Source organism: Oryzias latipes, chromosome 21, assembly GCF_002234675.1.
Source record: "Oryzias latipes chromosome 21, ASM223467v1".
Classification (NCBI taxonomy): Eukaryota; Metazoa; Chordata; class Actinopteri; order Beloniformes; family Adrianichthyidae; genus Oryzias; species Oryzias latipes.
Genome location: NC_019879.2, coordinates 30,583,963 through 30,656,051, shown reverse-complemented (window position 1 = coordinate 30,656,051; position 72,089 = coordinate 30,583,963). Strand labels below are relative to the sequence as shown.

Genomic DNA, 72,089 nt, shown 5'->3' with positions numbered 1-72,089 from the left:
AATCATAATCAACAGCGACCTTGGGTTCCTAGAAAGGCGCCTGACAAATAAAATGTATTGTTATTTATTATTGTTATCTGCAAAAGCCTTTTCTTCTATTTTCTGGCTTCTTTTGTTTGGAGCATTTGAATATTTGAACGAGTTCTAACAAAGACAGCCTTCATGAATGAAAAAAGCTGTTTATGAAGTCGATTTCTTTGCATTCCTCATTAAAGCTTCATTTTTTTTTTTTTCATTTCAGCCACCAGACTGTCCTGTTGCTCTGTCGTCTCCTGCTCTTTTCAAAGGTGCAGCTGAAGCTTCAGACCTTCAGAGCTTTGGTTGGAGAACACGGACACTCAGGTCTGTGGAACACCAATATTTACCATCTGTTGACAGCAGGAAGGAGAACCTCACGACTTTGCTAAATTAGATTACAGTTGACAGGATTTGGCTGAAACATTTGATCAAACACTTTAACGCAGTAAATGCAAAGCATGCAAAGCTGCAGCCCCTCCCACCCTCTGGGCTCTGATTGGCTTAATTAGCTTTTAAAGGAGAGCGTTACCCCCCCCATGAAGAGAATTGGAGATTAGTGGCAGAGAGACAGTTATAATCAAATGTAACTAATTTGTATAAAATGTCTAATTTATTAAATAAAATGTCTGTTTCTTTTTAAATTATGTTTAAAAAATGATGCTTCACAAATAATTTAAAAAGCAGAAAAGGAGTTCAATCGCAAGGTAACAAGAGATTTCAGTTTTTTTTATTTTTATTTAGCCCTAATCACCTAACAAATTACACAGCAAATGTATTTTTTTATTTGTAGAAATCTTCTTTCTATGGCTTTCTTCTTTACCTGTTCTTTAACTTCTATGTAAATCTGGATTTACACGAATCCTTTTTTTGAATTTCACGGCACTTTCATGATTACATACAGGGTCCTGAAGCAGAAACTGTTTACTCCAGTGATTTCAGGCTTATGATTCACTTCTTTGTCCTGCTGGAAGCAGCAAATGTTCTTTATGTTAAAAAAAAACTGTGAATGTCTCTGAGTAAACAGTGAAAAAGGCTTGAAGTGAGCCGTCATTCAGTCAGGATGACAACAAAGAAGAGCAGAAGTCCACGTGCACAGAGGTCTGGGTTTGTTCCAGTAATGGAAAATGACTCTTTTGTCTCAGGTGATGCTCCGTCTGCCTCTGAAGATGGGGAGTCGGAGCTCTTAGAAAAGCAGAGAAGAAAGAGGACAGGTGGGAAAAGCTGTGCATCCCTCTCTGACGGTGAAAAGAGCTGTAATTAGAGAAGAGCAATCTCCCATCCGCATCTCCTGTACCTACATTCAAGCCTCACATCAATTACTCTCTGCATCTCTGAAATGTTTTTGTCCATTTGATTTGCTCCTTTTCAGGCTCCATAATGGCACATTGAGAAACCTCCATCAACCCCCGTCCCCGGCTTCTCCTCCATTATCCCCCTTTTTTGTCCTCCACTTTTTCCTCCTCCTTGCCGCCTGCCCCATCTCTCACTTTCCACCTCTGTCTATCTCATTACTCCGAGGGGGCCGCCACGCTGTGATCCTGCCGTCGGTAATGGCTCACGGCCACCGTGGCTGTGGGCTGCAAATGTAGCTCCAGTGCAATATTAGGTGTTGGGTGGGATTGTGTAAATCAATGGCTTATGCAGGCTGACGCGCTCTTTCATTCCCAATCACACACACACATCAGAGGCTTGGCCTGTTCCTCCGATTATCTCTCCATCCATTGGCGAGCCTCCCTTTTCTTTTGTTGGGAAATTCTTCCTCGCCTGTTCTTTGGGTTTATCAGCACTTTCCTCTCTTCTGCAATTTACAAACACGACGGTCTGCCTCCGTTCTGATGGGCTTTGGTAATGAGGGCCTTGGCTGGAAGGTCATTTTTGGCGTCTTTCCTGCATCGTGCGGCACAGAAACTGGATAATGGGGTTCAGAAAGAGTGGATGTGTGTCTTTCATTAAAGCTCCGCAGGTTCATGAATCACGAGCAGCAAAAAAGTTCCTTTTTGGAGGATGGAAGCAGGGTGAGGGGAGGTCAGCACGACTTTGCCATCAAGCCATCAAGACGGCTTGAAACAAGCAGCATCAAACGGTTTATCCAGGCATTTGGAGGCTGGACACTCATTTTTTTTTTTTACAACATTTTTAAGGTTATATGGAGCTTGTGAAGAAAGAATCTACCTTTTTCCTGGAAAAAAGGTTCAAACTCCAGACAACATTACGAACAGATTGGGTTCAAAATCCACGTGTTCATCAGTGTAGATCATTCGGTAGAATGTCTGTATTTTTATATCCTTACAGGACACCGTAGAAAGGAAGTCTAGTTTCTGGATTTCAGCTAAAAGGTCCGATGTACAATGGCTGCATGTTCGACACTAAAAGCAGTATTCAATAATAATAATAATACTTTTTACTTTTTATATCCGACAATGGGGAAATTCTTTCTCCGCATTTGACCCATCCCCCCGGGGGGAGAGGTGAGCTGCAGGCTAGCCGCGCTTGGGTGTGATCCTTGATTCACAAACATATCGAGATTTGAGAGAAATCGGCATGGCTTCAGAAGAAGTCACGGACTAACCGCCTCGGACACTTTTCTGGAGGCAGAGAGACTTTTTTCACGCGGTGAGTCGTGTTACCCGCTCGTCTGCTAGCTCAAGATGGCAGATGGATTCCGAAGACCCGATCCCTTGGTTTTTGATGAAAATGTTGCACAGAACTAGAGAACTGGCGTGTGTTTGAACGGGAGTGTGATATTTTCCTTGCCGCTGCACATGCTGACAAACCGAACAAGACCAAAGCTTACATTCTGCCCCATATTACTGGACCAGACGCCATGGAGTGCCAACGCTCCTTCAAGAACGCTGCGTGATGAGGCAGGTGCCGTCGTCACACCGGCAGAGTCCAGGGAGGACCCTGAATGTTTGAAGAGGAAATTCTGGGAAATATGCAGCCCTCAAAATAACAGAACAATGGAGAGACGCAGATTTTATTCCAGAAACCAGCAACAAGGTGAGAGCATTGACTCTTTCATAAGTGATTTAAGAATTAAAGCTAAAAGCTGCAACTTTTGCGACACGCTCAGAAAATCCCTGCTAGGAGACAGTGAGCTAACATTAACATAAGCCATTTCAGTGTGTCGTATTCATGAAATGACAGAGGAAAACAGCCAGACACTGGCAAGCCAAGTCACAAATATTGACGCTTTAAACCCAATGCCAGATAAACAACAAAAGCCTAAAGCCTGAACTGCAATAACTGTGGTGGTTCTCGTGCTGCCAAGAGAGAAATGTGTCCAGCTTTCCGACAACAGTGTCACAAGTGCAAAAGGCTCAACCAATACGAAAGTAAGTGCAAGAACAAAACTCCAAAGAGCCCATCCAGCAGAGCTCCAAAGCAGTATGTGCATGATGTGGGAACAGAGCAGCCTGAAAAGGATTTTGACGACACCTTTTATGTAAATGGTGTCGAGATTGACTGTGTAACTTCTAAATTGGACAAGGATGAAGGATTCATCACCTTACTCGTCAAAGGCATAGCAATTGACATGAAAGTTGACACAGGAGCCAAGTGCAACGTGCCACCTCTAAAAATGTTTGAAGCCATCAGAGACAAGGAGCAGGTATTCAAACAATCAATCTCATCGCACATGGGGGGACAAAAATCAAAACAGTTGGGAAGATCAGGCTTTCCTGCACTTTTAGAGGAAAGCAACACCTCCTGCCCTTTTTTTTGTAATAGATAGAGACGTGCAGCCGCTATTAGGATTTCAAGCCTGTACAAGTATGGGAATTGTCTAAATGTGCACCGAAGTCCATCAGGTCACAACAGAGAACAAGACCGATTTCAACAAGCACATTTTTACACAATATAAAGATCTGTTCAGTGATGAACTAGGAAAGCTTCCTTTTACTTATTCAATGACAGTGGACCCAAATGTTCCACCAGTAGTGAGACCTGCACATCGCATCCCTGCAAGACAGAGTCAAAACATAAATGCAGTCACAGAACCAACAGACTGGGTCTCATCTATGGTTGCAGCACAAAAAGGATAAACAAGAAATAAGACTGTGCATAAATCCAAAAGATCTCGATTCAGCTTTAAAAAGACCCCATTATCCTATACCCAGCGTTGAGGAAATTGTTGCCAAAATGGAAGCGCAACAGTATTTTCTATACTGGATGCAAAAAAACTCTTTCTGGCAGATCAGATTGGACCAGATGTCCTCTATATATGTTGATGACGTTGCCGTTTGGGATTAACTCTGCCAGTGAAGTGTTCCAAAGAACTATGGAGCAGAGGCAGGACTGCAAGAAAAGGTGTGACGTATTGAAGTTTCTCACTTGTAAACTGACTGAATCAGTCCAGTCATCAGAACAAGTCTGTTAATCTGGTTCCGCTCATCCTGGTGGGTCCTCACATGACTTTGCTCTTCAGGGAAGAAGGACTTTAAAGCTTCATCTAAAAATTTTAATTACAATGAGTTAATGAGTGAATTTCTGTTTGGTTTCTCTTTGAAGACCTCACTCGGGCTGTAATTAGGGAGCTTTTGTAGAACACCAATGTCTGCACAAATAACATGAAATGTTCCCATCATTGATTCCAGCTCAATTTCCCTTAAAATGATGGGACAGTTCTGCATAGAGAACATCTGGACCAGGCGACGCTCTTTGTCTCATTTATGAAGGAAAATAACATTTGTTTCTTGCTTTCTCTTAAAAAAATCTGTAAAATCTTTCTTTCTTGATAAATTCAGTCACTGGAAAATCATACATTTGTAGCTACTCTAATAATAATTTTCATGACAGAAAGCAGCAGACTGGCAGTGGGAACATAAACTACAGTAAATAAACTCAAAGCCTGAGAAACCACCTCCAACAGGAAATATAAAAGCGGCGTCCATGCATGAGAAAACCTGAAGAGCATTTTCCTAAACCAAAAACCGCTGTGGAGGATTTTCACATGAAACCAGGTGAGACTGCGAAACACAAAACCTAAAACCTGAAAACAAACCAAACAAAGGACGCAATCTTCACAATCTTGACTTTTGGTCAAAAACAATCAATACGTTCATATTCTACGGCTGTGAGTCTCTGAATGAAAGGTGGACTTAAATAGCTCCCCGCCGTCTGAAATGTCAGCGTATATTTGTCAGAGAAGTCATTTCAGCCTAAACAGCCTCAGTGCTTCTGATCCGTTAATGACTTCTGTCTTTGGGTTTTAGACATTCACAAAATTCCAAAACACATAGTTATTGATTGGCTGGAAATGCCAAGAAAAGGCTGTAATGATTCATTCTGATGCTTCAGCAAAAATGAGAAGCGCCTGTGGCCACGAAGGACATTTGACGATCTCGCCGTTCTTTCCCGCTCCTGTGAGCCACATGGTAATTCATCCACCGTATTTTCAGCCTAAGATCCGGCTGGTTTACTCACATCTGAACACAGATCAGAGGTTCACTGACGTGTTCCTCCATTATTGAGGGAAGGAGCCTTCAGACTCATTCTGCACGGAGGCTGACACCTTTCAAATTAATATTTTGTTGCAGCGTAAATCATTTGGATGTTTGATGTAACGTCAAAACTCACATAAAAATCACCACACAGTCGTTCAGGCCAATTTCGTGAGGAGCTGACCAACTCTGAAACTAACACAGCACCATTTAAATGGTATGACGTATACTTATATAGTACTTTTCTTCAAGGCCCAAAGCGCTTTACAGTCACAGCCTCATTCACCTAATCATGCACAGGTGGCGGCTCCGCTGCTGAACACTGGTGCCAACCTCAGTGTCTTGCCCAAGGACACTTCGACTCATGGGTGTGCAAGGTGGGAATCAAACCTGCAATATTATGATCATGGGTCAACCGCCCTACCGCTGCTCCACGGCCTTCCCGCTGCTGCCCTGCTACCACCAAGATCTGGGACTACCGAACCTTTAAGACTTTCCACCATTTCTGTCAAGCAAATTGAGAATTTGAAAAGATTTGAGCAAAATCTGAAAGTCATTAATACTGGGGCGATATGAAACGTAGTCTGTAAACAAATATAAAATAAGAGAAAATATCAAAAACATCTTCATAGTTTTTTTCTACTTTTGGGGGCAATTAGGGACGTGAAAAAAACGACTTCCTCATCCCAGACGAGCCCCCAAATTTTAGGCCTCTTGTGTTGGACAGATGTTATGGTTGGGAATCTTCTGACACACGAGGTGTATATTTGTATAAACCCCTTTTGGATTTGAGGCCAAATTTTATTTGCATTGATCAATTTTCTTGTTGGACTGGACGGAAAAAGAGAGAGAGAAATAGAGAGGGATGTCAGAAACAGAGGTTAAAGAAAGTCTGGTTTCAAAACATTTAACCTCTTTGCTAAATGAACCATGACAGTTGGACTGTGGGAAATTGATTTTATCATTTGTTTTTATTATTGCTATATTTCAACTTTGAAACTGGTTTGTTTACTTTACTATCTGGGAATGCCACTTTTTTTAAATATTCGTATTTGTAGATGTCTTTTTTCTGCTGCCGATGACAAGAAAATGTCCCCATTGAGGGATAAATAAAGTTTTATCTATCTATCTAAGAAGGTGTGTGGTGTTTTGATTGACAGGTGAGCACTTAGCAGCTTTTCCTTCCCCCACTTGTTGTAGGGGGTTTAATAAAAGCCTATTAGGCAATGAAGGTGATCACCACAGAAACCTGAAACCTGAAATCAGCCGTGTTGAAGCCACCGGGTCGCATGACCACACCAGCAGAACACTCCTCTTGGAAAAGCCGGTGTTTTGTTTTGTGATGGGTCTTTGACATGGCCGTGCATTTCTTTTGGTAGAAATGTTAGGATTATGGTGAAACCTCAGACATTAGGAATGGAGCTGGTTAAAGCCTGAGTCCCTCCTGCCCTAAAGGGTGAACACGAAATGTCTGCTGGTAAAAGATGGTCAACCCTGTGCAGGTGACCCACACGGATTGAAGAAAGTGTCCGTGCACGTTGGTCTACAGTCATGCTGGGGGGGACAGGTCGTAGTGAACACTTATACAACACGTAAGGGTGATTAAGGGGGAGGCAGGTGACACACAGGGGTGTTGAACACATTTTTCTTTTTTTTTTTTTTTTTTTCTTTTTTTTAACTTGTCCTGTCCAACAGCTGGGCAGACAGATGAGAGCTGAGGGCCTCTTGTGTTGGACAGATTTTACTTTAACAAGAGGGGTTATTAATCTTCAGACAAACCAAAGGTATGTCTGAATAAACCCCTTTTGTAATTGAGGCCAAACTTTATTAATTTCAATCATGTCTGAAAATCTTGGGTGTTGGACCGGACGGAAAAGGAAAGAGGGGAAGAAGAGAGAGGGACGATAGAGAGAGGGGGGGTAGGGGGTGATAATAGGAGGGGAAGGGGGATAAGACCATGAAGCAGCATAAAGCAACAAGTTTACTGGTTGTTAATCATTATGGTAAGGTTCAAATGTAGTACAATAAGGGCGGAGCCTGTCCACACACACACTCAAATGTTATAAACACACCTGCTAGCTGCAAAAAATGTCCACTTGTCGATATGTATACAAAACAGATAGTGTTCACACACATACTTATGCCTTAAAACCAACTAGTGTGAAATATTTCAGTCATTCAGTCTGTTGAGCTAACACCTGTGCTCAGGTGAGTGTTTATGTTCTTCTAAAATGGATGGTGGAACGTGGAAAGAAGGAGGGAGAGTGCCCAGCCATCCCCACCCCAAGACCCCCACCGCAGCAGCAGCGGCAGCCGGAATCCCCCCAACGCCACACGGGAACCGGCAGGGAACAACCCCCGCCCGGGCGACCAAGCCCGCCACCCAGGCCAGGGCCAGCAGGACCGCCGCAAGGCCCCCAGAGCCAGAGAGCAGGGAGGCACGGAGGGAGAGAGAGCGGCCCCCCCGCGGCCCCCCCGCCGCGCCGGGAGAACCCAACGCAGGGCCCCACCGGAGAAGGACGCCCACAGCCCCAGTCGAGCACCCCACCACCACCCAGGAGTTCCGGGCATCCCCCCGCCCCAACCCCAGGTACGAGCCAGGACCCCCCAAGGGAGACCCGCTCCGCACTCCAGGCAGCCATCCGCCCGGCCCACGGTTGGTCCAGGGAGGAGCGAGGCAGGGGCCCGCCGCCCCCGCCCAAGAGGGGGGAACCCCGGGGAAAAAAGAGGGCCCACATGGGGTGTTGTAAATATGGCCCGACCAGGCTCAGGAGCAAGGACCAGAACCCACCCCCCAGGGACACGAGCACTCCCGGCTCAGATGTAATGTGAACCCCCCCGCCGCGCGGAGAGAGCACCGCCGGGCCCAGGAAGCCGGCACCCCGGGGACACGGCCGCCGTCGCAAAGGGGCCCGTACCCCCCACCAGGGAAGAGGCAGGGGACAGATGGTCCTAGGTCCCACCTTCCTTGCAAAATGTGTGTGCGTGTATGTGTGTTTGAGAGGGTGTGTGTGTGCATGTGTGTGTGTTTATGTTGGAATGTATATATTGAGGGGGGAGGGGTGTGTGTGCTAAGGGGGGTGCAGTTAAAATTGGCGGGTAGGGCACTGAGGGGACATCTCCTGATTACTCACAGTGACGTCCCCTCACCCTCCCCACCAAGGGACCCTAAATGTCTAAGGTGTGGTTAAAATTGGCGGGTAGGGTGCTAGGAGGACATCCGCTGCTTGCTGGCAGTGATGTCCAAGCACCCCCCCTACCAAGGGCCCTACATGTCTAGGGTGCAAATAAAACCGAAAGAGGGGGGGCCCACTCCATACGGCAACCATAGGAGGGGGGCCACTGCCTAGTAAACCCCCCCCCCCAAGGCTCATCGCAGGCTAAGCCCCCCACCCCCTCACCCTATTATGAGGTTATATGAGGAAGGGGGTAAGTTGGGGACAGCTGGTAGACTGTCCCCAGGTGGTCAAACAGCCGTCCCCCCCCCCCCCCCCCAGCAAGGGGGCCAGGCCCACCCAGCCCAGGGGCCCCACCCCCGGAGGCGCCGACACCCCAGGCCCAGCACCACCCCCCCCACACAGAGAGAGAGGAGCCAGAAAGCGTTGGCCCCCCCCCGGAGCAAGCCCAGGCCCCCACCCCCAAACGCCGGCCCTAGAAGAGCTCTGGTCAGGCCTCGACGGGACCGAGGCAGCCGACCGGCCGGGGAAACCGCCGATGGCCTCAGCGGAGACCCCGACCCGTCAACCCCCCCTGCCCCGTACCAATAGTGCCCCCCCCTCCCCCAGAATGCCCCCCCACAAGGCAGGGCCGACAAGACCCCCCACCCCACCCCACCCCAGACCCCGCAGCCAAAGCGGATGACACCCAGAGCGACTGGGGGCCCCAAGAGGGTTGTCCCGTCCCGCCCCAGAGCCAGGGAAGGGCCGATCCCAGCCCCAAGTGTAGGTGGGAAGCCCATCCAGCGCCGCTGGGCCCCCCCCGAGCAGCGCCCCCCGCCAACGCCCCCCAGCACAGGCAAAGGGACCACCCCCCCAAGCCAAGCCAGACCACCACCCCACCCCCCCACCACGCACCCCCACACCCAAGCCCAGAGGACCACGCAGCGCCCCAGCCCGCCCCACCCAGGCGCCGGACCCGACCCCCCGACCAACGGAGCCCCCACCACCCCCCGCCAGGCACCGGAGCCCGACCCCCACCCCAGCCCACGGCAGAAGGGCAAGGAGCAGCGACGACCAGGCCCCCCCACCCCCTAAGTCACGGAGTTAGCCATGGGAGACCAGAGAGACTGAATTCTTTCAAAGTTACTTGAACCTTGGGCTGACATTTTTTCCAAGCTGATATGATCAAGCAGCAGATTTCTGTGTTGACTTATATTTATATTTTTCTTGCTTTTCCAATTTATTAAAATAGTTTTTTTAGCAATGCAAAGAGTTATGAAAATGATAGAGCCTAGTTCTCCTTCTACATCGATGGCACTCATGTCACCAAGCACACAAAGTGACGGTGAAGCTGTGATTGAAACCTTAAGCCAGACTGATAGATCGGCACATACCTGCTGCCAGAGAGCCTGGACAGGCGTGCAGAACCATAGTGCATGCATGTAATTGTCGGGTAGATTACTGTCACAGTGCTGACAAATGTCTGAGTTACTGAGACCCATCTTGAACATCCTCTGTCCAGTGTAGTAAATTCTGTGAAGAGTTTTGAAATGGATTAGCTGCAGATTTGGATTTTTTGTCATTTTAAAGGTGTTTAGACAAAGTTCTGACCAAAAGCTTTCATCTGTGCTGATGCTCAAATCCGCATCCCATTTTGTTGTCGGAAGTGAAATATTATTATCTAAATTACATAAAAGTTTGTATATTTTGGAGAGAGTTTTATTCATTGTGAAATTGACCAGAGTTGTAACTACATCTGGTAGCTTTAAATCGTTGTCTCTGTATTTAAACTTTTTAGTAATGATTGATTTAAGTTGCTGATATTCCAAGAAGTTATATATTCCATGTTTGTCTTGAAGTTCCTGGGGAGTTATGAATCTTCTATCAATAATTATGTGCTCTAGTTGTTTTATGCCCCCTGCTTGCCAAGCTGGGAAGTGGATAATCTTTTTGTTTATGAGGATGTCTGGGTTGTTCCAGATGGGTGTCATTTTGCACGGTTGAATTGATGATTTTGATATTTTGAGAAATTCCCACCAGGCTGTTAAAGTGGCATTTATATTAGTACTTTTGAAACAATCCTGTCTTTTAACTATTTGGCTGATAAATGGAAGATCTGACAGGTTGATCTTTCCACATAACGCCTGTTCCAAGTCTAACCATGAGTTGGTTTCTGGATTATTTTTTAACCATTTTAAGATGTATTGTAATCTATTTGCAAGAAAGTAATTGTGGAAGTTTGGTAATTCTAATCCTCCACAGCTTTTTGCAGATTTTAAAGTTTTTAGACTAATTCTTGCAGGTTTATTGTTCCATAGAAAGCTTGATATGGATGAGTCTAATGTTTTGAACCATTTTAATGGCGGTTGTGTGGGAATCATTGAGAAGAGATAATTAACCTTGGGTAAGATTTTCATTTTTACCGTGGCTACCTTGCCCATAAGGGACAGAGGCAGGTTGGTCCAGCGTGTTAGATCGTCCTGTATGTTTTTCAGTAATGGGGTGTAGTTTAGCTGCACCAGTTCTGATATTTTGGGGGAAAAATAAATACCTAGATATTTTATATTGCCTGATTTAACTGGTATTGTGAGTCCTTGCTCCGCATTACTGTTCAGTGGTAATAAAACAGATTTATTCCAATTAATGGAATAGTCTGATATAGAAGAGAATTCATTAATGATTGTTGCCGTTTCATTTACAGAATGTATATTACTTAAAAACAGTAATATGTCATCTGCATAGAGACTAATTTTATGATGGCTGTGTTTGGTTTTAATTCCTTTAATACTCTCATTCTGTCTTATTGCTGCAGCTAGAGGCTCGATAAATATTGCAAAAAGAGAGGGGGAGAGTGGGCAACCCTGTCTAGTTCCTCTTCCAAGAAAAAACCTGTTGGAAGTCTATTTATTAGTTCTAACTGATGCATTGGGGTTGTGATATAATATTTTGATCCACTTGATGAGTGATTCTCCAAACCCAAACTTATGAAGGGAAGCAATGAGGAACTTCCAATTTACTCTATCAAAGGCTTTTTCAGCATCCAGTGATAGTATAGTCATTTCCTGGTTTTTGATGGTAGCAAAGTCTATTATGTTAACGAGTCTGCGGACATTGTCATCCGAGTGTCTGCCTTTGATGAATCCAGTTTGATCAAAGTGAATTATGTGAAGAGTGACTTTTTCTATTCTCTGTGCTAGTGCTTTGCAGATAATTTTTACATCTGCATTAATTAAAGAAATGGGGCGATAGCTTGAAGGACTCGTGGGGTCTTTGTCTGGTTTTAGAAGAAGGATAATGTTGGCAGAGTTCATGTTAGGTGGTAGAGATTGGCTTTCATTGATAAATTTTACAGTTTTATAAAACGTTGGTGCCATTTGTTCCCAGAATTCCTTATAAAACTCTGCAGGAAAGCCGTCAGGCCCTGGTGCTTTGCTGTTAGGCATAAGTGACAGAGCTTCATGAAGCTCAGACAACGAGAGCGGAGAGTCTAAATTTGTGATTTGATCTTCGTTTAACTTGGGCAGGTTTATATTGTTAAGAAATGAGTTGATGCTTTGTTCTGATGGATTGATCTGTGGAGTGTATAAGTTTTGATAAAAGTCTTTAAACGCATTATTAATTTTTACCGGGTCATGAGTGACATTCCCTGTTTGGTCCATAATAGAAGTGATTGTTGATTTTTCTTTATTAATTTTAAGCTGATTAGCTAGAAATTTGCCAGATTTATTTGAGTTTTCATATCTTTCCAGTCGAAGCCTTTGTATCTGGAATTGTGTTTGTTTATTGATGATGTCATTTAACTGCAGCTTTAAAATTTTCAGGTCGCCCAGTATGTGTTCCTGTGCAGAAGCAGCATAAGCAGTCTCCAGAGTTTTTATTTTATTTTCTAATTCTAATAAATCTGCTTTCTCTTTGCGTTTTTTATGCGTTGAATAAGAGATGATTTTCCCTCTCATGACTGCTTTTGCTGCTTCCCAAAAAATACTTGGTGATATTTCAGAAGTATTGTTGAATTCTAAGAAGGTTGCCCACTCTTTTTTAAAGAATTCAATAAATTCCTGGTCTTTTAACAGAGATGTATTAAACCTCCAGGTTGAACCCGAGGGTCTGGGTACTTCCCTTGAAATAGTAACAGAAACTGGTGCATGGTCACTGATAATAATTGGATGAATGTTGGAACTTTTAATTTCTTTCAAAAGGGAGTTACTGACTAATAAATAATCTAAACGAGAGTGTGAATGGTGAACTGGAGAGAAAAAGGTGAACCCCTTAGTGTTTGGATGACATGAGCGCCACGCGTCGCAGAGACCCAGATCATTCATGTACTGCTTTAGAATACTTGCAGACTGCCATGTACGCTGGTTTGCTGTGCTGAGTCTGTCAAGTTCAGGGTCCAAAACAAGGTTGACGTCTCCTCCTATAATGATTGTGGAGTCAGAGTGAGCTGAGAGTGAGGTGAAGAATCTGTGAAAGAAGGAAGAGTCGTCAGCATTAGGGCCATATATGCTTGCTATGCAAAAGTCCTTATTCTGAATGGATATATTAATGATTACAAATCTGCCTTCTGGGTCAGTAACTGTATCCTTATGAGTAAATGTAACATTTTTATTAATCAAAACTGCAACCCCTCTTTGTTTGGAGTTGAAACTTGCAGAATACATAACTGGATACTGGGAACAGCACAGGAGATGACCAGCTGATAATGATAAATGGGTCTCCTGCAGCAGAGCTATATCTGCTTTAAGATCATCCAGGTGATTTAACACTTTCAATCTCTTTGGCCCAGAGCCAAGTCCACGCACATTCCAACTAACGATGTTAAGACTGCTCATAGCTGTTCTAACCGGGAGAGTGCAAGGCTAAATAGTGCGTGTGCCCGTCCGTGTGGGCGTGCCCGCTGTGCGTTCCTGCTACACTGACAAGCGCTATGCGTTGTGGGTGGACATGTCTTGGCTGTCAGCTGCATGTTACGTGTGTCCTGTGTGAGCCTAAGTGAGGTTTTTGCAGTTTATCAACGTGTGTGTGCGGGATCGCGTGTGCATGCTCTTATGCACGCTAGTATGCGCGCGCGCCCGTTCCGTGCATAAATAAATACTCACCGTGGTTGCGTTGACTTTACCTGATTCACATATGAGGACATGGGAAGGGGGGGGGACAAGAGAAAAGAGAGAGGGAAAGAGAAAGAACAAAAAACAAAAACAACGAAACAACAACAGAAACATGAATGTGAGAGAAAGAAAAAACACTTTTCCTGAGAGGTGTGGATTATTGATGATCCGATTATTTCCTAGTTAAATAAGTTTGCGGGTTTCTTCTGGGCAGCGCAGATGTCAGTGCGCCTCTGAAAGCCTTCAGCACAGCCAGGGTGTTACCTCTGGGTCCCGGAACAGCTTGCCATTCACAAAAAGTTTGTCAACGGCAACCACCTCGCGGGCTCCAGCAAACAGGTGCTTCCTCCTCAGCGGGAAGAGGATTTTCCGCCGGCGGAGGATCTCGCCTGGAAACTGGTCATTCACGCTGTAATGTGTGCCTTTCAGCTCTCGCCCTCTGCTTTTTACCTGCTCCTTTTGTTTATAATGTTCAAATTTAGCAACAATAGGACGGGGACGCTGATTGTCCGGCCTTTTTCCTCCGAGCCGGTGAACCCTGTGAAAGGAGATCTTCTGGACTTCCTCCTTGGGGAGCTTCAGATGGTCTTCCAAAAAGGACCTCGCCGTGGCCTCTGGGTCTTCTCCTGCCTCCTCTGGAACCCCGGAGATCACTAGATTGTCCCTCATGCTCCTCGACTGAAGATCCAGGAGGGTTTCCTTGATTGATCGGTTCTCCTCGGAGAGACGAGCGGTGTCGCTGCTCAGAGTCTTGACGGTCTGTCTGAGGGCCTGGTTCTCCTCTGCGAGCTCCCGCACCTGCTGCTGGCTGAATTCCAGAGACTCCCGCAGACCTTGAAATTCTCTATGGAGGATCTCCAGCAAATTGAGGCGGCAATCAAAGCTGGAGAGCTTTTTATCAATCGAGTCCAGGATATCGCTCACGCCGCTGCCTGGAGAGGACACAGCCCCGGGAGAGTCCTCAGGCCGTTCACGCTTGGCGGAGGGGGTGGTGGTGGCGGTTCTGGGCTTCACCATGTTGCAGGTATTAAAACACTCGTCGATGAAATTCTCCAGGTCCTCCAGGCTGACAGAAGATTAATCTCTTAACAGGTTATGTTAGTTTGCCGGAAATATTTTAATATGGCGGAAAAATGAAACAAGATCGAAAATGTTTGTTCGAATGCTTACGCGCCGCCAAGTCGACTCACCACACTCGTCTCGCTGGGTCTCGCGATACTACAGCATCACGTAGTCTACTCCCTCACGTAGTCTACTCCCTTTCTTTTTTTTTTAACACTCCCCAAATCTCTTGCACGGAGCCCGTAAGGGATGTTCACGTGAGACGTGCACGCTCCTTACTGCAGCTTGACTGTTAGAAATGAGGAAATTAGACAATCAGAGTATAGTTTGCGTGGACGTCCTCTTGGCACTTACGTATCACGTGCACACCCCCTACGTGCAGCATTTGTGTGCGGTCAGTAAGGAGTCAGTACTCACACCTTGTGTGGCATAAGGACGCCGTACAACATCCTCTTACGAATTCTCCATGATACACTTACCACTCGCACAACAATGGTACGTTCCGTGTTCATGACATCCCTTGAGGTGGTTGCTTCCTGCTGCAAGACACACCTGCCCCCCTCTTAACATGCAGCCGCTCCTCTCTACAACCCTCCATGAACCCGGACTATCCAAAAACTGGGTCAACCCCCTGTCTGGCTGCATATGACTAAGGCTTTACACAAACGAGGGGCCAACATCGTTGGAGTGTCAGTGTCTGAGCTGTGTGATGACACAGCCAGAACACGACATTCCTGCGTCACCTTGCGAGCCGGCGGAGCTTCCTGTCATCACCTCCTGTCGCTCAGAGTTTCCCCAGCTGTGGAGCAGATACTCCTGCACCGAACTTTCCGCCGTGAAGGGGCATCTGTCGACAAAGTCTGGACCAGAATCCTCCATGACCGTCTGGTGACAGAGGAAGCAGTCCCAGTCCCCCCTCTTCCCCGTCTCTCCTCCCCTCCTGGATGTCCCCGGCGTTCGTCGCCACATGGAGTTTTCACAGGAATTTGAGCATGAATCTTTAATTAGCAGCAGCTGCTGTTCCTCTGTGTTCATGAGTGTTTATGTGAGAGCTGCTGGTGGAGGCTAACTACTCTCACAGGCTCGCTGTCACCTCAATCACAGTTTGACACGCCGAGAACGCTGCCAAACAGCCTGCACACGCATCCTCAAACACACTAACGTGTTACTGCTCAAACTCCACGTGTGCACGACCCCTGCTTCTGCACACGTGCACACTGACACACACACTTTGTTTGTGCACGTGGCCCTCTTCCCCCCCCATGTCTACTTGGTCTCTTCTCTGTATTCTCTCCCTCTTTGTCCTCATTCCCTCAGCTGTTGGGCATGAATTATGGATCATCTCCTTATGGAGTGAGAATCGGGAGCTCGGGGCTATCGTTTCCTGCTTAACCATCATTAGTTCAGTCTTTGCACCAATTAGAACTTGGTTGCAAATCAAGATCTTTTGCTCCCATGTAACTTCTGCATAATGCAGCCTCTTGCACCTGTTACTCTGGCTGATTAGCTCCAGCTTCCATGGAGAGGAGTGCATATGAATGCACACAGTGGAGGGAAATACTTGACTTTCTCGAGTCTGAGATTTTTAGACCTAAATAAAAAGCCTGATTTGTGCGTGAGGATGTTTGCAATGGATGTTTGTTTTATTTTTATTCGTGGAGTTGGTTTTCTGGATGACCTTCTGTGTGCCAGGAGGCTCAAAATGCCCTCCACCCCGAAGACAACCTTTACAGAACCAGAGGATTCTTATAACATGATGTAAATTTTACACAAGCTGTCTTCATGATCAAAACATATTTAACGTTTTTGTGCCCTCTCAGCTCCAGAAGGCGCTGGCAACCCTAAAGGAGGAGAGATGGAGAAGAAAATGAGTGGATTAAAAAAGTTGACTAAAGCAGGACTTTTCTACTAGATGGTGAGTCGGTTATTGTTGGATTTATGTCAAACTTTTCCCTGATGGAATCACAAAAAGCTCAGAGATCAGTGGACCAGCCACAGAAATCCCCATCATCATGAACACGGTCAGAAAGCCTCCATCTTTTAGCCTCAATGTGCGACTTTTTCAGGACCAAACCTAAAACAAATCAGAACCAAATCTGGATGACAATAGAAACTAAACCAGATCTGATCAAGACCAAGCCAGGAGCACATTAGGCCCAAAAGTAGATCAGATCAGAATCAAACCTGGATCATATCAGGACTAAACCTGGATCACATCAAGTACAATCTGGAACACGTCGGGATTAAACCTAGGTCATGTTAAAACCAAACCTGGAACACATCAGGATCAAACACGGATCAAGTTAAAACCAAACTCACTTGGGGATTGAGTGTAGAACTCAGTGGAACCAAATCAAGCTAAGATTAGGACCAAACCTGGATCAAATCGTGATTAATCCTGTATTACATCAGGACCAAGTCTTGATCATATCAGGATAGATCCTGGAACAAATCAGGAATCAGGCCTAAATGTGCTGCTTTGGCTCCGCCTCTATTCTTCACATCCTGGTCCAATGGAAAACCTGATCATCTGCCACTATTCTACATCTTTGTTCAATGCTTCCACTAAAGTATTTTGTTGTTTCATTGGCATCCTGGACTTAAAACAACAAATCTTTTACACTGAAATAGATATGGAGCTTAGAGACTCCGTGGTCTGTTTACATCAAACAAAGAGAACTGGATCTGTTTCAGCTGGTTGAGATTTCACAGGTTTGGAGGAGAATTTTCCAGAAAGGATCTGAAACAATGCATGTGGTGCTGTGGTGCAGCGGCTGCTGCTCTCCAAGGATTCCTAGAGGACTCTCTGCTTTAGACTGACACACAATCCTATCTGTCATCTCCAGAAGCCCACAGAGGAGGCGGCCATTCTTCAGAAACCTCCTCACTTTTATGGATGTCAGAGAAGCTTTCAGTGAGGCGTCCAGAGAAAAGGCTTCATCTCTCAAAGGTCACTGCTTGATTAGGAAGGGAAATTTGGTTAAAAGACGCAGTGTTGTTAGAGAATGGTGTGAGTGTTGTGTTCATTTGTGTGCCGGCTGTGCTCAGCGGGCTGCTGTTTGTTTTCCGTCTGCGGTTTCTGTCTGTTTCTGACTTCCTCCGCTCATTTTCTTCCGTGTTATTTGTGCGTTGGGATGTTTTATCGTCACATTCGTGTCTTGCTGTCTTCTTCCTGGTAAACATCTGCTCAGCGGCGCTCTCTGGAGGGACACCGGGCCTCTCCACACCCACCGCTGTGACTCCACCAGCTAATGAGCCTCTCTGGCAGACTCACAACCACACAACCGTTTGAGTCGTCCTTCACGAAAGCCATCCTCGTCTACATGACAGGGTACAGCCCCCCCACACAGGGACACACCTTTCAAAAACAATTTTATGCGTCTTTAATCCCCTTAAGGATTTGGGGAACACTGAATTAAATCCATGTATCAGTGCATCCAGCGCGCGTTCTGCATCATCAGCACCGACAAAGTAAAACTGCAGCAGATTGTGTCGCATTAATCACGTGTTCAACAAGGCAATCAACACTCTCAGGGGAAGCATGTGTCACTTAATCTGTTCAACTGTGACAGAAAGAAAAACAACTATTGCCCTTAGCATTGTTTTCTCAGAGCTCAAACCTGCTGTGATGTCTTCCATCTATTGTGGTGTGACGTGTCCACGGAGCTGCATTCTCGGAACAATCCGCTTCAGTTAGTTGTTTTCTAGACGCGTTATGAGCCGCTGTCAGCCTGAACACTGTTGAAGAAACTGTTTGGTGGAATAAAAACAGTTTTTGCTTCACATCCTCTGGATTTCATCTGCTGAAGGTCACATCTTTCTGTAACCGTGTCACCATAATCTGATGAGGTTGCTCATTTTAATCCGTGAACCTCTGGATCCACTTTATCACACAAACACGTCCAGCAGAGTGAGGTCGTTCGATCACCTGATCTTCAGCGGGCTCCAGCAAATCGTTGGTTTAATTCCCCTGCAGACCGCTGCAGCCTATTAAACAGATGATGAAAGTCTTGTTGAAATGTTCTGCTTCAGTTTTTTTGAGTTTCTTTCTCAGTTTTGTCAAAGTGGTTGATCAGGATGAAGAAAGCGTTCAATCTGACGGTTCAGAGGCGGTTTTGCTTTTAAATTTTCTTTTGATCAATTTTAATGATGAAAACATTTTTTATGTAATATCCAAAAAGTAAAGAAAACTTAAACTTTTGGCAAAAAAAGTTTGTTTTAATGTGGAATGAACTGTAAGCAGAACAAGAGTGGAGTTTATTTCAGTGTTCCCTTGTAGATCTGTAACCAAAGCACACATGAAAACTGTCTTCAGGGGTGGATACAGCTGTGTGTACGGGTCACACACACACACAGCTCAATGAACCTGTACAGCATTCACGTTTTCAGGCATGCTGAGGGCGACAGGTTGTAGTGAACACCCATACAACACAAACTACAACCCTCTTTCCCAACTGAGTCCTTGTAAAATGCATCATAAATGATGTCATGTTTGTGCACTTCCAGAATTAAACTGTTGTCGTCCATAGAAAAAATGGATGCCGCTTCTCCTTAAATAGGAAATGTAATTTTCTAAAGCTTTATTTGAAACCTGTAACTCTTTCGTGTTTCTCAGGCTATTTGCTCCAACATTGACACGTCAACGGATTGAAATAGAACTCATGCGTAAAGCTTGTGTTGCGTTGCGGAAGGATGAATGACAGACGGAGACATGATGAAGGTGAACTAAACATTTCTATTGATTAACGAACATTGTGTTGAGGCAACACAACAGAGACACAACACAAACGAACAGGGTAAATGAGGGTGAAGTAGGGGAGACGCAGGCATGTCATACCAATTTTTCAATTTCAACACATCCCAAACCATGTGGACTGTACAAAGAGCCCGTTAGTACTGTTCACGTAAAACGAGCGCGCTCAGCAAGGAGCTTGTACTCACACCTTACTAATGACTAGAGCAGGGGTCGGGAACCTTTTTTGCCGAGAGAGCCATAAATGCCACATATTTTTAAATGTAATTTCGAAAGAGCCATACATTAATGTAGCGTCCCTTTCCCACACTGAGGCACGGAGACTTAACCTCTTTTAAGGTCCTTTATTCTGGTTACTGCAGACCGCAACAAACGCCGTACAATTAATTCAGCAACTCCTGAATCTCTCCCGCCGAGACGAGAGCGCTTCTCCCAACTTTATATTCCCCTGCTCCCCCTGCAGCCCTCCCATTTCCCTTATTCGACCCATAGCTGAACCCCATTGGTCCAAATTACCTAACAACAGGTTGAGCGACAGAACTGAGAGCCAATCAGATCTCTGCTTGATGCGTTCAATGAACTCCAGAACTTTTAACGCGGCCCAACAGCCATCCAACTCAGTCCGCGACAATTTGTTTAAAACTAAATATACAAATGAATGTGTGCATTTGATGTAATTTCAACATTTTTAAAGTACAATAAGTCTGTGGATTATTTTCAATAACATTGTTATGCTGTTGCTAATAAATGATGAGTATTTCTCGTGGTAGTTCTGCTGATGGTCTAGTCTGGTTGATACGTGGTGAGTTTCTGCTTCACGCAGGCGTTGAGACTTTAAACGTGATCGTAGGTCTGAATGTTCTGTAGATGTGACAAAGACTGCTCACATGCAGACGGGGAGCCAAACACACACTCACACGCTGCAGTGAGTGACGGGCAGTGGGTTTTACGTTTTTATAATCCCTGCGCGATTCACCTGCTGCCGGTCCCCACAACCCCCCACCCTCTGCTTTCTTCCTCACACATCCCGTCCTCGCATCTGCGCGCTCTTTCTCAGAGACGGGGAGCGCGCAGTTTTAGGCACGTCAATTCACAGGTTTCCAGCTGGTACAAACTCTGTGAAATAATAGATAATAGTAACTGATAGCGCTGGCGCAGATTTCTCTCTCTAAGCACCGCTACTACTGCGCGCCTCTGGCATCGCATCGCGCCCGAGAAGGACTGGTCTAATGAAAAAAAAAAAAATAGTATAATTAAAGATTTGTCTGCGAGCCACATGTGACCATCAAAAGAGCCATATATGGCTCGCGAGCCATAGGTTCCCGACCCCTGGACTAGAGTGTGGCGTAAGGACGCTGTACAACAACATCACTCCTATCATGAGTGTGTGTAATTCCATTTGCCTTGCGGATACACAATACACTTACCACACCCAAGACAATGGTAGGTTCCATTTTCATGAGGTTTTTTGAGGTGGTCATTGAGCCTCAACAGAACTGCAACAACACCTGAGCTCCCCTTATGATGCAGCCGCTCCTCCCTGCAACCCGCCACGGACTTGGACAACCCAAAGACGTGCAGTACCTGTACAGGTCAACATCTATATGGGTGCCTGTGACTAAGACTTCAAGAATAAACTTCAAGAATAAAGTGTTTTATTTGTTTGCTCAACAGGTCTCTGCAGTCTAGTTGTCTGCAAAGAATTTGCATCTAAATGTTTAAATCTACATCTCTTTGTGAACTCCAGTGAAGGAATATGTTTCAGGGTTAGTTGTGTTTTAAGCTTTAAGTGTTTGTGTTCAGGTGAGTGTAACATGGACCCATTCAGCAACTTCTTCCTCACACCCAAAGCGTGGTCGCACAGCCATAACAAGTTCAGGGACATTAGTGAGGAAACTGGGGGAGGTGGAAGAAGACATGGTGCCCCAGATGGTCACACAACAGGCTGAGCTCCATCTGACCCAACACCGTCCCACGACGTCATTACTGCGAGTTTCTGGAGAGATGGGATCAACATGGAGGAGCGTTGGAGACCAAAGGTCAGTGAAGACAGAGTTACCTCTGTGCCTCCAACCGGTAAACAGCAGAATTGCTAATAGTTGAGGCGTCATCTGTATTTTCAGAGGGGAATCTGAAATTTCTAGACTCATTCGGATATATGTGAATGTATATGTATATATATATATATATATATATATATATATATATATATATATATATATATATATATATATATATGTGTGTGTGTGTAAATGAATGTATGTATGTAAATAAATGTGAATGTTTAAATATGTATATATATGTGAATGCATATATATGTATATACAGTACGTCTATCTATCTATCTATCTATCTATCTATCTATCTATCTATCTATCTATCTATCTATCTATCTATCTATCTATCTATCTATCTATCTATCTATCTATCTATCTATCTATACGGTACAGACCAAAGGTTTGCACACACCTTCTCATTCAAAGAGTTTTCTTTATTTTCATGTTTCATTTAGTGTGAATGTATATATATGTGAATGTATATATATGTACAGTACAGACCAAAACTTTTGGTCTGTACTGTACATATTACTCTACGTATTTATATCTAAATGTTCAGAGAGCAGCTACACTCAAAGAGGGTTTCAATGCTCCTAAATTACATTTCTTTTTTCTTTTTCTTTCATCCTTTGTCTTTTGCAATAAACTGCATCCACTGCATCCTGCTGTAAATATGCTTTTATTGGAGCTTTTAGTGTACCTACATAAAATCACAGCTATAAAGTCATCTGGTATATAATATATATATATTATAATTACAGAACACCATTCCTTATGTGCCCAAGTACCTTTGAGCCCAAAGCTTGCAAAATGCATTATACAATAGAGAGGAAAAAAGGGTTTTTAGTGACTGAGATCCCCTGAAGGTGCAGATGAGCAGTTATTCCTAAAGTGACAACAGTCTGGTTTTTCATTTGCGGTTCATAATTGTAATTATGAGACTTCACCTTCTCCAGGCTCCATGAGCGCTGTGGGTCTGCAAGCTAAAAGCATCAGAGGTTCTCTGTTGGTGAAGATGTGGGTCCACCACAGTCGCTGGTTGTCGTCCATGAAGCTCTGAGGTTCTCAGAAGTCCCATTTCTAGATGATCTAAGGAGAAGAGCATCAGAAAGGAGTTGGAGGGTGAATTTCTTGCATGATTCAAACATCTGCTTCATTGTGGGGCTTCTGTTGTGTTTGATGAAGAGTTGGTAAGGTCAATCAGGTCAATCAGGTCAATCAGGAAAACATGCAGAGTAGCCTGACCCTCTCATGGCTGAGAGGGTCAGATTGTTGTCACCGTGGAGCAGAAACAAGCATCTTTCACACGTTTTGAGACAATAACAACCGTGTGTAACAGAGAAAGTGTTGACGTTTTTCTAATGTTCCTGCAGAGGATGAAGAACTGCATCTTCATGGAAAAAGGCTGAAGACAAACATCTCTGTGGATTCCAGCCCCCTGTTCAAGAGCACCATCTAGTGTTGGTGCCAGAAAAGATGGGTGGTAGGTTCCTGGGGCTGAATGGGGGAGAAAAGGGGATTAAACCCCATTTTGCCCCCCCCCCCCCCCCCCCCCCCATACACACACTTACAGCTGAGGAGACAGTGATGGAAACGTTCTTTGTGGGAAAAAGTGATTCTATAAAGCGTTTCTTCCTTCTTCCATACCGATATTCCATTAGCTGAAATGTGCTCTCTTTACATCCATCACTGATCATTATGGCATCTTAGCGTAATTGCCCCCCCTCCCCAGCCCCCCAGCCTGAATGCCAGCAGTAATATCTGTAGGACTGAGAGAGGGAGAGATATGCAAACCCAGCTCATTTCCACTGCCAATCAAATTACCTGACCCAGCCGCAATACATCACTGCCAAGCTGTTTATTAAACAAAAAGCCACGATTAAATTATTAACGACAGAGATTAATTAAGACGCTGCACGGCACGGGAGCCAAACAAACATGTCTGAAGCCACATCCAGGAGGCCGACGGCACCCCCACAAACACACGGCAGCCCCCCATGAAGGAACAAACCTGGCAGAATAAGGAGGAGAATGGAAGAGCTGCACCATCAAGAGGAAGTCAACAAACAACCCTAACGAGCTCGTTGGCGGCAAACTTTTCTTGATGTCGCCATGAGGGTTTGTTTATGCCGCTGCTCATGCTGCACTAATGGTTTGTTAGGGGCTGCGTCTGCTGCTTTTGGGGGCCCTGCGAGCCCGTGTGGGGGCTTCTGTGAGAAAACACTGTTGAGGGGGGGGTTATGAGCTCCACACCACACGCAGCTTTAAACAAAAAGTACCAGCATGAATTTCTTTACTGAATGGAAGAACATTCATGTGAAGCTCTGCACTGCTGTTCAGCAGGTCACAAGACACCCCATAATAGTTTAAGCAAACCATTTTAAAGTTGGGGCAGATAATAATTTATCTGCTGAAATCCAGCCCTTCATCCATGTGGTTTTCTTCTAAAAATCTCTTTGATGCTTCTGAGGCTTTCAAAGAGAAACACAGCCGCATCATTTTAGCAGAGAAGGTTTACTTTTAGTTTTTGGCTTTTTAAAATATTTTCTGTAGATAGAAAGTGTGACTTTTTGCCCTTGGCTCTACAGGTGCAATGCAGCGGTTGACCTTCATCGTGTTTCCTTCAGCTCAGCAGACGCACCTGAGAGTGTGAGGACTGTCTCTCACACAGCTTTGTGTATATATGTATATATATGTCAGCTGTTAAACAGTGAACCAATACAACACTCCTTGTTCAGCCGTGCGTCATCACAGCACTCTTAAGGTGAGTTCACACCGGACGCGATCCACGCGTTATGGGCGTGGACTTTCAATGTAAAGTCAGTGTACAGATGCGCTCTTAGGTCCTGCGGCGCAATTTAGGCATCATGCACGACTCGGTCAACCAATCAGGGACTCGGCTTTGGGCACGTGACATACAGTGACTCAATCTCAGGGTTGAAAAATAAATCTAATATGGCCACTGGATGCGAGGATTTTGATTCTGAACTTCCCTCTGTTTTCTTAACCCGCTGGGGCTGCGGGGTTGCCGGTTGCTGCCCTGGTTCCTGCTGGGTGAAGCAAGGATACACTTTGGACAGGTTCGAGCCTGCTATGGCAGGACCCATGGTCCAGCCGGACCCTGGGCGGCGGCATTCCCGCTCCAGGGACTCATTGACAGGCTGGCGACCTGTCCAGGGTGTACCCCGCCTTCGCCCAACAGTTACCGGGACAATCATCGGCAACTCAGCGTAGCGAGTCAGCTCGCCATGGTGGCCCCCAGGCGGTTGGCTGTCTGGCAGATGGAGAGCCGCCATGGGTTGCTGTTGTAACGACCACGATCGTTTCAGCTCCATAGGCTATGACTTTAACCTTATTTTAATCGAGGCAATAACAAAAAGACCCCCCAGTTTTATTCTCAGGTTATTGCTCAGACTGCAGGAGTGAAGTACACCGGTACAGACTGGAGGATCTGGTGAACCCGGGTACGGCGGCGTGCTTGCTGGCGCCTCTGTAGAGTTCTCCAAAACACATAAACCCAAGCGACTGGCTCAACATCATCCATGTTTTCAGGGCGGGGCGTCAAGGCGTCGAGTAGTAAATTTGATGCGTGTCAAAAGAGAGGCAGCAGACGCGTTATTTGACGCGCCAATCATGTCTGGTGTGAATGCAGAATCATGCCCCCCCCATACATTTACATGAATGAGCTGAAGTTGCTGGTGTTACTATAATGGCGTCTCTGGGTTGCAGAATTGACAGCTGGGCTCCGTTTTACACCACCAAACTCATTGTGAGGTAAGAGAGATCTATGGCTTCAGATCGGTCCCGGGGCAGATCCATAGACACAAGCCATAAACTCCCCCCCCCGAGCCATAAAAGACGGGTAATGTGCTCAAGTGTGTGTATTTTTGTGCGATAAAGGTTGGTGAATGACTTTGAACTGGTTGCGTGTGTGTGTGTAAGTATGTAAAGGAACAAGCCTGAAGAGGCCAAAACAATCACCCGGTATCAGCACTTTATGCTGGAGAACCGTATATCACCGTGACAACAAAGGCAGTAAAGTGCTGGATGGCGCTGTAAAACATTGTGTGATGCTGCAGCGAGATGATCGTTAGCACAGCTGGTTAATTGCCTGACCACACCTCTCCCGACGCTGAGAAAACACTTGCAGCGTGTAGCGATGTGGTCGTGCACGTGGAAATGCACGCACGAGCGTGCCGCCAAAGCATTCCCAAAGGCAACATAAAGACGTATGATGGATGAACCGAGAGGCTGTTTGGTGTAATCAGTCAAGGACAAGGCAGCCTTTGGATGCTGCTTGTTGTTCCAGGACAAATTCATCAGCAGCTCATTGGTTTGCAGGACTTCATTCTTAAGATCGACTTTTTGTATTTTAGTGGCACAACCCCCCCCTCGCTGCCGCACCTGTACTGTTTACCTGAGAAGAGGCGCAACAAAACAGCGGCTGAAACCATCTGAAATTTCTTTACAAATGTCCTCCATCGTCAGAAAAATGCCACAAGAACATGTTAAAACACGTAAAAAACACGAAAAACAGCATTTTCATCAGAGTGGAGCTACAAGGGTTTACAAAACCTTTGAATTTTTCCCAAAAGTTTAGCATAAATAATGTGAACTTTTTATATTCTATTATTAATCCGTGGTAAAAGTAGCCCAGATGTTTGGGAGCAGTACATCATTGCAGCAGTCAAACATGGTGGTGGTAGTATCATGGTTTGCTTCAGAACTTCAGGAAACCTTTTGTTTGCTTTTACCAGAAGAAAACCTTCATCAGAGCCGAAGCTCTGCAGCAGCTGCAGCAGAGCAGAGATCCAAGTTCTGCAGGACCATCAAGAAAAAGGTTCTGAAGACAAAACCAGAGTCCCGATCAAAATGTCTATCAGAACAGTAGACAAACTGACTGCTGTTTCAACAAATTACAGCCAAATTTAGTATTTTCCTCTGGTTTTCCAGTTTCTCCTGATCATTTCTTACCTTTTATTATCTTCTGCGCTCCAGCCTTTTCTTCTGGTGTTGTCATCACAACGTTTTATTCTTCTCTGTCTTCTCAGCAGCTGCTCTCCTCCTTGTTTGGTTTCTCTCTTAACTTTCCCTCCTGCACTTTCACTCGTAACGATGCCTTTTCTCTGGTTTCATGGCTCAGGTCCAGCGTGAAGAAACCTGCAGTAAATCACAAGGCTTCTTCATAGATGCAATGCATTGAGGAAACAGAGATTTTCTGACTTTGCCTGTGGTTTCTGGGATCAGGAGGGAAAACCTGGGAGCTATAAATCACCATATTCAGAGTGACAAACGTATGCAGAATCAGCCTTTTATAAATAAAACTTTCAACCTGGATGTCTTCATTAGAATCTCTTGCTGGCAAACTAAACCTCTGAGAGGAGACGCCGCCTGCGTTCTGTAACACCCTGGGCAGCATCAACCGTGCTTTGTGACATTTGCTGCTGCGTGTGTTTGTGTGTGAGCCGCTGTTATGTGTGTAACAGCATATATGTGTGCATTCCAGTCAGATTATGGCCATTCAGCACTAACACCAGAACCCTGCAGTAATGAGTGAAGAAGGGACATCAATTACAGCTCAGTGCCACAAACCTGACAGGGCGGCTTTTACCAGCATCAGCAGATGGAGGACGACAGCGTGAGCCGCTCAGATGAATGAGGGTGCTGGTGAACGTGGATGGAAAAAGATTAGATACCAGACGAGACATAAACAATAGAGGTGTGAGGACCATCAACGGAAAACCTTCCTCACCAGGCCCCCCTCTGGTGGGGGCCGTGCTGCCTTCAGCATAACCTGTTAGCGGGGTCTTCTGGACAAATCCTGACATCCATGATGACAGAGGGAAACGCCTTCACGGATGTCAGTCATCCCATCAACAGCACACGGTTCCCCTGCAAACATTCTTACTTGGTTCAAATCCAGAACTCTACAGGAACAAAGATGCTGGTCCTGATGCTGCAGCTCAGGCTTTCATCCCTCTGAGGATTTCAGCTTGGGACTCCATCAAAACGGCGATTTAGAGTCAGTGTCATCAAAACTTAGGATTGTAAAAAAAAAGAGAAGACATTTATCAGAGAAACCAACCATTTTGTAAAACATTGACTGAGTTGTAACCAACGCAGTCATGCAGTCACTTTTCCTCCAGAGTTGGATTTATAGAGGCTGTTGAATCAAAAATTCAGTGTTAAAGTCCCACTCTGATCATGTCATTAATGTCACTTTATGTTGTTTTTGAACGTGGAGCAGCAACCCCGACTGCTATAATGTCCAAGTACTCTGCACATCGTCAACAAAGGGTTCAGATTCTGATGTTTTCAATCTAAGTGTTCTCAGTGGGCTTTTAGTTACCATGATGCTGTTTTTAGCCAAAATAAAATAAATCTGTCGTTTTCTACGACTTAGTTTCTGCAGAGCAGCAGAAGTTCATTAGAAAAGTGGATGCATCAGAATGGAGCGGAGCAGGGAGCTGGTGGCTCGACAGAAGTCTGTTTAAAAGACGGAAATTTGTTCGGCTAATTCGGTAGAAGAAACAACATATGAAGCTTCAATGACCATGAAAGCATTTGCCAAAAATGCACAATTATAAATGACAGATCCAGTCTATAACTGGATCTCCAGCAGAATCCAGATCTACTGGTGTGGTTTCCACGAGGAAAGAGCTTCTCTTCTCTTTTCTTAGAATCAAACACGTGGATTCCGGTTTGGTAGAAAATGATTTACTATTATCCTTGATCCTTAAATGCATCAAGCGTTTCAGGATTTTATTTTTTAAATGTTTTCTTTAGGACAGACATGAACTAAATCCTGGCTGTAATTTGGTGGATTTTTGGAGAATCTCTTCGGGACATTTATCACTGAACAGGGACTCTTCTGCTGTTCTCTGACACATGAACAAACATTTGTTGGTTCTAAACAAAAATGAATATCAAGTGTTGCATCTTAACCCTCTTTGTTGCTCTGATAACAACAGTTGAGCTCTGACTGTGGCGTTGGTGCTGAAACGAACATTTTTCCCTCCGTTTTCTTAAAGCAGATTCCATATTTTCAATCAAATGTGGTTGAAAAAATGTTGCTATCAGTCATTTGTAATTAATCACAGGACAGAAGGTGAATAACATTTGAATAGTTGCTCAGTTGGACTGAATCCAAAACGACGGTGATGCTGGAAACTTTAGCTGAGTTTCTCCCTTTACTTCCTCCTGCATCGGCGTCAGCTGATCTAAGATGAATTAAAGCACTTTAGTTTAATCTCCAGACTCCTGACAGGTCTATAGTGCTGTCAATCCATAATTCTGACCAGCGGTTTCCAGGGAAACCGTCATGGGCTTCCCTTTCAATCCAATTACTAAGATTTAACAAGTTCAAAAATGATCATATCTTGTTAGATGTCAGAACTTTGGTGACATTTTATTTATGACAAAACTGTTCAGGTTAAGTTTTAATCAACTATTTTTATGGTCACTTTACTAAGTCATATACTCACATGAATCAAGGCTTGTTTTTTATTCAGTGAGGATAAAAAAAAAGACTAAATTTCTGTTTAGCATGTTTTTTCCTTTACCTCTGCTGACAGTAGATTTTCTGCATGATTCCTTTTAAAAGCACTTTACTTTTTTTCATCCAAACTGAAAACAGCAGAATTACTTAAATCTCTCATGAAGCGGCTGAAATATGGATAACATTTCAGCAAATATGAACGGCTGGGAAACGGCTCCAGTCTGCTGCCTGCTCTGCAGAACATGACTCAGCACTTTAGACAGCAAAACCAAAAGCAATTAAGACTTTGCAGTTCATCACTGAAATTGAATTGTGTGAAATACAACCCGGTCATTATTAGCTGGCTGCCGGGCCATTACCAGACACTGGGAAATATACGTGCATATTATCCATAATTGAGAAAAGCAGATGAAAATGGATAGCACAGCTTTAATTAGGTTAGAGTTGTGTGCAATATTTGCATGTTAATAAAGAAAAGAACGAAGATTGCTAATGAATAGCGCAGGTTTTATTACCCTCAACTCCACACTTTGTTTTTTAAGTGTCTTATTTTGATAAACCGAGTTTTGCAGTGCTTCCTGTTTTGGTCAAAGTGAAATGTGAAAAGTCCCACAGGTCTTCCTGCATGCATGGGATGGTTCCTTCCACATGAGATGAGGAGAACCACATCCAGGCTGATGGTTAGCAGCACGCAGAAAAAACTTCTGTCTTCCATCTTACTTAAAATGTAAATGGCTGTGTTGGGAATGTTGGTGCTTCAGAGCTAATGAGGCACATGGAGGTGATAAATGAACCTTTGATTTTCAGAAAGAATTGAGCTACAGGCCTGGGAATCATTAGTTAGACAACATGACACGGCTGCCATCCGTCTGTGCTTCACCATCATCCCTTCATTTTGCCCGTTTCTTCATCACCAGTCAGAACCCGTCTTCCAGCTTGGTCATCTATCAGTTGCTGCCTCCCACTCCCCCAACATTCACCCCTCTGTTCCCATCATTCCTGTCAGGAACCGGCACCACAGGACCCAATGAGAAACCCAAGGGAGAAACACAAGTGTGAGAAAACTTAAATACACTAGAGGTCGCTAACACAAATCAAGACAGCTGTAGGTAATTGATGGGACCAGGAAAACACAACAAACCAAAGAAACAATCACAAAGATCCTCACAGCTGCAGCTTTGCTGCCCTCCTTCTTTGAAACAGATTTTGTCTTCTAAAACTACTTTTTCAAGGAGAACTTTCCCCAAAGTTTAGATAAATGTCTTCAGGATATAAGAAAGCAGCCCCAACTATAATATTTTCTCCGCCATGCTTCAACAAGGATACCCCAAAAAGGCTGGAAGATGATTTTCAGAGCTAAATAATTAACTTTTAAACAAAGAGGCTGCTGTGAACGTTGGCGATTAGAAAGAGGAAGACAGAGGAAAACTGAAGACCCTGGCTACCAGATAAATGCAACCCCAAAGCAGAAACAAAGACGTCTTTCCCCACAAACCAGAAACCTGACAAACACTAAAGGATGGAAGAGATTTCTTTGCCACATCACATCTCAATCTGCTTTCCCGCATTGATCTCCAAAACATGGACCGTGACAGCTCTCCGTTCCTTCAGTGTTCTTCTCTGCCACTCCAGACTTCCTCATCCAAACCACAGTTCAGTGACAAAATCATGCCATCGACTTTCTCTGGATCTACAAAAACACAAGGCAGCTCCTTCTCACCTGTTCTTCTCCAGGAGAATCCTCAAAGCAAATATTGAATCTCCAGTGGATTGGCGCTCATGCCTCACACCAAGAGGGCCCCCCGCTGAACCAGAACACCAATGGGGGACCTTTCTGTGTGGAGTTTGCATGTTCTCCCCGTGCATGCGTGGGTTTTTTTCCGACTTCCTCCCACCGTCCAAAAACAGGCTTCATAGGTTCATTGGTTCCTCCAAATTGTCCCTAGGTGTGAGTGTGAATGTGAGAGTGCATGGGTTTGTGGTTGTGGCCCCGAGCCAGATTGGCGACCTGTTCATGGTGTCCCCAGCCTTCACCAACGAGGGGCTGGGATAGGCTCCAGCAGCCTGTGACCCTGAAAGAGACAAACAGATTTAGAAGGTGAATGGATGAAGGAACTTTGGCCTCAGAAGGCCCAGCAGGCCCTTGTTTTCATTGATATAAACATTTATAATTAAAAGATTTCAAAAATGGAAATGAGATCTCAGTTCCTACTTCAGGTTTAAAGAAGAACCGTTCATCCATGAATCCCACTCAGTGAATGAACTTCAAATGTTATTTTGGTCTCAGAACCTTCATCCAGATGTTTTGGACAAGTCTTTCTGGTTCTTTCGCTCTTCCATGGATGCCTTTTTGTGCAGGACAGAATCAAACCTGTGATCAAATGTTGCCCTCTGCACCACGGCACATCTTGCAGCAGGTTTTTTTTTAATCCATTGTTCTCAGAAAAAAAGTTTGTTTGTGTAACTGACATTTATTGCATTCTGAGAGCAAAAAGAGCAGCATATTTTACAGAAATGAGGCTGTAAAAATGTTCATGTAAATCAATGCAGATGCAAATATGGCCGACAGCGTGTGAATAATATACATTATGAGATCATATAAAAGTCCTACTGTCAGCAAGCCAACCCTTCTCCATCTATTTCTGCCCCGCTAGCTTTCCTTAGCATGTTCTCACCTCCAGCATCAACATTTATCACCGTGCATCGAGCTGCGCGTCATTCTCACTGTGTACGTTCACTCACCCCCCCACAACACATTATCCCCCACACCAGCCATCCATCCTGTCAGCACGATCACTCCTACACTTTTTCATCCCTCTTTATCTCAGACGTCTTTCTTCCACCGACTTTCTGCCGCACAAAACCCCGTCACCTCACTTTCACCGTGAACAGACCCGGCCTCCTCCTATCTTCCTCCTCTCCTCCTCTTCCTCGTCTCCCTTTGTTTATCCACCCATCCCTCCCTCAAAACTGTCGTCTCAATTGTAAAGTTGAATCCCTTCCTCCCTTTTTCCTCCTGACATCCAACGCTTGAACCTTCTCCTCACATGAAACAGAGGAGCCACGTTTGCTAGCATGGATGTGTATTAGTACAGGTTCACGCCTTCATTTGACACAACTTAGAAATGTATTTCTCTGATCAAACTCTCCTTTTTCTCCTGCTGCCCTTCCTCCATCCATCGACCTCCTCTTCTCCTCTGCATCAAACACGAGCCTGCAGCAGGGGAGTGATTGCCTTAAGCAGGCAGTTTGTATGCACGGAGGCCCACTAAACTACACTGATGGTGTGTGTATTTGTGGAAGGACGTGCTGATGTCTTGTGTTGGAGGCTTCGGTTAGAAGGAGGCTGTGTGATGAATGCAGGAAAAAGTCTTTTATTTTGAAAGAGTCTATGAAAATGCTGTTCCTCTTAACTGAGGCAGCAGCGGCACCAGCAGCGGCAGCAGCAGCAGCAGCGGCAGCAGCAGCGGCGGCAGCAGCGGCAGCAGCAGCAGCAGTGGGATGATTGCCACATCTCTGCAGAAGAGATGCTGTGACTTTGAGCAACTCCTGAAGAAAAGACCAATAAGATTTAAATCTGATCATGTGACCAGTTTATGGCCTTCTGTAGGTGTCCCCCCCCTCAACCATGGACTGAGTGACTCCTCCCCCCGGCGTTCCAATGAAGCCCAAACCCCACAGACTTCTACGGAGGAATAAACAGCTGTTACTCAGTTGTAGAATATTTATAATGTTTAGGTTTTCCTGGGACTGCAGAGCGGATGGAGCAAGGGATAAAAACAAATAAAGTAAAAAGGGAAGATATTTGACGATGCAAGACGAGTTTCAGGCAGACGAGAGGAGAGGATGAGGAGACAGAGGCAGCGCGGGCCAACAAGATGTCTGCTTTGATAAACGGATCAGGACTCAGATCCTTGACATTTAGAGTTATCTGCCAAGCCACTGGATCAGTTCGGCCTGCAAAAGGAGGCATTTGTGAACTGTGGAGTCAAGATGAGGAAGACGAGGCTGAAGAGGCACAGTCACAGAGGGACGGGGGGGCGGACTCAGTGCAGCAGACGCTTAAGCCCCACAGGTTTACTGGGAAGGTTTTCAGAACGTGAGCAGAATCTGCAGACCTTCTTCTTTGCAGACACGTTTTGAGGTGGAAAGCATTCAGAACCAGAACCATTGTGTGTTTTTTATTGTTCAGTGTCTGCTCACATAAACAAAGACAGACGGGCTTGTAAGCAGAGATGTTGACACACAACGTCCACTGCAGACTCATGGGTTCTCCTGTTTTCATCTCCACTTTCCAAATCTTTCTGTGATCACCAACAGCGACATCTGCTGGCAGAGGAGAGTACATAAAAAACATTTGTTTACCCAGAAATAGAAAAAGAGAAATGACTGACAGATACATCTAGAAAACAAATGTATTCATAATAAAACACCCAAAAACAAAGAGGATTTTCATCATAAAAGTCTGGTTCATTTTGATCAGAAATCTACATGATGACATTTAGCCAAAGCCTCAATGTCAGTAAATATATTTCATAACAAACACAGTTTTTTCATGTTAATGAATGTTTTGTTTTTTGTATAAATACCAGACACAGTTTTCACATTTTCAAAATGCACCCTAGTGTAAATACTACCACAGGAACGTATGGTTTTCTCTGTAGGTCAGATGAGCAGCAGCAGATTTCAGCGTTTTCTTTTGCAAAATGTCAACGTTTGGTTTACACAAACAAAAAAGTCGCTCAGTTTCTCTGGGAATAGAAGTGGTAATTTCTGAGACAGGGTTTAGGTGATCACCATGGTTACCAACAGACGCGGATGCAGCAGGGACTGACCTCTTCCAGAGAAACTCGTCATAACTCTTAGAGCTCTAAAGGAATTCTCTGTGCGTGAAACTAAGACTTGGGTGTTACCTGAAGGTGTCTGATGTGGGAACACAGAGAAATTCAGATGCTGGTCCACAGGCAAACTAAACAAATTGGGCTGATAATGCAGTGATGAAATGGCCGTGCACGCTCACGGCGGGGCCGTTAGGAGCGGCACACCAACACAGCGGCAGGCCTGCAAATGTGCTGCTCATTCCCCGGAGCATTACTGCACGATTGGCTGTTTCCTGTTTGGATGGCAGGGCAGCGGATGGCCCGGTCACCTCTCAGTGAGGGTCTGTGGTAGTTTGTCTGCCTTTTCCTCCTCCACACTCATATCACTCATTCTCTCAGTCACACTCCACTTCCTGCACCTTCTTGGTCTGCTCCTCTGCGTGCTGAGGAGAATTTGGACAGCGAGTTATATTCAAGCTCATCAGAATGCAGGCTCAACCGCCGCGTGCCAAACAGGAAGTGGAGGGAGGCAGTCCCCACTTGTTTAAGAATAGGGAGGTGCCATTGTTCATGGATGAGAAGGAGCTGTCAGCTGGAACGGTTAGAACAACATGATGACGGGTAAAGGAACTTTAATGATGAAGGAACAAAACAAAAGAAGGCTAAAGGTTATTTAGAGTTTAGCAGAAGACATTAGAGAATCACAGTTAAATGAACCAGTTATGAGTTTAAAAAGGAAATCATGTTTGTTCTCACAGTTGCTGATCAGAGTTGTAAAGCTCCTTTACCAGCCCTTCTAGAAACATTAGCATAAATATGAGGAAATATCTGAAATATCTATCTGATAAAGGTTAGCACCATTCCGGATGAAGGTTTAAACCAGGGGTGTCAAACATACGGCGTATTCGGCCCGTCAGATGGTTCAATCCGGCCCAGTCATGAAGAGTAAAAATGAAAAGGATGTTTAAAAGAATGCACGTTTCTAGTCCATTTCTGTGGCAAGTTATGATTTGTGCTATCGTAGATGACCCCACCCCCCCTTCCATTGAGGTGTTCTCCCTACCATGACAAAGGTGGATAAAGGTGGAAAGATTTCATGTAATCCATGGAAACCAGTGAAGATCACAAATCACTGAAGAAAAAAGGTTCAGAGCTCTTTCTAGTGGGTCTAGATGACCCCACTCCCAATGTTAAAGTGCCTAGGATAGCACAAGGGTTAAAATAAATAACTGAAATGTGCAATTCCGCCACTAGGGGGAGCAAAGGAAAAGCAAAACAGGTGAAACAGCATATCTCTGCATGTGCCAAAAAACAAAACCTAACAGCTCTGCGTCTGAGTAAGATGTAGTTTGGTTCTGCGCGTGCCCCACCAATGTTACATTGCTATTAGAATGATCAGTAGTGACACAATAATGACCAAGATGTTGTCAAAAAGAATAAAAAGGTGGAGTGGATTGCTGAGCTTTCCAGGAAAAATGGAAAGAGTTTTATTTGTTCACGGAGCTGAATGCAGAACCTGCATGCTTGGTATGTCACCAACAGGTGCTCGAAGAATATAACATTCAGAGTGATGATGGTGATGAGACTCACCATAAAGTAAAATTTCACCATTTGGAGTTAAGAAAAGAGAAGATTTAGCAACTATTAGCTGGACTGAAGAACAACCGTCTGCATTTACTGCAGCCGTGACGTCACTGATGGAGCAGTGACAGACACCTGATTGGTAACAAGTTGGAACAAACATCCAAACCATTTTCAGATGGTGAACTTATGGAAAAATGCTGAAAGCTGCAGAAGTCTTGTTCCCCAAAAAGCAGTCGACCTTTGCCTTTTTGCATGAGTCTGTCAGGGAGGACGATCAGATCCAACATCTCTGAGGAGACTTGGACGCCAAATGAAGGAATCCAGTCATTTACTGCATTTTCAGTTGCTATTGATGAAAGCATATTTATTAGAGGTGTTGAGGAGACCATCACAGCCGAGTTTCTTGAGTTGATGGATACAACAACAGTTGATGACATAGTCAGCTCTCTAGTTACTGCATCAGACTATGTGAACTGGTCACTGACGTCAGTCTGGTCACAGATGACGCCCATCAAAGGTCAGGAAGAAGGCAGGTGATGCTACAAAATACAGGCAGAAACCAGGAAAAGATTCTTGGATATTTCATTCTGTTTTGCACAGGTGAATGACAGTAAATGTGTTTCTGCACAGGATTTGAATCCTGATATTGATGATCTGGTGAAGTTTCAGGAGAGAAAGGAGGTAAACTCCAAATTCTTATGTTCACATATGTTTGCAAGTTTAATTTAGTTTACTTTTTCATTGATGTGCGCATTTACATTTTAGGCAGGTGTTTCATTTTCCTTTCAGCCCTTCTTGAGTTTATTTTCAGGATTGCTTCAGTGTCAGATGTAAAATATTCAGTCTGTATAAAATTGAATAAACCAATTTTTTTAAGTGAAATGCATTTTATTTGCGATCCATTGGCCTCTGTGAATGAATGTGTGATGATAAGTGATTAGGAGACCATGTTGGTTGAGGCATTTTTTCCAACTGAGTAAAAAAACAAACAAAAAAACACAAAGCGGATTTTTGCTTTTATGTTACTGGTCTGGCCCACTTGGGATCAGATGGGTTAAATGGGTTTGACGTCCCTGGTTCAGACCATTCCAGATGAGGGTTTAGACCATTCCTGATGAAGAGTTAGACCATTCCTGGTGAAGGTTCAGACCATTTTTGATGAGGTAACTTGTTAAACCGACCCAGCTCTACTTTTGTTTTTAACCAGCCTTGAACAGTCGAAGCGTTCCCTGTTTGCTTTAAGAACTGGACTGAAGATTCATTTTGGTTGCTTGGAAGACCAAACAGTTCCTCAACATAAAATGCAAACACGCGTGCATCACCACGTCGGCATGCACGGCTGTCCAAAACCGAATCCTGAAGACAAACAGAAGAGAGAGCACGAACAAAATGAAGTCATAAATCACCTATACTGTAAACCTCTGTTTAACTCAGGCTGGGTTAGCTCAGAGCAGGAAGGTTTCCTTTTAGGGACCTTAACCTCTGCTTCAGCACAAAGGTGGAGCTATGTCTGCTGGTCTGTTGGATAGGCGTCAGGAGGATAAGGGTTGAGATCCAGCAGCTCTGCTTCCTGTTTTGGTGAACCACTCCTCTGCTTTTCCATGTGCTTCTTCTCACTGTGTGCCAGCCTGAGGCGGCTTTGTTAATGATCGCCAGCTGTAATGATCAGGAGATGCAGATGATGGCGCCACCCTCATTGATTACAGGTGACAGTGAAGAAGCATGGCGTGGTTCTCGTTGATCATCGGTGACAGGGTGTAGAACACGCTGTCATCTCTATCGATTAGCAGTCAGAGCATGTGGTAAGAAGGTGTCATCGCCATCCCGTGGAGCCCTCCGCCACACCTCCGTTCATCACTTTAATGTGCACAGCACCGTGTGAGCTCAAGTTAGAAGAAGGTAAAACAGATCTTCAGAGTGCGGGGAAAAAAATGACCAAACACAAAAAAAAAATTAAAAACACACCTTAAAAGTGTTTCCTTTGTTGAAACATTTAGGAAACGTCTGTTCACCAAGATGCCTCTCACTGAGGGGAAAAGGTGTGTGGAGCTGCATATTACATGTCTACTTTACTTTTTTTTAATATTTTGATTGATTGATTGATTGATTGATTGATTGATTGATTGATTGATTGATTGATTGATTGATTGATTGATTGATTGATTGATTGATTGATTGATTGATTGATTGATTGATTGATTGATTGGGCTTAATTCCAACAGATTGACCAATAACAACAAAGAAAGACAATGAAAAAGAGGTATATGTGATCTCTTTAAGATAAAGCCATAGAATTAGAAGAGAAAGAAAATGATGCTGCCTTTGGTTTCTTCACAAAAACGTGATAAACAGTGAGAAAGATGGGGGGGGCAGGTCCACGGGGAGGAGGCTGCCCCCCTAATTCAGGGCCTTATCCCCCAGCTGGACCCCTCCCAGCTCCCAAACCGTGGATTATTATAACGTCCAACTTTCAAAACGTTTGACAGATTTGGTGTAGCCTTTCAAGTGGTAGGGGTGTGGCCTTTCTCACTCCTGATTGACGAGGATGGTTGCCATAGAAACTGTGACTCAAACAAACCCAGACCAATTATTGCTTACGGATGTTTGGTTCCAACATGACGACGTCCATATTTCGTTAAAAAATGGCGACTGAATTGACTTAATTTGGTTGGAACCACAAGTGGAACAGTTTTCTTTGGATGACATCACAGTTCTCAAACACAATCAATGGCTAAAACAATTGATCGCGGAACTGCAAAGCCCACCATCATACTCCCACCACCACGTCTGACTGTTGCTGTCATGTTTTTCTGCGTAAGCGTCCAGATGAAAGAAGACACAAAAAGTTCTTCTGTCTCATCAGTCCACAAATTTTGTCCACAAGTTTAAAAAAAACTGGCTTGTTTGAACATTTCCTCCTCTCTTCCTCTTCTTCCTCTGTTCTGTGATGTGTTGCTGCTGTTCTTTTCTCCTTCCTGGTACCTTGATGAGAGTTCAGCCTCACATTAGGTAGATGAATGAGCTGGAGATGAGTAAACCAGCCAGACTTCCCTGGGAATTAAAATCACCTTCCGTCTGTGTCTCTGCATCCCATCAGTGTGTGTATGTGTGTGCATGTGTGTGTGTTTGTGTGTGACAGCTTCTCGTGTGGACCTCATGAATGGAAGTGATGGACTTAGCTCCCTGCAGGCTTCAGCGTGCACGTGTGTTGTTACTCTTGTTGTCGGGCTGCCCTGGCGTCGGACCCGTCTGTCTTTTCCGTCGAGCTGGAACATAATTCTGTTCCCAGAGCTGCACAAGCACAAACACACCTTTAGGCGGCGGCCATCAGTGCGAGGGCTCCATCACTCACCCTCACGTGCGCTGTTGGGCTACACTCCGTCAGTGTCACGTTGTCACTGGCCGAGTGTGTGAGAAAGTGTCGGTCCAGCATCCACTGCAACAACATCCTGGAAACAGGAGGAGAAGATTCACACAGACTGCAGCTGATTCTCCCAACAAACCCAACGGTCCTCCGCCTTCGGTTGTTAATGGAAACAAATGAATGAAGAAGCATTTTGATGACCCTTTTGAAGGAAGAGGACTTTTGTTTTAGAGTAAATGACACGTTTTAGAACAAAACACATCTGCTTCCAGAAATCCCAGAGGAGCCGCTGAGGAAAGTTCTGCATGGACGGGTTCTTACAAATGATCCCTCATCATAGCTGAAGCTGATGGTTGGGGGCTGATCCTGTGTTCACACCGCCCTCACAAACATGTATTCAAGTGACCGCTTCCACTGAAACGTCTGTCAATGGCGCATACTTGTATAGCGCTTCTTTACCTTCCTGAAGGCCCAAAGCGCTTTACAGTCACATTCCCATTCACACACTGATGGCGGCTCCGCTGGCGCCAACCTTCCACCAGAGGCAAGGTGGGGTTCAGTGTCTTGACCAAGGACACTTGGACACATGGATATGCTAGGCGGGAATCGAACCTGCGATCTTCTGGTCAGAGGTTGACCATCCTACTACTGCACCACGCCTAGATGGTGTTTCGGGCTGCCACCCTCACACGTCCTTACACAGGTTTTTAAGTCAGTTAGTCAAACACACGACCATTGAACGCACGTTAAAAGTTAAACCAGTTGAGCTCTGGCCAATCAGATTTGGTAGAGATGCGAGAGTTGCCTCATTTTTACTCACAGACGTTTTCCGATTTTCACACCAAGCCTTTTCCAGCCGCGAGAACACGCTCAGGTATCGACACTTAAATGTAAACACAGCGTGCCATAAGCAGAACACGCGTTCCTCACCTGACTCACTTCATCACATGACTAGTGTGTACGTAGTTTTAAAGACCCACTCCGATCACCTCTTGATCTGTTTTCCCAGGGAGCTTTTCATAATAATTATGGCATTTTAGTCAAAATCCAAAAGCCTGTGTGGATTTCCAGGACGTAGTTTCTGCAGAGCGGCAGGAGTTCATTAGAAATTTACCTCTGAGTATTTGGTGGGACTGCTGGTGCAGAGCAACCCCGCCCCCCCTTTCCCTCCCTGTTGCTGAGAGCTCTCTGTTTACATGCTCCCCCGCTGGCTTACAGCTCCTCTCCCCCCAGTTAGCGATGCAATAAAACTGACAGCAGCATCAGATCTTTCCATCCGTCCAGTTCTGATCCAGATTCCAGCTGGATTCATGGATCTGTTGGTCTGCAGGTGATCATCAGAAAGGGGCGGATAAAGTCTTCTTCCAACACTTTTTCGTCTGCTCCTGATTCCCGATGATGTAAATAAAGTAATACTCAAAATTATCATTTAAAGCATGATTTTCTTTATCTATCCATCCTCATTCATGAGAAAAATGCTACAAGAACATGTTAAAAACACCTGAAACACCATGTTCATGGGATTGGGCCTTTAATCTACCCAGGAATCTGAGTAAATCCGTCTGAAAGCTCAGCCTCACTGAGCCGCTCTCAGACATTTTCTGGACGTCAGGCTGACAGGAGACACACAGAGGGTCAAACGCAGTCAAAGGAGATCTGTGTTCAGGCTGACACCAGGAGCTGCTGGAACATCTCCACTCCAGCCAGGATCTGGTGTGAGACATGGAGCAACACTGCCACCTGGTGTGGAAAACAGGGACGACACACGTGTCCAAGAGGATGCATCTGAAGGTAAGCAGCCTGTTTTCCTCGCACCGTTCCGTCTGAATTACCGCAGGTTCTGGCTTCTGTTGGGAAGACGAGCTGAACTGGAAGGAGGTGAACTCCAAACTCAAACCTGAGTGACGTACGGTGAGACAGGATGAAGAACAAGAGTTGAAAAGGTTCCTCTGGAGGATCCGCTAAGCTGAGGGTTCAGCAGAGCTGCAGAGCTCTGACTCAGGAGTTCCTGATTCCTGTTGGATAAACGTTCCATTCATTCCTGAGCCGTCCCGTGTTATCTGAGCGTCGACCCTGTTTCTGGTCACAGGATAATGTAATTGGCAGCCAGCCCTCACCCAGACCAGGATGGCTTCTCATAACGGCCGGGACGAAGGGCGGACTCAGGCTGGATTTATTCTCCTGCTCACTCAGAAATGGGGAGCTTTTCGGGCGGACATGTTTAGGTTCTTTCAGGGTTCTGGTGAGGATCGGCCGTTCTGTGTGGAGATGGGGGCTTCCTTCACCCTCCGCTGCTGTCAGTGCTGTCTGAGAACCAGCAGGGAGGAGAAGAAGGCCATTCTGCGGTGAGAAAAGCTGGACGTCTGCTCCCAGATCTGCCTGTGTTTTTTTCATTTCTGTTCTGGTGTTTTCCCCCCAGTTTGAACACAACTTCAGCCTCCAGACGAGCGGAGGAGCTGACCAGCGAGTCCAGCGACAGCGAGGAGGAGAGCCTCTTCGGACCCCCCAGTCTGAAGGACAGCCGTCGGGGCCCGAGGAAGGCCTCGGACTCCCTGGTGGATTCTTGCAGCAGCCGTGGATCAGAAAAGGAGCTGCAGGCTTTTCTGAGCCTGCGGGAGGAGGCCGACCAGGCCACAGAGGTGACGGCAGCTCTTTCTGTTCCTGGTTCTGATGAGCAGCAGACGCTTCAGCGATCTTCTTTAAACACGTCACATAAATCTGGACAGAGCAGGAATGAGAGTAAAAACTGTGAGAACTTCCATGAGGCATTGAGTCTTTCTGCTCCAGAGGAGTTTTCTAATTCAATCATCCAATCAGGACAGAGGACGCAAACAGCTGACTCTCAAAGAATCCTTTCACTCCAGGTTCCTCCAAAGAATTAAGAAAACCGTCCGAGCTTTTTCAAATCACAGCAGGAGAAGACCTTAAAAACAAACAGCGACAAAATCTCTTCTGAGTTTAAAAAAAATAAGAAAAAGTATCGAAATCCACCAACGAAACCAAATCACAGAAGAGGGGGGGGGGGCTCCAAAAGAAATGGTTGATTTATGGATTTGATTTATGGATTTATTTCAAGTATTGTTGTCAAAGCAATAAAAAATTTACACACATTTATCAAACTCATTACAGAAATGATGAAATGCATAGATTAAGAAAATAAAACAAAATTATGTTTAAATTATTATGGGATGGCCATGGGATCCTGTGTTTTGGTGGCCATTGTGTGGCAAAGTTTGAAATTTGGCAATTTCCCCAGAATATGGAAAAAAAAATGTTTTACACACATGCTGCCTGCTTGGGTCTACAATCACAACCAACGTTTTGTTGACCTTTGACCTCCGGAACAGGCCGTCATCATCAATTAAAAAAAAAAAAACCTTAGCGCCAGCTATAAATTAAAACCCCTCCTAAGGATGTGGATCTATCGCTTTCTGACTTGCTGTTTGGGAAAAATGTTGGAATTAGATGTTGGAGGCTAGCGCGCACGCACGCGCACTCACACACACACAACAACGAGTCAGAAACAGTTGTTGTTATAATTTCTTAAATGAATTGACGTTTCCAGGTCGTACCGATTACTGCTGTAAAACAATCAAATACTCTGCAGTTTCAAACGTTTCAACAGATGTTTTTGAAAACAATCACAAAAGGCAGGAAGCTCAACACTCTAGGGGTCGACGCAGCCTGATGGTCGTCTCTGTTGGGGTGCACTAAACTATCGTCATGGATACGGAACCGTTCTGTGTCTGCTGGTTTCTCCACAGGAGTGGGAGAAGCTGAATTACGACATTTACACGTTACGCTGCACCAGGCGAGAAGTTCGATCTCGATGGAAGAAGATCCTGCTCCAGCTGGGTGAGACGCTCTGCTTCCCGCTTCAGTCCGGTTTCAGCTGTCTCATACGTGGGGGGGGGCATTTGTTCTCCACATTTGACCCAATTCCTGAGCTGCAGACACAGGAAGCTTGGTGGTTTAACCCCCCCCAATCCAACCCCTTAATGCTGAGTGTCAGAGAGGGGGGGAGTGGAGCCTTTGGAGCTTGCGGTGCGATTCCAAGATGGATTTGAACCCACAACCTACCAGTCTCAGGGCAGAAACGTTAAACAAAAATATTCTGGACTGAAACTTTTCCTGAATTTTCTAAAGTCTTGAGCGGATTGTGAACGATTGTAAAAGCTGTCTTTGGATTTCTTTTCTCACCGTTTCTCATCAGGAACATGACCTGCTGGAATTTAAAGTTAACAAGCTCCAGTGTACAAACACTAACATGTTATAAACAACTTAGATTTAGCTTTTTAGTTCTGTTGTCTGCGGTTCAGTGCTCCTGCTGTTTTCCGCTCTTATTTTGAAGGGGAGCTGCGTGTTTCTTGTTTCCTGCCGGTGTTTCACACCTGGAAGCTGTTTGTCCTTCACACTTGGGGGGTTTTGTTGGGAGCCATCCTGCTGTCTGTCCTCCATTGTTTCTGCAGCTTTCTGTCAGAAAGCATCCGGCATCACCTCCAGATCGATCACAAACTAAATCAGCGCTGAATAAAGGATTTGCTTTTTTAGAGGAAGAATTCTCATTGGCAGAATCAATTCATTACTAGAAATTAAGCGGGACAGTGGACTGAGGTTTGAAAACACCAAACTGTGCACCTTCAGGTCTTTGCTGCAAAACCCCCCCCCAAAGAAATCCCACCTAATGTTAGACTGTTTGCAGGTTACGAGTGTGAGGTGGAGTCGCTGCTGGATGTGAACAAGCAGAGCAGCTTCAGTCCAGACAGAGAGCATCTGAAAGAAGCCAAGGAGCTGCTGAAGCAGCTGCTGGACCACAGCTTTCTGTTCCCTCCTGGGACTCAGAACCGCAGCAGATATCTCCACGTCATGGTGAGCTGAGAGGCTTGGGCTCAGAGACAGGAAACCCCTCCTCAAAGGTTCCAGGTTCAACAGGAAGGAGGCTTCATGAGAGCAAACAGGCAGATAAACGTACATCTGAGCTGAACTTCAGCTTCCCTGAAGCTCCTCATGAATCCGTCTCTTTAGGTTTCCTGCCGCTCCTTCAATCCTTCTTTTCTGCCCCTGACCTCTCCTCCATTCCTCTTCCGGCTTGCAGATGTTTCATATCTTCTTCTGCTGCTTCTGTGTCGAGCAGGAGGCCCCGAGCTCGCTCTGCTTTTCTCTGTTTGCAGGACGGCGCTTTGTATTCACAGATTCTGGTGTGTTTGTGATGGACCTTGTCCACGTTTCAGGACCGCCTGGTGTCTCTGGACAGCGCAGACGACTTCATCAGGCTGGCCAAGCAGAAATATCCCAAGAAGGAAGCCTGAGAGGCAGAAACAGATGAATGTCAGGAATCTGCAGACAGGAGACAGCAGTCATGATGGAAGCTTTTCTCTGCTCGCCTCTTAAACTTACAATTAACTCACAATTACTAATGCTCAGTATGAACTGTCAATGAGAAGTACTAAGGTTTTTGTTTGATATAGATTTAAATGCTTTTATCTTAATAAACCTAAAAATCATAAGGTTCAAAAAAAGATTTGTTTATTTTTCTCAAATAAATTCAAATGTCCAATACTCCTGCAGTAACTGTTGTGCCCAGAAGGTGGCAGCATACACTCATGTTCCAAAGAAATAACAGCAAAACATTCCCCAAAGCCCTTTTCTTCTCAAAATATTTTTTTAACGTGAAAAAACTAGTTTTTCCTCTAAAAACTAAAAAAAAGCTTAAATAAACTGATAAGATACGTTTCCCTTTTGCTAAGACGTCACGCAGATTTCTCCTCAGTCTTCTCCTCACAGATCATTTCCTCATAAACACTCATTTAGGCCGATCAGGAGCTTCAAAGGGGGCAGCAGCTTCTCCAGAGACGGCAGCATAATGTGCACAAGAGGACGGAGTTTTCTCTGACCCAGATATTTTCTCTCCAAGGCCCCTTCCCAAGTTTGGGAAACAGATGTGGAACTGAGAAGAGGGGAACACTGGGGGAAGGGAAGGCCGTTACACCACCCGCACCTCTTTTTCTCATTAAACGCCTTTGTGCGTGAAAAGAGTGCACGGCGCAGCGATCCACTCGTTCTCAGATCCGGTCCGGACAGGAGTGATGCCGACCCGGACCTCTGAGATGTTCCCTGTTATTCCGGTCGCTATGGTTACGCTATGTGCAATAAAACATGCATTTCCACCTAATGATGGAAAAGGTCATCACCACTCATCTTATCAACACTTAGTTGATAAGATGAGTGGTTTTTGTGGTTTAAGTCTTCTTCATCTCCTTCCATCTGTGTTTTTGGGGACCACAGGCCTTTCCTTCACCTCCTCAGGCTCTCCTTTGTGAATCCAATCACAGCCTACCTCTGCTGCCCTTCAGGGGCGTCTGAGTTTAGCCAGGAAGGAAGGCGTGACGCTCAGGCGGCAGCTCACCTGTTTGACAGCTTCCAATGACTCAGAGGCTTGAATCTGCTCGCTGTCTTCGCAGAGATTAAACAAGTATAAAACATGTCTGCAGATGCCGTTACTGAAGAATATTCACTGGAGCATCATCGACCAGAGAAATAATGGCTCTGGAGCGAAACACCTTCAGGTTTTCAAGACGTTTCATGTAAAATGTACTGAAAACGATTAACCTGGAGTGTCACAAGACATGAGGATGAAGCTCCTAAACCCCAAAATCCAGAAAATCATTGGTTTAAAGAATTATTAAACAGTCTTTTCCTGCTGCAAATAACAGAAAGCAGGAGCATGCACAGTATTTATGATCCACATGACATAACCCTAAACAATCACAGAGAAGCCTTTTGTTATCATGACCTCCAGCACAGCAGCAGGACATCTTCATGTTACCATCCAGGCTGTGGTCCCCCCTCACATGGTTTGTAGAAATACAGTTTAGTCTAAATTACAAAAGGGGTTTATTCAAATACACACCTTGTGTGTATTTGAATGAAATCTGTCCGACACAAGAGGCCTTCAGCTCTCATCTGTCTGCTCAGCCATTGGACAAGTAAAAAAAGAAAAAGAAAAAAAATTGACTTTATCATCAGTTACGGTCGTCCTGCGTCTGCATACGCCTCTCTAATCCATAAGGGACACCCCAGTCACAACCCCCCTCAGGATAAATGGGGGGGCTAAAGCTTTGCTGCTGAAAATTACAGAGGGGTCAGCAACAAAAATAAAAGCCACAAACTGTGTGATCCATCACAGAAGAAGCAACAAAGGCAGGTTTGTGCTTGCCCCCCCCCCCTATCTGAAACCCCCCCATCTGGAAGAAGTTTGAAGCTGTGAAGCAGCAGAAACGACAGATTCTGCAGGTTTTACTGACGGTTTTCTCCAACAGCTACTGGGTCTCTGCAGACGTGAAGCCAAACCTCACCGGCATTTGTCACGCTACATACGTGTGTGTGTGTGGGGGGGGGGGGGGGTCAGACTGCAGTTGGGTTTAATGTAAACACTGGGATGCATCTCCTCTTGGCATTTCCTGTCTCTGATTCTGCTGATAAGAGGAGTTATGCAGAAGTAAACAAAAGCTGACGCGTTTCTGTGCATTCAGCGGCGTTGGGTTGAAGTTCTGGTTCAGTTCTTTGTTCTGTTCTTTCACGACCTCGTTTCTTCATCCATCACAAGTTTGAATCACATTCTGAAGGGTTTTTTTCTTAAAAAAGCTTTGTGGATGGAAAAAAAGTGATACAAATCTTTGCTGGAGGTCATGAATGTAAAGTTAGCAGGAAGTCCTGAACAGAAACGCTTTTGACGAGAAAACGTTTAAACTTTTTTTAGATCTCTGTCATTAATAAAATGTTAAGTGAGGATTTGAGCATTTTTAGGTCATTTTTTTCTCTCTTTGACTGACATGATCACATCTTGTCTTTAAGAGTTATAAAAGGATCAGAAAAATTCAATCTTCATGGAAAGAAAAGCAAATAATTTGATTTGATTTATTGATTTATTTCAAGGATTGAAGTCAAAGAAATAAAGAATGATTTATCAAGATCATTACAGAAATGACAAAATGCAAAGATTAAAAAAAACAAAAAAAAAGACACTTAAGTCGCATTTGCTTTTGGTAATTAAAAACAGTGATCATTAACTAAAGTCATGTAGAGCTTCATTTATTGCTTATAAAGGAGTGGGAAGAAGCGATCTTATATAATCCCACCCCTATAATTTGTAATCAATAAAACTGATCAGCTAAGATCGGAGAGTTCCCTAAACTAAAGGTGTCAGAGAAACAATCCAGAATGTCTGTTTCCTTCACAGCTGACAGGATTTAACCCTTTCAGAGCTTCCATGGTTTCTCTCAGAGAACCCCCCCCCCCACACACACACACAGACACACATCAACCAACAGACTTCATTTATTTTGTATTTAAACACGAGGGTAAGTCCTTTGAGATGCAACATCTGCCTTTCATGAGGGTCCTCTTTATCACACCTTTACCAAAGTAGACGAGAAAGAAACAAAGAAGAAACAGTTCAGTCCAGCTCATGCACAGACTCACGTGCACGCCCACACACACACCAGCCTTCCGTCTTCACCTGTCTCTTCAATGACAGTGCACAGAACAAACAAGGTTCAAAAACATATAAAATAAAAATAAAAGTTATAATTTGGTGGAAATACTTATTAGTTTTAACACATAAATAATTTATGTCACAGAACAATATACATTTGAACAACAACTAAGAGGAAAAACAAAGAAACAAACCCAGACACACAGGAACAAGGGCAAGGAATAAGACACTACAAAGGAAACGTAATATTACACTGTAATTAGAGAAAATCCTTTCCATAAAGAAGTAGAAAAAGGAAAAGTGGATTAAATCTGTGCTGGGCGGGTTGTAACTTTTTATACTTGGTCAAATGATCCAAAAAGGCTGCCACACGTCAAAAAAAACATTTAGCTTATCGTCCAGAACACATGGAATCCTATCCATGAGAGAACACTGGTGGGTTCAGGAAGACTCATCTTAAATAGAGGCACAGGATAATAATAATCATGTTTAATGAAACTTTAAAAGGTATGAATGCACACACGGTCAGTGACAGAAGAAGATTTAGCATCTTCTGATTCTTGATGTTTGCTCAGGAGGAACAGCGTCACACCTAAAGAAACGGAATCAGACCAGCATCCACTTGAAAGAGCAGCTGCTTCATCACAGCTGAGGGCTGAGCAGCTGGAGTCAGGAGGAAACACCACAAAGCAGAGGGTTGAAACGGGGATTTGGCCACAGGCGGACAGAGTTTAAAGGCCGTGTGGCGGCGGGAACGCTCACATGAAAAAGTGGGAGTGGCCATGTTTTGTTCATTTGAAAGATCTCCAGCATCACTGAGAGCTCCATGTGGGCTCAAGAAGCTCCACAGGAACACGCTGTCCCAATTAGCGTGACCCAACTCCACTTCTAATTAGGCGTAATGGATCAAACACAAGGACAACTTCAAGCACTTGGCTGTGCTTTTCCACTGCAAACATGCAGCCCAGACTACCACCGGACCGCCACCGTGCTTTGTTGTATCCTGGCTGTTGTTATCTGTAATATGAGGGTTGAAATTGTCATCACATTTGGTCGGGGATGAGTCCGGAGAGCAAGGTGGAACCTTTCAGTGGTTCCTCAGACCTTTACCGACCCGTTTTCACAGAAACAGGCTCCTCCTGATGATTCTGCTGAATATTAGTTCATGCAAAAGGATAGCAGATCAGAAATATCCTCACACATGTGGATTTAGCCAGAGCTGTGGCGCAGCAGGGCGTGTGCAGCCTTTCTGTGGTGAATCGAGTCCACATTGCAGTTTAATCCGACCTCTAACCTGCGAGTTTAGTAGATTCTGATGAAGACCGGTCCAGATTTTGGGCTGCAGCCTGAGTCTGATTTGAGGACAGAGCTATCGGCACACGTTTCCTTCAGATGAGTTTAGCCCAGAGCAGAGTCTGTAGACTGTGGGTGTGAACGTGTGCACGTTTGTGTGGATTTCACCCAGCTGCTCCAGCCGTGTTTCCCCAAAGTGCCACAGGAGCTCTGCAGCATGAGCAGACACGTCCAAACCCTCAGATACCATCAGGTCAGATGATTCACTTCAGCATCAAAGATCCCTGAAACACCTGCTGAAACAGGTTTCTGACAGAACCTCAGAGCTGTAATTAAAACCTGCCGTCTCATTCAGGAAGGACCTCCACTGTGGTAAACGCTCCATCACAGCGGTCCGTCACAGCAGACATGAGCTCGGGTTTCCCCTCAGAGGTTATGCTGGCTTTAAGGGAAGCAAACGGCTTTCACCAAACACAAACTCACAGACAAATGAGGATCAGTCAAATAATAAACATTTCTGCTGATGGAGAAACAACGTCATGACATATTTGCTGTTTCAGAACCAGAGGACCACCCTCCCTGTGTTGTTGCTACACGACATATTTTTGTTTTCTAAACGCCGCTTTGAGATCCATAGAAAGATCCATCATCCACACATGGAGACACCCGGAACACAGGAGAACCTTCACAGGAGCAAGGAGAGTCCAAGAACACAAGGAGGACTCCTGCAGGAGGTCATGAGAGAAGCAAAAGACAGTGAAGAGACTTTCAGGCGTCACTGGACTGAGTTCAGGTCAGAGGTCATGATCAGTCAGAAAGTGACTTTTGGACAGCCTTTATGATAACAGCTAAGCACAGTGTTGGGCGTTTGATGATATGGGCTCAACCTGACAAAAACTAAAGACAAAAAAAGGAAGGACACAAAAAACAAACTGAAATCCTGAGAGAATAACTGCTGATTTTATTGTTTTATGTACTATTCTTGCTTTGATTACTTGGAATAAACCATTTCAAAATCCTCTCCTTGTCCTTAAACTGAGGGCAGATTTCTTTCAGGATCAGTTCCTGAGTCACTCCAGATTTTTAGAGTTCTAAGGCTAAACACCATCAGCAGAGACACCTGTCATTATTTAGATCTTTCCAGGTGAGACGGTGATTCATTCACCTGACTAAGTCCCCGTCTGCACTGATCTGACGGCCCGCAGACGCTCAACACAGCCCGAGCCTCGCCGCTCTTTTGGCGTGAGTCAGAGCACCGATGGCGGAAGATCATTCAGAAGAGCCGCTCTCAGGTGATGTCATGAGATGAAGGTGTGGAAGGATAAGGAGAGATGAAACACGAGACAGAGGAGAGGCTGCAGGTTCTGCCTCTGAGCTCCAGACGGGTCACATTAACCCAGTCTGACCCCAACAAGCCCTGATGAAGACCACCATGTAAGAGATTTCAAATCAAATCAAACTTTATTTATAAAGCACTTTTCCTATGAAAACACAACAGGACTGTGTGTGTGCTAGCATGCACGCATGTGTGTATGTGCATGTGTGTGCATGCAAGTGCTTGTACACACAACTTCACAGTAACAGACCTGGTTCTGGAAGACTAAAATGGACCTGGTTCTGGTCCTGAGATTCTGTCTCCCAAAGGAAACTCATGTCTTCACGCTGAAGGTTAGATATGAATCCATGTGTATTCATGTGTTTTTCCACTAATGAGACCCTGAAGTGAAACGGTAAAGAGTGGAACGTTTGTGTCATGGACGTCTGGAATCAGAACCAGAGAACTACAGAGTTCAGACTTTCTCTGCTACTTCTCTGATTTTCATTTCAGGCCAGAAGGAAGAGGATCAATAAAAGAAAATAACTTTGTGTTTTTCTGAGCTTTTATTTTGCTGGAATGCTGGGAAATAAAATCAGATTCCCGTATCTCCTCACTGTTTCCAGAGGTTTTAACTTTCTGCGGTGTTACTGGGATGATCGGAGGGGGATCAGAAAAACTTTCAGTGTTTCCATCTCTCTGCAACGTAAGAGACGCCAACGACTGCACAGATTCACTGCTGCATGTTTGGGCCGCTCGCATTCCGGTTTCCATAGAGACCGTCAGCCTGCCGCTGCAAACACCTGATGGTAATTTCATCAGGGACTTCTCAGAGGCAGAACTGAGACTCCAAATGATTTGAGACCAGCTTCAAAGACATTGTCACAGCCAAAGGAGAAAGGCGGGAAAATTAAATGATTGCTGGGTAATTCTCACCTGCTTTGATGAAGAATGCATAAGGAACAACAGAAAAATGACTTACATGGAGCTGAAGTCCTCCTCCTTGGAGCAGAAGGAGCTCACAGGGAGGAGATGGACAGGATTATTATCAGACTAGTTAGTATTCAGAGATTATTTAACTTTATGTTAATTTGTTTAAATTAAACTTAATAACTATTTGTTTTAAAGGCTGCTAGAAGTTGAAGCTGGGGTAACTATGGTGCTCTGGGGTTCTGTCCTCTTTTCTCATCTACTTCTACTCTTCCTCTCTTCTCTATTCTTGATCTTTATTCATCATTTAGTTCTCCATGCCTCTGTTTGGTGCAGTGATTCATGAATTGTCCCTCTTTTCCCTCCTGGGGAGTGGGAGTGCTTCCGACTCCAGTTGGCTCATCCGTGCTCCAGTTGCTGACCGTCTACCTCGCCTTTGCTCGCGCTCCTACACCTGGCTGTGGATCCTGCCTCTGGCTCATCTCTGGCTCGTCTCTGCTCTGTACCTGACCGAGTACCTCGTCTCTGCTCCTACACCTGGCTGTGGTTCCTGCCTCCGGCTCGACTCGCACCCCTGACTGTCCCCACAACCACGGCTGGATGAAGCTCGTCTGCTGGACTTTATATATGTAGTTGTAGATTTAGATAAGTTGATTCTTCTCTGTGAGTTCTGGTAAATCGCCTGTCCGTCCTGGGGGAGGATCCCTCCTTCATGTGGGCACCCCTGAGGTTTCTTTGTTTTTTCCGGAATCCATTTTTTTAGGAGGTTTTCCTCACAGAGAAGGGGGGTCTAAGGGCAGGGATGCTAGTTTAGTTTAGTCAGTTTGTTAGTTCAGTTTAGTATTTTCCTATTGAACTCTTTGTATTCATGATCCTTTTGAGTTTATGTTTAATTTCTTCAATTACCGATACAAAGCCCATCGAGACGACTGTTGTGAATTTGGGCTACAAATAAAATTGAATTGAATTGAATTGCTGCAGGAGTTGCACAAAAAAACACACCTCCTCCGGTCAAATGACACACAAGATTAAAAATAATGATAAAATGGATATAATAGATTTAAAAATGTGATAAAAATGAAAGAAAGTGATTGTTGGCACGTCGTTTTCTAAATACGCTCAGGCCGTGCAGAACTTTTCACCTGACCCGGAGGAAGGTTAAGGTTGGGGTTAAGGTAAGGATAATACATGTGACGAACAACAACAACAACATTTAGCCTTAGAATCACTTAAAATACATGCGGGAAATGTGCATTCAACATGAATTTCCATCAGGTTTACCGCTTGGTCGCTTATAAATGCGTTCAAATAACATAATACGAAATTAAAAGTCAAAGATGTAAAATTCACTCAAGTCTGTGTGAATATATGTAAATATAAATACATATGACAGCATTGATATGCCTGTCCAGTTTTCTTTCATCTTTTTAATGCACTCAATAAAACAGTTAAAAACAGTTATTGAATATTTTGAAATACTTGAAGTCAAAAAGGTAAATTTTGGGTGTAAAAATTAAAGAGGCACAAATGACATAACCCTTTGTATCATATTTAATGTATGCATTTCTGAGATACCTCTCATTAAATTTATCTTAACTTTCCCTAAAGGCGCCTATTCACAAGCCGCGTAGCGTGTTGACGACACCCGCGGCGTTCACACCAGACAAGCAGGGGGCGGCCGGGACGAGGACTCTTCTTTGTTTTTTTTTTTCACTGTTTACTAAAAGTTGTCCACCTCCTATAATTGGAAGAGTCTTGGTGCGAAACGTCAAAGCGGTGTAAATCACTAAAATCTTGCTCCAGGCTTTTTTCCCCAAATATATGAAAGACCTCATTCCCATAATTCCAGGCGGACAGAAACTGCAATTGTTGGTTTCTCTTTCTTGATCATGTTTACAACAGTTGTACCTCCGTGTTCTGAAAAGGACTCTACCTACATGTCACTACCAAATGCAAGTCCCTGACTGGTCAAAGTTCAGCATAGTGGCGATTTAGCAGTCAAGCGGTTAAACTGGTTGAACTTCCAGCTCACAACCAGACCCAAAAACCTGCGAGGTGACGCGTAAACGTGAGCGTTCCAGACGCCGGAAACTCAGGTTGACGTGCGCTTGCGTAGACTTCATCGGAAGTGGCCGCTTGAACGTGACTTGACGCAGCCGGTGTGCATGTATCTTAAAACTCAATGTATGGAACATGATCTGTGTTTTCTGTCCTGTAGTGCATCATCCTTCCACTAGGGGCAGTAGAAGGGCTTTTCTTGGTCTTCTCTAAATGGCCACTTCCATTAAATCTCAAACACATTTGGCAGGAAAAGTTTTCTAAACTTTATGGTCCCCTATTTTTTTTTCTTTAAATCTACTTGATTGAAAAAAATACAAAATTTGTAAACAATTCTTTATAATCCAGTTACACAATGTTAAAAATGAGTGGATCTTATTAGTGGCTAAATAAGGTAAATGTTTTCATCTTGAAAAAATGTTGTGAGGTAAAACTCACCAAATAATCCAAAATATAGCTGATCTTTACCTAATAAAAAATGATATTGCAATTTTTTTTGAGGATTTCATCCAAAAAAATGGAAAATTCTGTCAAGTCTTTGTCAGGGTTAACGTCGTCAGAAAGGGTATAAACAAAGATCTGATCTCCAAACATGCTCCACCTGGACTCCACCTCTGCAGGAACTCTCAACACAGTTTGATTCGGAGAAGGTCACTAAACGTTGTGATATTCTTTATTTTTTCTTCTAACATTTCCTCAACGGCCTGATCAGCAGTACGCCCGGTGGGAGGAGCTCTGCTTCTGCTCAGCCTGACTCTTCAGGCTTTGGTCTGTGACTCAGCATCCAGAAATGAGTTTGTGCTGCTTACAGGAAGGAACCGTGACACATGCTGGGCTTCCACCATCGTGAGCTCAAAGAGCAGCAGCTGCTGCTCGCCGTCACAACTCTGAGGGGAGGGGGGGGGGTCTTGGATGTCCCAGACGCCTCTATACCTGTCTGTCTGTCCATCCAATCCCTTTTTTGCATTTCTCCAGGCTGCCGCCTCTCGTTTGGTTCTTGGGTTTCATTCGATTTTCCTGAAAGTGCCATCTGCATCTGCAGACAGACCCACGTTTAAAAGAGACCTCAAGCTTTTGCCAAATGAGAAAATGCCTAAAAATGACGAAACCAGAGTGAAGTGATGACTGAACAGAAACACAACTGCACACAGTCAGAAAATATGTTTCATCTTCCCTTCCTAAAGTTATTAATGCCTTAAAGCTTTCTGAACTCAAAGGAGTGAGAAAAGCTAAAAGATGAATGTTTGGTTTAAAATTGAAGTTTTAATGTTCTGGAGGTCTGTCTGGTTGAAAAGAGAGTTCCACAAGTTTACAGAAAAGTCTTTATAAAAATCAGCACTTTAAGGGTTTGTGATTAGAAACTAAAACCAGAGATTATGCTGAAGAAATGAGATTTTCATGAGATGTGATGGCAAATCCAATAATAAACCCAGAAAACACAGACACCTTCTGTCTGTAAAGGTTTAGTGACTTGATGTTCAGAAGAATCTAAATGTGAGCAGATTTATCATCTTCTCTGTAAGATTGACTTTGTCTCTTTTCCTAAAGAAAATGAGAACTTGGTCTCAATATTTCCAAATTTGTCACCAGCATGCAAAACCTCCCGGCCACAGCTGTGTGATGCCGTGAAATGTTCTCCGTTTGTGAAAAGGATTTAAACCTTGCCAGCCTGCAGGACTGCAGGACGGCAGGAGCTGCAGGATTTAGACCTTCCTGTGCAGACGCAGACGGGCATGGCGGGACCTCGCCGCCTGCAGGACTGCAGGAGCTGCAGGACGGCAGGAGCTGCAGGATTTAGACCTTCCTGTGCAGACGCAGACGGGCATGGCAGGACCTCCTAGCCTGTAGGACTGCAGGAGCTGCAGGAGCTGTAGGACTGCAGGAGCTGCAGGACGGCAGGAGCTGCAGTTTCCTCAGCCGGTGGTTCCTCGCTCAGGAGTTGATGTGAAGCCAGTTTTCAGCACTGAGGTCATCGTGGTGGACTTTGAAGCCGACCCAAACCTGGACTTCTTACAAAAGCGGGCTAATAGGAAGGATAAACTGTTACGAACAGCTGCTGGAGCGCTCCCATTGACTGTGAGGGCTAGACTGAGTGACCCCTCCCACTGGCGTTCAACACAGGAAGTGGCTCCAAGAAGACAAAATCCCATACACTTCTATAGAGAAATGAATAGCTGTTAGTCTTTCTATTGGTCAGAAGAACTGTTCTGGATCTGGTACATTTTCTTAACATATTGATAATCCTCTTTTTTTTTTTTTTTTTCTGGAGAGCCAGTTTAGCTCGTGCTGGTTTGCGGCGCCTTCCGTTCGTGAAACCAGGGTTCGACTCCGGGCTGCTCCCTGTTCCCTTCTCTACCTCTGCCGGTTCCAAGCCCGGTTTGAGAAGGTTGCGTCAGGAAGGGCATCCGGCGTAAAACATTGCCAAATTTACCATGCGACTTGTTCGCTGTGGCGGCCCCTGATGGGAGAAGCCGAAAGTGGAAGAAGAAGATTGATAATCCTCATTTTTTAATGATATTTTTTCTGGAGTTTAAGTTATTCAAGTTATAAACTGACCAATCAGATGCCTTAATAAAAGTAGGGGGAGTCTGCTGCCCCCCATGTTCAAGGGTAGGGGCGTGGCCTTCCAACACTCCCGATTGGTAAGAGTTGGTTGCCATAGAAACGTTGACTTGGACTAATCACTGCTGCGTGCCCACATCTGTCTTCACCATGATGGATCTATTGTCCGGTAGGATCGTTTACATTGAAGTGAACAGGAAGTGACTTGCCGGTGTCCTGAGACACTTCCTCTGTGAAGGCGTTCCACAGAGATTCAGATGGCATGAGCTAAACTTCACCTTCCACAAAGCAAGTCGGCAGCTGTAAAGAATAAAAACTGGTCAGTCCACCGGTTGAGCCTCCAGTATCTAAACATCCATCTCCTTGCTCCTCCCTTCCTTCTGGGAGGAACCTGTGCACGCTCTTGAGGTGGAGCGATTAAAAGGAGGGCTTTTTCCAGAATGGAGCTCTAAATGACAGAGCATGAGATCAGCGGTGGTTAAGGAACGGCGGGCAGGGAGGAAAGTCCTCTGCCTGGACGCGAGTGACTGGCGGACGGGTTCCACAAGCAGATGGAGAGAAGACGCTCTTCTGTTCGCTCGGTTTATTCCTCATGAGAATTGGATCTTGTTTGTGCTGCTGAACGTTTTAATAAAAACACCATCGGTGGAAAAAGCATCGCTTTTTAAAATCCTTTGACCTGCTCTGACCCCTGAATGCCAGGTTTTTAAAACCTGAAGCCTGACTGTTTCAGGAGACGACAGCTGAAGTGTTTTTACAGAAACCTCACGTTTCAGAAGGATTGTTCCTCTCAGGTCTAAACCGACTACAAACCTACATTCTCCAACTCTCTTTGTCCTCATCTCTCCGTTCTCGGGTTCTCTGGTTCTCAACCTGCTGTTGATACAGGGCTTGTGAAACCCCCATAATGAGCCGCAGAGGGATTTGAAACTCTGTTATTTCTGGCTATGATTCATAAAGCCTCTAACATCCCAAACGACCCGTGACTGGCTCCAGACCCCTCACAGGGATCTCACGTTCTCCCCGACTTCATGTGGGACAGAATCTTAGTCCAGTGGATAAGAGAGAGACTGTAGGAATAACTGCAGATTTTAATCTGATGTTCACCCATTCATTTCAGCTTTTTGTTGCTGGATAACAGTAAAAGCCGAACGAGGTACATTTTTCTTCCTTTTCCTCCACTTTTGAACTCTTCTTGATTCCTGTCTTTGTCAGAAGTGTAAACAGTGAGGCTTTGTTTCATTAAAGGCCGTTTGATGCAGGTGAGGAGGAAGGTGGAGAAGCGGTTGAAAGTGGCAGATAAGAGTGGAGGAAGGAGGTGAGGGGTGACTATGATAAGATACTTTCTCTAAAAAAAGGGTCCGAACTGAGAGGAAGTGAGGATTATGAAAAAGGGCTGAAGGAGGAAGAGGGGGAGGGTCTTCCTGATAGCGGACAAATGCTGGTCTGGCAAACATCCAGCTGTCAGACTCCAACCCGGTTGGTGGACAAAAAGTTCCACTTTTCTCCTTGCTCTAGATGACGAGCTACAGCTAAAAAGGAGGAAGGTGTCATGTTTTTAGATCAAGTGTTAAAAACTAGAAATAAAAACAACATTCAAGACTTTTCTGTTGAGCTAAACTCACTTTTGGATTCGGTTTGTGCTCACAGAAAGGTCCGGAGCAAAAGCAGGTGAAGATTTAAAGGTGAGAACAGGAAAACTGCAGCATTTCTGATGAAAAAATGAATTCTTCTGCCTGGCAACAGCAGTAATTCCGCCCCATCTTTGATCGTTCCGCAAACTAACGCTGATGCATTTCCTGTGCGGGATGCTGCTGTTATCACAGCTCATGCGGGTGTAACCTACAGGCGGACTGAACGCACACACTTCAAAACTCCTCACATCTCTTTTTATAGAGACTGCAGAGGAGTTGTGAGATTAGAGGTTGGAGTTGGAGAACCGCTGAGTTCCAGATGAACTTGGGTCGGTCAGACTAAAAGACTGATTACAGACAGGAGGAGGACAAGACAATAGATGGAAAAAAGAAGGGTGGATGAAAACACAAGAGAAAAGGAAAAAAAGAAGGAGGAGTTGGACAAAAACTGAAATGAATAAAAAACAATCCCTGTATCTGCTGCGGTTTGGCTGGAAGGAAATGTGAGCGGTCCACTTCAAAAACAAAATCTCTCCAATTCTTTGTGTCTGGTTTCTAGTTTAAATATTGAATTCCTGTTCAGTCACGACTTTTCAAGACAATAAATCCTGAAAACGTTCATTTGATCTTGAAGACATTTCACTATGCAAGACCTCTAATGAAACATGTTTACTGTACATAAAGTGTTTAATTATTTTATTAATGAATAATGACTGGCCTTTTTACAAAAAAAAGATATATATTATTTTTAAATTTGGATAAATTAGAAAGTTTTATTTGAATCATAACAGTAAAAATGCATTTAGCGACAGCAGGGCAAAAGTTTGAAAGTACAAACATTTGTTGAATTTTCCCTTCGATTGTCCCTCTTATTTTTACCATTTGACAGGGGGGGGGGGGGGGGGGGGGGGGCTCCAATGCCCCAATTTATTTGGTACTACTGGCCAACCCAATTAGGGACGGTAATGTTTTATTATGCTGAAGGAAATCCAGCCACATGGTTAAACATTGAGTCACTGTCGCTGAAGCTACATCTTCTCAACTATATTCATTCTGACTATTTCAACAGTCTTAAAAATCTACACCTAACCCAATAGTTAAATATGATATGTGTCTTAAAACCACACAAAGGTACTTAGAAGAACCCCGTTCTTTGTCTTTATTCTTTATTGGGGAAACAATAAATTCCTACGGAGCAGAAACGATGAGGGCTTCAGAAAGTGGGCAAACGAAGGCATAGGCAATAAAAAAATAGTAATGGAGGGAATGGGAAAATACTCACATTTGAACAAATTGTCTCTGAATATCAAATTCCACTAAAACCCTTTTGTAAATATTTGCAATTAAGAAATTTCATGAGACTACACCACTCCAACTTTACACAAGCCCCCACAATGTCTGCTCTGGAAAAAGATTTAACAAAAGATTTCTGAATTCTATAACTTATTGAAGTCATCTTCCCCTGAATCCTCCACTGCCAAACTCAATGCTTGGATTTCTGACTTCGAGGAAGAAATTACCACTGAACAATGGGAGAAAGCATGTATAACAGCCCAAACACAAACAGGCAACACCCGGCTTAAATTACTGCAATACAGCTGGTTGATGAGACTATGTTACTCCAGAAAAACTCAATAAATTTAACAGTAGTTTCAAAAACCTCTGTTACAGATGTGATGCAGAGAAAGGCTCTCCGTTTCATTGTGTCCGAAAATAAAAGAATTCTGGACAGAAGTTAAAGGTACATTAGAGGAGATGTCATCAGTCCATCTGGGATTGGGACCAAAAGTATTCCTCTTGGGTCTATATCCCAACGATTTAAATATAAGTAGTTACACAAAATAAAAAAATAACTGATGTGGGAATAGTAAAAGCAAAGAGAGTAATCGCTCTGGGATCGGTGAACAAGCCAAGTGTTAAAAAATGGCTTTAAGAAATGTCTGTTTACCATTGGAAAAAATAACCAGCACGTTAAAAAACACAATAACACTTCCTCTGCGGCTCTACAATATTATTTTGTACCATGGTTTCTTAATTTTGAAAGACTCAAAGACTCAGTCATATTTATGCTGATTGTACCTGTTTTTAAAATATGCTCAGCTGTTGAATTTTCATTTCCTATTGTTTTTATGTTTAACTTATGTAAAATGTAAAATCAGAAAATAAACAGAGTATTTCCAGTCCTAATTTAGGAGGATCATGGTCTAGAATTAAGGATAGTTGGAATCTTGTTGGAAGGTTCTGATATTTTTTTGGAGGGGGGAGGGTACAACTGTGCGTATTTTAAAGATGTTAAAATTTTTTGAAATTATACAATCTTTTTTTTAAACATAATATTTTAAATTACCAGAGCAATATACCTGATTGTTTAGAGCCCATTTTTAGGTTTTATTTGTCTGAAAATAGCCAGACGTCACAACTACTTTGAAGAAATCTTACCAAAAAAGACTTTTTCCCTGAGAGTTGTAGCTGCGTCCCAGACAGCGGAAATGCTGGACTCTTGCAGTCTGGCTCACATTGACCCACGTCACCGTTTTCCCAGCGCATCCAACATCTCAGCAGGGTCCGTTTGGGTCGGCCCATTGCTATCTGTTTGGGAGCCACTTTATGAGAGATGTTTGTCTTTAATATCTGTTCAACAGCCACCAGTATTTGATGAAGTCCCAGTTGGTGTATTCTTTGTTTTTATTGTGAAAGCCACATTATTCATGCTGAGCAAATGTCTGTTTAGACTCAGAGGAAAACAGCAGAGCAGATAATCTCAGTTCATCTTTGATTTATGGTTTATTTGATTAACAATTTCCTTTTTACAGAATTAAAGAAGTGAATCTGCAGACACATGAAGACCAGTCCAACAGCAGATCTGTGACTGGAGATCACTTCACCACCTGATGAGGATCTAAATCAACTTGGGGGGGTGGGGGTTAGTCAGAGTGGACTGGTCTTCATGCCAAAAAAATAAAAAATAAAAAATAAAATCGCTCCATTTTACTTCACTTCATTCTATGGCTGCCATGTTTATTTTGAAATTCCCCTACTTGTTAACTTCCCACTGTTTCTTCCATCATCTTGCTGTCAACAGTTGTTGATGACACGTCAACAGTGGTGTCGAGCCGTTTCAGTTCGTTGGACTCAGGAACAACAGTGCAGAGTCCGTCCTGGTCGTGAAACCGTGGAGCAGCTCTACACCCTCTTTAGGGTGCTGGAGGGTTCGTGGGAGGACGCACATCCAGTCCGTATGCGTTTCTTGGATTTGGAGAAGGCGTTCGACCGCGTCCCCCGTGGTGTCCTGTGGAGGGTGCTCTGGGAGTATGGGCGGGCGCCTTTTTGGATAAAAGCTCAAATGAATGAGCCTTACTGAGGGCTGTCAGGTCTCGGCATGACCGGAGCAAGAGCTTGGTTCTCATAGCCGGTAGCAAGTCGGACCTGTTCCCGGTGCATGTTGGACTGGGGCAGGACTGCTCACCGGTTCTGTTCATAATATTCATAGACAGAATTTCTAGGCGCAGCCTGGGGCTGGAGGGGGTCTGGTTTGGGGACCTCAGGATTTCCTCTCTGTTCTTTGCAGATGATGTCCTGTTGGCTTCGTCAAGCTGGGACCCCCAGCATGCATTGTGGCGCTTTGTGGCTGAATCTGAAGTGCCTGGGAGGAGTATCTGTGCCGCCAAGTCTGAGGCCATGGTTCTTGACTGGAGAAAGGTAGTTTTGTCCTCTCTGGGGGGGTTTGACAATCCCCTTAGAGATAGGGGGAGGAGCTTGGTCACACATGTCCCACTGGGCGGAGACGCCAGGGAGGACCCAGGACACACTGCAGAGACAACGTCTCTTGGCTGGCCTGGGAACACCTCGGGTCCCCCCAGAGGAGCTCGGGGAAGTGGCCAGGTAAAGGGAAGTCTGGGCATCTTTGCTTAGAGCCCTGACCAGGTCCTGGATAAGGGGACAAAGATGGATGGATGGTTTTCCTCATAATGAGGCTTTTAGCGCTCAGACACAGCAGTGACACAGTAACATGTCCTGGCAGCTTTTCAAAGCTGTTTTCTGTCACTTTAGTGCCTCTTTGAAGATAACATGAAGCTTTAAATTGTCCTTGATCTTTTATTTGACTGTTAAATTCATTTTGGATGCAGCCTCCTTCACTCTGCAGTAACAGAAACCACAAAAGGGTCACCGTGTCCAGTCTCCACCACTGTGAGTGTTTTCTTTCTCATGTGAGAAAGTCGGGGCTTTTGTTAAGATAAGAGTCATTTTACAGTAGACATGTTTGAAAAACACGGTTAATGAGACATCGGATGAAAACAGGAGGTCATGTCCTTGTATGGCGAGGAAAAGCTCTCCGTCTGGTGAATCACTGCTACAGAAAAACCATTTCCATTTTTTTGTGTTGATTTTTAAGTTGTGTTGGAGTCATTGCTGGAAGTTGTAGGGAGAGTTCTGTCGGGGTTACAGGCTTTTATTTCACAATGTGGCAAAATGTGAAAGGAAAGTGGAACTTTGTGAGTGGAAAGATAATAATGAATCAGGGTCAGTTGCTTAAGAAGGGACTTTTGGGAAAAACTGACAACAATGATCTTCGGGATTTTTTTTTTACTTATTTGACCCAACTGGAGTGATGTAAATGTTTACTGGACATATTCTTCTGCCCTTTAAGACCCACTCTTGTTTTTTTGGTGTTTATAACATGTTATGGCATTTTTATTTGATGAAGGACACATATAAAGAAAATTAAGTTTAAAAACATCCCTCCACCTCTCATGTTTGACTTCCACCACCCACCAGAACATCACAGCAGAAACCAGACCAACAAACTCAGAAGGAAGCAACAAAGAGCAGATCCACAAAACCACCGCCTTCAGGACTGGCAGTTCCAGAAAAGGAGAACTCGCAGGACCGAGTCCAGGAAATAGGAGCTCAACAACATGGTCCTTCATCTGCACCTAGAGTTTCTGAGAAACTTTTAAAGTTCATCCACAAACTTCTCAATTTACTCCAGCAACACACAGACAAGAACTGGTCCAAGAACAGAACACAAATGGAGAAGCAGAGCGGGGAGGTCACATGACCACAAAGGTCATGGACTCTCCTTACAGATGATTATATAGACAGACAAACGCGGGGCCATCTTCAACCCACACCCCTACACACCAACAATAAACCACTGATGAGAGCCCCCACCTGTGAGCCACACCAGACCCCTACCAAGTGACGTGACTTTAGCCGACCGCTCAGATCTTTCACATTTGCATGTTTTACTTTTTGCCATACTTCTGAAGGAGTCGCACAGAAATAACCAAAGTCTCCATCAGCTGTCTGGACTGATACCCAGATGAACAGAGACACTTCTAGATGAACCTGTAATGTCCAGCTTTCCTGAAGAACTGAATCCTGTCCAGGAGGACCAATAATCTTCAGACATTTTTCCTGTTTTTGCACTTCAGATTATTTCACCACAGCCCCACCAGACAACTCAGTATTCATACACAGACATGCAGCTGAAGACCGCTTGCCCTGTAAAACCAGCTCTTCTTCACCACCATTCCAGATGGATGAAAATATATACTTTTTCCCACATTTAATAGTGCTGTGACGGTTCTGGATAAAACCTCAACAAAGAAAAGATATTAAAAATAATTATTTTGACTGTGTAGCTCTTTGAAAGTAACCCCAAAAAGGGGAAACCTTTGAATAAAGATCAGAGACTGACCTGCGTGGATCTTTTCTAACCAGCAGGACTTCAACAAAAGACTGAAGCAGCGAGCACCACCGGTTAAAAACGGTAACCGAGTATTTAAAACTCTGTTCAGTTCATTTATTCTGTAATAAATGTTAAGGCAGTAACGATTCGTTTGAACAACAATTTAATTCATATCATTTATGTTTGTCAATTCGATTCAAAGCAGACATTTGTTCATTCCGATTGGATTGGATCCGATTCTTTGACCTAAAATGGATCCAGGACATCTTTGGCCAAAACTTTAACCAGTGTCACTGAAAGAGAAATACCTGGTACTGAACAGTGCAGGTGAATGAAATGTGTGTCCAAACAAACCAGTAAACTAGAATGAATATCAAATCCATTCACATGTTAGTTTCCTAAAGTTCACCACTGTTGTTTTTCCACATCCAAAGAATCCAAAGGGAACATTCTTAGAACATTCTAGACACTGGATGGTCACATGACTTTATTCACAGTCTGTCCACACATTGGACTGGAATGATGGACTGATCCGTGTTCATGACATCACATGTGTGTTGTTCGCTGTGATTGGTCGGTTTGACCTAAAATTCAAACCTCCTGAACCTCAATCCAGATGGTATTTTCCTGAGGCCGACATAAATAATTTATTTCGTTCTGAAAGGATTTTATGATGGTTAAGGCCGATTTGATGAACAGCTTGCCTCAGACAGATCAATCTGGTTGGTATCAGACAGATCAACGCAGACTCCTTAGTTGCATAAACTACAATGTGCTTTTCTGTGAAACTTATAGCATGGATTTTTTTATTTGATTCCAGTTGGTTTTACATTTGCAGGACCTCTGACCTCAGGAAAGTTTTCTGTTCTGTCATTTTCCACAGACATCATCCCTCATCTGAAAAACAAACTCATTTAATTTACACCACGAAAGTATGTGGTATGAATAGTTAGTTAAATGAATTACCTCGCTTATTTTTTGAGTAAGTATTTTTTTAATTAAAGATTTTAAAACGGCTTCACGAAATTCTTTATTGTTGTGTTTCATATCAGCGGTAATATTTCCTCTTTTCTGTCATCTTTTAGTCTCAGTGCTCCACAAATCACCACATTATTAAAAGCTTTCAGGAAACGGGCCGCACGCCTTCAGTGAAACAGATAGTCCTCTGTTCTGATAGCAGAGTATTTATCTGGGGGGGGGGTAACTTCAAAGGACCCGGCCTGATTTATCTGTCTTGGTCCAGAGAACATCAGAGCACCGTCTCAGTCCCTCTAAATGTTGGCGTTCAAAGACATTAAAGGACCCTGAACTGTGGTGAACTTTCCAGGGAAAGTGCTCCCTGTCATTTTTACACATTAAAGTCTGACACTCAGGATTTTGGCCCAGTAGATCCTCCTTTAAATGGTCAAAAAGGAGCCAGTGACGTCCTTTAATGTTTCTAGATTTTCATGAACGTCAAATTCATCCACGTTTTCCATCCTCATCATCACCACAACTTTCTTTTTGCCCGGCAGAAACTGCGCTACCCTCAAACTCAAATGTGCTGAGAAGAAACTAACGAGTTTAATAACTTTCCACATTGAAATCTGTAATATTTATGAACAGGTTGTTCATGAAATTCCCACACTGGCTGCTGCACCAACCGTTCCTGCAGATGTTTCCAGCGTTAGCAGAGCGGCGGCATCTGGACGCGTGCATGTTCACGTGCGTTCACCCGTCTGTTTCAGTCTCCAGTTTCCACTCGGACCCAGAGGACCTCAGCCGGCGGTGATGTAACACCTCGACTGAGAAAGAGGAGAAAAGAAAACAGAGCTGCACTTTCAGCGTTCATTTCACTCACAAAACATCGTATAGCCCATGTTATCAAACCAAAAGCCACAAAGAGAGCGCAAGGTTTCAGTCAGAGCCCCCACTTCCACATGTTAAAGGATGTTAAGCACAGAGTTTGCTTTGACCTTGGGGGGCATGGCCAGCCTTCATGAAACTCCCAAAAAGTTGGACTTTTTTCAAGAGAACTTTAATGTGGAGAGAGGACTCCTTCAATAGATGGGAGTACTACTAACCCCTCTATTTCAACTGTTGGAATAAAAAGTAGCTTTACATCATGTGTATATTTTAGTTTTACGCCTGACAGCATGAAAACACACAGGTTGCTACTCCCAAAACACCAACCTGTAGTTATTCTGCTCCTCCATTTAGAGCATTACCATGCATGAGTCAGACGCTTGAAGGCCTCATTTCCCAGTGTGTCTGACTTTCCATGCCCTCTGTGCTCGCTAACCCTTTTCTCGGGGATCATAATGAGTGTGTGGTTTGTTGTTGGAGGGGGATTTCTTCTTCCCTGCTCAGAATTTCACTCGCTTTCTTCGTCCGTCGTCCTGTTTTGGAGTAAGGTTATCACTCTGGAGTTCCACAGCAATGCGATGTCGTAACCATGGAAACCTCTGAACTTCCCTCTGTTTTATTTTGATTTCATTTTTTTTTCAAAATGCTACAGAAATACAACAGAACTGTATGACAAATAGGGGAATTTGGATTTTAAAATAAAGAAATTGGGGGGTTTTGGCAGAATAAAAAGGATAAAGATTAAATTCTACGATGAACTTAGGGAAAAACACCATTCTTGTGTTACTTAGCAACGCCACAAATATGAAAATGGGGATGTAAACTGTGGGAAGGTCAGGAAGGGGACACTGAGGCCAGACGAGTCATTGTCTGGCTCATTAATCTTTGTGAGGGTCCGAGGAGCTCTTTGCCCTTTAAACCTGCGTTGTGGCAGCACGTCTGAAACTTTCAACAGCAAAATCAAGCAGCCAAACTTGACTTTGAACAGCCAGATACCAAAAAGAAGAAATGATCAAAGGAAAGCCTTGGTATTTGAGTGGATCAGTACCCTGTTAGAAGCCATTATACCAGACTGCATTTATGCTAAAGAGAACTCATTTTGATCAGACAAAGGAAAAGACTGAGCAGTCCAATAAAACCAAGGAAACCAACGTGAAGCCACAGGACCACAGAAGGAACACTGATGGAAACCCACTCTGCCCATCTTACCAGAAGGTTAGAACCACTGAATGACGGATGGAGAACTTCTCTCAAAACCAGACTGTTCCTCTACATTACCAGAATCAAGACCAGTTTTCCCACGAAACACCGGCAAGAAATCCTCTCTCTGTTAAATTGAAATAGGATCCACCCACCCACCCACTCATCCATCCATCCATCCATCCATTTTCTGAAACCCATTTGATGTTACACAAGATGTTGCCTGATCATACAAATAAACTTAATCTGATGTAACTAATGACTGATATTTCAGTTTCTGTTCTGATCACCAGCAGAACTGTATACTTTCATGTACTTCAACTTTTCCTGTTAACAAAAATTAAAGGTTTTGGATAATTTCCTCACAAAGGCTTCAAGAATTAAAGACTCTAAAGTGTATAGAGGAATTAGGTGTTACAGGTGCGTTAACACCGACAGGCTTGATCTGTATCATTATGTTTCATTGTATTACATATTACTTCTACAATAAATCTGAAACTTTACAAAAAAATAAATTCCAAATGATAAATTGTTACTGCAAAAAAAAAAGATCAAATTGGAACATTTCAAAAGTGTAAAGACAAAATTCAAATGGCTTAATCACCCAAAACTATTTAAAAGAGCAAAAACAAGGTTAAAACATGAAAAAAATGGGCAAAACTCCACAAAGCTGTTTAAAGTCTTGCAAAGATTTATTTCAAGGGATATTACAGTTATGTGTAATAACTTGTTTGTTTAAAAAAAAGTCAAAGCTAACAACTTTTTTGAGACCTTTACATTCATTGAAACACAGACAAGTATATAATACTAATTCTGGGTCATTTAAACACCTGTGTGGCTGGCTGACGCCCTGGTGAGTTCAGAAAGGGTTAACATTTGTCTGCATGTCTATTAAAGTTGGTGTTCAGGACTCCCTATGAGCAAAACTGACCTGAGATGTGATCTACAGCCTCAGGCTTAATGCAGATTCAGCTAAACAGCATTTGGGATTCCAGCTATTGGAGCGTAAGATACATTTAGAGACTCTACGTCAATTCTGTGGTTTTAAAGATTTTAAAAACTTCCCTTAAAAAGGTTCATGCATTTGGTCACATCTCTATGAACAGAAACAGCTTCAGTTAGATGTCAAGCACTTTTTTTTAAAGCAATGATGTTATTTTCTGCATAAGGAAAATCTCTCTGTGAGGAGATCATCATCATCATCTAGATAAAGAATATTTACAGCAGGTTTCATGTTTTGATGGGTCGTCCTATATTTTCTTAGGCATAGTGACACCCCCTTGGTGATGCAGGTCCCTGTTGAGAGCAGCTGCTCCACGCAGTGTTGTTTGCCCAAACACTCACACCTCCACCCACAGACAAATATCCCACCCCGTGAATCTCCAAGCTTCCTCCCTTCCGGCCGGGCTCCCTGTGGGGGTTAGCAGCCCCCCAACATTATGCTCTGTCAGCGAAAAGATAATCCAAATGCTTCGCCGTTCTCATCTGCCTGCTTGCTTTCTTTATTGGGGGGGGGGTTGTGAAGGAAACAAGAAATATTAACAAAAACTGAAAAGGAAAAGGCCAAATTAAACAGGATGCTTGCAGTAATGTGGAGTAAGGCAGCCGACTCCTATTGGCTCCTCAGTTTGGTAAACCCATCCGAGGTTTACTGAAGAAGCAAACAAACAGTCGCAGTTTTCACTTACGTTTGTTTGCTTTGGGAGTAAATCAGCTCAGTCTGTGGAGGAGAGTCCAGTAAATCCGCCATTAATCTGTGTGTTCTTTGGGTTTTTTTTTAACCAGAATGTCAACATTAGCAGGATTACGGCGATGCTTCACAGAAAACCCACTCGAGATTTAAAATAAGAACAGACTTAAGTTTTTTTTTGTGCACCAATTCCAAACAAAAAATATCTTTGTATTGAAACCCAACAACTAATCTCAGGAAACCTTTAGAGCAATAATTACTAGGTTGGTGTTTAAAAGTGTAATGAGTAACCAATTTTCATTGGAATCAAACACCAGACAGGCCAAATGAATCAGATGCTGGCTGACATGCATGCAGCTGCTTTCTCCACCCGCTGCATTGACCAAAGAGTAACCAACGATTTATCAACACAGTCTGTTTATCACTGGAACCTCCTGCTGAGTCACTGGGAGTCAGTCAAAGGAGGTTTGAGCTGAATTATTTGGAGACATCAGATGGAGGTCAAACTAAATTTAAATAGCCCTCCTGTTAAAAAAACACTATTTAGCATTTTTATACCATGATTGATAAGAACACGCTTGCATTTAAATATCTAAGGTGTAAAGTCTTCTTCCACTTTCGGCTTCTCCCATCAGGGGTCGCCACAGCGAACGAGTCGCATGGTAGATTTGGCAATGTTTTACGCCGGATGCCCTTCCTGACGCAACCTTCTCAAACCGGGCTTGGAACCGGCAGAGGTAGAGAAGGGAACAGGGAGCAGCCCGGAGTCGAACCCTGGTTTCACGGACGGCAGGCGCCGCAAACCAGCACGAGCTAAACCGGCTCCCATCTAAGGTGTAAAGTAAAGAAGAACAGTAAAAGTGTTGCAGGTTAACAGAGGAAAGGAAATGATCAAAAATGTCCTGAAAAATGAACAAAAAAACAGCTGATATGGCAAAAAGAAAGAAAGAAAACCCCAAGAAGAAGAAGAAGAAGTGATAAAGCCTGGAACTGACACCAGAAGGTGACGGGTTCTACCTGAAAACAAGCCGTTCGGATCCTCCTGCTGCGGAGGCAGTCATCCCAGCGCTGAGCAGCAGGTGTGGTGATTCAGTCAGACCAGGTGGGATCAGTGAAGATGAGCCGGGCAGAACGCCTCGCCCTAAAAACCCACCATTCAAAACAGATCCATTTGAAGTCTTGGAAACTTAAAAAAAATGTATATATAAACTTTTGTGGTAAATTTTTTTCTAAATATTTAGAGCACTGGAACTTTTTCATTGGTCTGAAAACATTTGTCTAAAGCAGGGCCGGTGTGTCTGCATGATTTCCAGATAGTCTTGCCCTACTCATGGCTGATTACCTGGTTCAGGTGTGTCTAGCCAATCAGAACATGCCAGAGCAGGGTATGCTGGAAAACATGCAGGAATGCGGCCCTCAGTGCCCCCCTCTGCTCTAAAGAGAAACAACTTGCAATGACATTACATTTTGAATCAAAGACTTTTGATTCAGCCCAAAGCATTAACATTCATGTGGAGGACTTTCAAAGCAGTTTCATGTCTGCACAATAAACGACATCCCAGAAGTCTCTGAGTAACACAAAGGCCTCCGTGGCAAAGCGTGTGGCTGCTGCTGATGCAGAGCGGGATCTTTGTAGGCAGAGAGGAGGAAATCATTCTCAGTCACACATGCAGCAACAGCAGGAGGAGGAAGATCTTCCACCTTGCAAAGAGCTTCCCGCCCCTGCAGTATCAGTTTGAAGTCAAAGAGCTCGACTAGGCTGCACAGTTCAAGTCAGAACTGAGTCCCGTCGCAGGAGGCGGAGCCTCCTGGAGAAGTTAACGAGGATCGGACACATCTGAGTCAGTCAAAAAGGTGAGAGGAAGGGAAACGATGCTCTAGTCGAGTCCAAACCTCGATCAAGAAAACATTAATTTGGACTCCTGTGGGAGCTTGTTGAGTCACTCAGTACAAACTGCATGTGCTGCAAATAAACACTGAAGACAGAATAAATGACCTCAAAGCAGAGGTGGGCACTGAGGGCCGCATTCCTGCATGTTTTCCAGCATACCCTGCTCTGGCATGTTCTAAATGGCTGGACACACCTGAACCAGGTAATCAGCCATGAGTAGGGCAAGACTATCTGGAAATCATGCAGACACACCGGCCCTCGAGGCCTGGAATTGCCCACCCCTGCCTCAAAGAAATGTGTGCATTTATTTAAGAATAGAGTCAGAAGAAGTAGAACTGAAAAAAGTGTGCCAAGCTTTATTTATCTATTTATTTATGTTCCCAGACAGGCAAAAACCCATAGACAAATTCACAGACTAATATCACTGAATTTTTATTCAAAATATACCAACTAAATCTAATAAAACAGAGATAATTACTGAATGCAGTCTATGGAGTTGATTTTTCAGTTGGTGGTTTGCCTCATGATTTTTTTCAGGGAAAAAGAGCCTTGGCTCTGAAATGTAGATCATTTCTTTACTTAAATGTCAAAATGAACGAAGAAGAAATACATTTATGCGTGGAGCTGCAGGGACATGATGAGCAGGGCCGATTGATGCACCAACATGAACAAGTGAGAAAACTCATCACCAAAAGGCTGAAAAGACGCATTTACCCAGATTTTAGGAATGTGGCTGATTCCAAACAGTTTCTAACTTATGGCTTTATGTCTGGGTTTTGCAGGTCAGAGGTTAGAATCAGTTTATAAGATTTTCAGTTACAGGAAACATAGTTGCAGACGTAAAAGACGTTTACAAAGAATGAACACTGCAGAAAAACATACTGTTGGTCTTACGCTCGACCTTTTCAGGTTAAAGTGGAAGGATGCGGGTCACTGGGGTGGCAGCATGCAGTGTATGTGTACAGAGAATATCCTGAGGTAACTTGTGGACGCAGAAATAAACGTGTAAAACAGTGTGTCCTCAGACAGACATTTTTCAGGTTTAAAAAGAGGAAAAAAGTTCTGTTTGTTGGTCTGGACAGCTGTTAGCTTTTGTTTTTTACAGCAGCATTAATGATGTTCTGCGTGAACCACGTCACTTTTCCGTCGGCTGTCATTTTTACTGCAAAGCAAGGAAAAAACTCAGATTCTAATCAAAACATTTGTTTCATTTCTTTTTAATTTGTTTGCCTAACAAGGAAATAATGGACACTGTGAGGGATTTTGTTCATGGTTCCTCCACAGCCAGATGCTGGCAGAAGCTGGGATTTGTGCTGCAGCTCAAGGAGGGAAATTTGAGGATATCTAGAACTAATCAGCTTGAGAAAACAGTTGAGTCTGAGCCTCTAATCACGTCATCTCTCCCTTCACAATGTGACCTCATCTCCCTGATATGGAGGGCTGAAGGAGCGGGGAAACTAGCCGGAGGCGAGGGGGGGTTGGGTGTCAGAAGAGACAGAAAGACTTTGTTTGGTAGTTTTTTTCAAACCAGACAGGTGATTCCTTTGGTCTAGACCACTGAGAAGGTAAGATCTGCAGACAAGGACAGAGTCATGATCTGCTGTTTCTCCAAATGCTTCACTTGCGAAGCGAAAACGACAAAATGTGGTTCACCTCTGCCACCAAAAGTGTAGCGGATTGAAAAAAAGATCCACAGAGGCGATGGGGGATCTTTCACACAAACTCTTCATAGTATCTGGGTCACAACTGGAGGAGAGCTCACCAGTCAGCTCATGTCTGTCAGCAGCGGTGGGGGGGCCGGAGAGATGAGTTATTGCTGACTTTTCATGCGGAGGCTCTGCAGCTGTAACCTCTTTCCTCACATTTGGCCTCCGTCTCTAAGTTGTAACTCTGGGGGATATCTGTGTAATGAAATCACAAAGTTAGCAGATCGTTTCCACGCTTCGTTCTTAAACATCGGCAGCTCTGCCAGAAATTTTCAACCTCGCTTTTTTTTGTCTTTCCACTCTTTTTGCCGCCTTTTTCATTCTCCTGCTCCGGTTTTTGCCAGCATCCTCCTGAATCTGTAGAACCTGAACTCAAGCATTTTTGTGCTGCAGGAAAAGGCGTTTTCCTTTGTGGCTCTTCGTCTCAGAGTTTTGTTGCTACATTGTCCTAAAGTTGCACAATGGAAATCAATGTTGCAATTTTCATTGAGAGGTTCCTGCGTGACTCATCACCTAAAAGCTGAACACATCTGTATTTACAAGGATGGCTGTAGACGCGGATTTCCATCGACATCATTGCTCGTCACTGCGCCGCTGCTGTGTGCGTGGTCTGCAGCTGCTGACCAGAGACGTGCATGGCGCGTGTGTCACTGAAAGCCACAGGATGACCGTAAACAGGACTTCCAGTGGTTTTACAGAAACTTTAAGAAACAGTCAGAGGAAGGGACAAAGGCGTCTCCTCTTGTTGAGACGTTGTCATCTTATGGTCCACAGTGGTCACATTGTCACATAGAAGTGGACAACTGCCGTCCCCAGCAAAGTAAAATGGATTTAATATAACAGAATGATCTCAGTGTTTGGTTCAGGAGACTTCATTCCTCTGCACAGAAACATGTCTTTGTCTTTACTTTCATGA

At 44.2% G+C, this 72,089-nt stretch overlaps 1 protein-coding gene and 1 long non-coding RNA gene across 2 annotated transcripts; one reads left to right on the top strand and one right to left on the bottom strand.

Annotated features, from left to right (window-relative positions):
• Positions 1 to 40,449: 40,449 nt before the first annotated feature.
• LOC101156879 (melanoregulin-like) lies at positions 40,450 to 44,490 on the top strand. The gene is made up of 5 exons (XM_004086936.4): positions 40,450 to 41,208; positions 41,283 to 41,502; positions 42,628 to 42,718; positions 43,566 to 43,732; positions 44,095 to 44,490. The coding sequence occupies exons 1-5, from the start codon at positions 40,991 to 40,993 to the stop codon at positions 44,170 to 44,172; spliced, it is 774 nt and encodes a 257-aa protein (XP_004086984.2). The 5' UTR covers positions 40,450 to 40,990; the 3' UTR covers positions 44,173 to 44,490.
• An 18,964-nt stretch (positions 44,491 to 63,454) lies between these two features.
• LOC110014894 lies at positions 63,455 to 68,878 on the bottom strand. Its single transcript, XR_002289911.2, has 3 exons — positions 68,594 to 68,878; positions 64,485 to 64,625; positions 63,455 to 63,738 (listed from the first exon to the last, which is right to left on the bottom strand). It is a non-coding gene; the product is annotated as an uncharacterized LOC110014894 (long non-coding RNA).
• Positions 68,879 to 72,089: the final 3,211 nt, after the last annotated feature.

Bases quoted from the DNA above. Each gene is read 5' to 3' on its own strand.
- LOC101156879 (XM_004086936.4), top strand. From the start codon at position 40,991: ATGGCTTCTCATAACGGCCGGGACGAAGGGCGGACTCAGGCTGGATTT. The intron at 41,503-42,627 runs GTGACGGCAGCT...GTTTCTCCACAG, and splicing joins AGGCCGACCAGGCCACAGAG to GAGTGGGAGAAGCTGAATTA. The intron at 43,733-44,094 runs GTGAGCTGAGAG...TCCACGTTTCAG, and splicing joins GCAGATATCTCCACGTCATG to GACCGCCTGGTGTCTCTGGA.